Here is a 71784-nt window from a genome sequence, read left to right on the forward strand (position 1 = left end):
TCTACATCAACATGTGTCCCCTCTTCTTCATGTCTCTTCTACATCAACATGTGTCCCCTCTTCTTCATGTCTCTTCTACATCAACATGTGTCCCCTCTTCTTCATGTCTCTTCTACATCAACATGTGTCCCCTCTTCTTCCATGTCTCTTCTACATCAACATGTGTCCCCTCTTCTTCATGTCTCTTCTACATCAACATGTGTCCCCTCTTCTTCATGTCTCTTCTACATCAACATGTGTCCCCTCTTCTTCATGTCTCTTCTACATCAACATGTGTCCCCTCTTCTTCATGTCTCTTCTACATCAACATGTGTCCCCTCTTCTTCATGTCTCTTCTACATCAACATGTGTCCCCTCTTCTTCATGTCTCTTCTACATCAACATGTGTCCCCTCTTCTTCATGTCTCTTCTACATCAACATGTGTCCCCTCTTCTTCATGTCTCTTCTACATCAACATGTGTCCCCTCTTCTTCATGTCTCTTCTACATCAACATGTGTCCCCTCTTCTTCATGTCTCTTCTACATCAACATGTGTCCCCTCTTCTTCATGTCTCTTCTACATCAACATGTGTCCCCTCTTCTTCATGTCTCTTCTACATCAACATGTGTCCCCTCTTCTTCATGTCTCTTCTACATCAACATGTGTCTCCCTCTTCTTCATGTCTCTTCTACATCAACATGTGTCCCCTCTTCTTCATGTCTCTTCTACATCAACATGTGTCCCCTCTTCTTCATGTCTCTTCTACATCAACATGTGTCCCCTCTTCTTCATGTCTCATTCTACATCAACATGTGTCCCCTCTTCTTCATGTCTCTTCTACATCAACATGTGTCCCCTCTTCTCCATGTCTCTTCTACATCAACATGTGTCCCCTCTTCTTCATGTCTCTTCTACATCAACACGTGTCCCCTCTTCTTCATGTCTCTTCTACATCAACATGTGTCCCCTCTTCTTCATGTCTCTTCTACATCAACATGTGTCCCCTCTTCTTCATGTCTCTTCTACATCAACATGTGTCCCCTCTTCTTCATGTCTCTTCTACATCAACATGTGTCCCCTCTTCTTCATGTCTCTTCTACATCAACATGTGTCCCCTCTTCTTCATGTCTCTTCTACATCAACATGTGTCCCCTCTTCTTCATGTCTCTTCTACATCAACATGTGTCCCCTCTTCTTCATGTCTCTTCTACATCAACATGTGTCCCCTCTTCTTCATGTCTCTTCTACATCAACATGTGTCCCCTCTTCTTCATGTCTCTTCTACTCAACATGTGTCCCCTCTTCTTCATGTCTCTTCTACATCAACATGTGTCCCCTCTTCTTCATGTCTCTTCTACATCAACATGTGTCCCCTCTTCTTCATGTCTCTTCTACATCAACATGTGTCCCCTCTTCTTCATGTCTCTTCTACATCAACATGTGTCCCCTCTTCTTCATGTCTCTTCTACATCAACATGTGTCCCCTCTTCTTCATGTCTCTTCTACATCAACATGTGTCCCCTCTTCTCCATGTCTCTTCTACATCAACATGTGTCCCCTCTTCTTCATGTCTCTTCTACATCAACATGTGTCCCCTCTTCTTCATGTCTCTTCTACATCAACATGTGTCCCCTCTTCTCCATTTCTCTTCTACATCAACATGTGTCCCCTCTTCTTCATGTCTCTTCTACATCAACATGTGTCCCCTCTTCTTCATGTCTCTTCTACATCAACATGTGTCCCCTCTTCTTCATGTCTCTTCTACATCAACATGTGTCCCCTCTTCTTCATGTCTCTTCTACATCAACATGTGTCCCCTCTTCTTCATGTCTCTTCTACATCAACACGTGTCCCCTCTTCTTCATGTCTCTTCTACATCAACATGTGTCCCCTCTTCTTCATGTCTCTTCTACATCAACATGTGTCCCCTCTTCTTCATGTCTCTTCTACATCAACATGTGTCCCCTCTTCTTCATGTCTCTTCTACATCAACATGTGTCCCCTCTTCTTCATGTCTCTTCTACATCAACATGTGTCCCCTCTTCTTCATGTCTCTTCTACATCAACATGTGTCCCCTCTTCTTCATGTCTCTTCTACATCAACATGTGTCCCCTCTTCTTCATGTCTCTTCTACATCAACATGTGTCCCCTCTTCTTCATGTCTCTTCTACATCAACATGTGTCCCCTCTTCTTCATGTCTCTTCTACATCAACATGTGTCCCCTCTTCTTCATGTCTCTTCTACATCAACATGTGTCCCCTCTTCTTCATGTCTCTTCTACATCAACATGTGTCCCCTCTTCTTCCATGTCTCTTCTACATCAACATGTGTCCCCTCTTCTTCATGTCTCTTCTACATCAACATGTGTCCCCTCTTCTTCATGTCTCTTCTACTTCAACATGTGTCCCCTCTTCTTCATGTCTCTTCTACATCAACATGTGTCCCCTCTTCTTCATGTCTCTTCTACATCAACATGTGTCTCCTCTTCTCCATGTCTCTTCTACATCAACATGTGTCCCCTCTTCTTCATGTCTCTTCTACATCAACACGTGTCCCCTCTTCTTCATGTCTCTTCTACATCAACATGTGTCCCCTCTTCTTCACGTCTCTTCTCCATCAACATGTGTCCCCTCTTCTTCGTGTCTCTTCTCCATCAACATGTGTCCCCTCTTCTTCGTGTCTCTTCTACATCAACATGTGTCCCCTCTTCTTCATGTCTCTCCTACATCAACATGTGTCCCCTCTTCTTCATGTCTCTTCCACATCAACATGTGTCCCCTCTTCTTCATGTCTCTCCTACATCAACATGTGTCCCCTCTTCTTCATGTCTCTTCCACATCAACATGTGTCCCCTCTTCTTCATGTCTCTTCCACATCAACATGTGTCCCCTCTTCTTCATGTCTCTTCCACATCAACATGTGGTACAATATAATAGTAGTACATTCTAGTAAATTAAATATATGAGCCATGTCTCTGATGAACGATGGGGAGATGACAGCACACAGAACGCTTATAATGACCGGGTGAACGCATGGAAATGAAGGGTCTGAGTGCCTTCATGCGATAGTAGCGTGTCGTTGGAGGACCGCTCGTGTTCGTTTGCATATACAAATTTTGGAGGGAGATCTGATTAAAGGCTTCAAACTCCAGCCCGTCAGGCGAGCGGAGGGTATAAGTCCTTACTCGATCGGGAACCAGTCCCCACAGAGCAGCTTGACATTCTCATCGTGGCAGAGGAAGCGTAGCTGGACTTCACTGAGAGCTGAGGGCGGCACAGCGGCACTCATTCACACCTGCAGGAGCACAGGTGAGGTATGTTTATTTATGGAGCACTTTTCAACACAAGGCAATTCAGAATCAGAATACGTTAATCTTTTTTTTGGATGTGTACTTATTTGTAGTGCTGGGTGGTAAACCGTTTCCTACTGAATAGGGCTGCACGAAAAATCTAATTGCGATTTTTCTGACAGATATTGCGATTCGATTTGCGATATTTGTTTTTAAGCGACCCAACGGAAGTTTATTGTAACATGCGGCCATATCTCCGGCTAGGAAGGTCGCATCAACGTGCTCCCGTCTCTAGCGCCCCCGCAGCCCGAGCTACGAGTGAAAGAACTAAACTTACATGAAACTTCCGTTGGGTTGCTTTAAATTCAGTTTAAGACTCACCCTGTAATAGAAACACGTGATGGAGCATTGCTAACCTGACTCAGATGGTTTCACCAAAGCATCTAAAGCTCCACTGGAAGCCATTTGGAAAGGGCAGGCACTTTCAAGGATACTTGGCAGGTGATTGGATCAATCTGTCTATCACCTTCTATCATGGGCCACTTCTTGTTGGTTAACAATGGCTGGTACATGTTCAGCCCTACTACCGAATACCGTGATCTTTATACCGTATGATATTAACTGTTCATAAACCGGTCAAGTGGTGCGGCAGTGAAATGAGTCCCCAGGCCTTTCTGACCGGATAACCATCCCATATTTATTCTCCGTAAAACAAAGCTGTCTGACGCTCTGTTTGATACTCACATTTCTGGAGGAACTATACTGTTTTTGACGAACAGAAATATTATTTTCTGGAATCACTTTAACATTTTATATTTCATTTCTCCACATTGTGTTCAGGATTTTGACTCTCTCTCTCTTTCTCTTTTTACAAATCCAGACCTTTACGACAACACATTGGAGGATCTGTGGGCTGAGCTGATATCACACACTACACACTTCAACGTGAGTACCTTTTGATTTACAAATATATTCAGAGGTGGGAGAAGTACTCAGATCTTGTACTTAAGTAAAAGTAGAAGTATTCAGATCTTGTACTTGAGTGAAAGTAGAAGTATTCAGATCTTGTACTTGAGTGAAAGTAGAAGTATTCAGATCTTGTACTTGAGTAAAAGTAGAAATACTCAGATCTTGTACTTGAGTAAAAGTATAAGTATTCAGATCTTGTACTTGAGTAAAAGTAGAAGTACTCACTTTAACATTTTAGGGGGAAATCTGCATTTTGGTTTGAGAGAGAGACGATAGAGACAGCTTTGTTTTACAGAGAATAATTATGGGATGATTGTCCGGTCAGCAAGGCCTGGGGACTCATTTCACTGCCGCACCACTCGAGCGGTTTATAAAAAGTTTATATTATACAGTATAAAGATCATGGTATTCGGTAAGAAACGGTTAACCGCCCAGCATTACAAATAAGTACACATCCAAAAAAAGATTAAAGTATTATGATCAGATATAAGTCAGAATTAAAATCTTCTTTTTAACGAGTCATTGATATTGTCCATTTAAAATGAACTCACAAATGTCCGCTTGTATTTATCCGCTGTTTACACCTTTTACTAAATCAACAACACAGTCAGATGTTCTATCAACTATATAAAACAGCTAATTATTAACCAGGCCAACCTTGTATTTGTACTCAGTATCTCACATTATTATATGTTGTGTACATATTGTCATATATATATATATTACATCACATTTAGCTGACGCTTTTATCCAAAGCGACTTACAATAAGTGCATTCGACCAGGAAGACACAACCTTGAGGAAAACAGAATCATAAAGTACATCAGGTTTCATAGAGCCAAACATTTCAAGTGCTACTCAACTGGCTTTAGAGGAGCCAGCCCTTTGTTAGTATATAAGTGCTTTGTTAGTAGTTCTATCCTCGAGGTGGAGTCGAAAGAGATGAGTTTTCAGTCTGGAAGGTGTGTAAGCTTTCTGCCGTCCTGATGTCAATGGGGAGCTCAGTCGACCATTTTGGAGCCAGGATAGCAAACCCACGTGTTTCTGCTGATGGGAACTTGGGTCCCCCTCGCAGCGAGGGTGCAGCGAGTCGTCTGGCAGAGCGTAGAGCACGTGCTGGGGTGTACGGTTTAACCATGTCCTGGATGTAGGAAGGGCCAGATCCATTCGCAGCATGGTACGCAAGTACCAGTGTCTTGAAGTGGATTCTAGCAGTTACCGGAAGCCAGTGGAGGGAGCGGAGTGGGAACATTTAGCTTTTATATTAATCTGAATTCCTTTCTTAGTAATAAACTAACATTATTACAGCAACAGGTGCATAGCAGGTAAAAAAGGCAAGCAATAATGAAAAAGAATATTAACAGGGATCTTTGAGAGATCTAGCTTTACATATCGACCCTAAACTGCTTTTATTTTATATTTCCAATAGTAAAACTCGATGTCATCGAATAACACGTTTTAGTAGTTCGAAAAAAACAATAAAAACTGGATAAAATTGCTTTTATACTAAAGTACTATTGTTTAATGTGTTCTTCTTCCAGCGTCTCAAAGCAAAGGTCTCGTATGAGCAGTGTTGTGCTAGTTACTGAAAACCAGTAACTAGTTACCATTACTAGTTACTTAATTTAAAAAGTAACTCAGTTACTTTACTGATTACTTACACCAAAAAGTAATGCGTTACTGTGAAAAGTAACGTTTTAGTTACTTAAAAAAAGGGCTCCCATTATATTAATGCCCTTATAGCCTTCATTTCAGTACCGTTATTGCATTGGAGAATAATACAATCTGTTGATCAACTTGACATGCATTATATGCAATCTGGATAGCATCGATATTAGCAAGACAATACTGCCCATTTCAGAGCAGAACAGTGCAATTATACACAGAGAATATAGGAGTGGCCTATATTCGCGCTCTTTCCATCATAATCGATATAACACATGTTTAGAGACAAAGAAAGTCTGTTAAAGTCATCTGCGCGCGTGGTCCACACTCCCCCACAGGAAGGCAGGACCTTTGACCTGTGCCCTGCTCTAAGTTGCAGGCAGGACACATAGGAAAACACTAACATTCTCCCCTGCACAGATGTCATTAAAATATTCTCTAACAAGAACCATATTACCCCTCCTGTACCCGGGCCCGGTGACACGATGGAATCAAGAGAGCTCAGTCCCTCACTCATATAGAGGTCGGAACATGCCATAAGTATAAATAGATACAAGCATAAATAAATGTAGGAATAAAAACATGAATAAATAAATAAATAAATACAGGAATAAATATGTTGCAGTGTTTTCAGGGAGACTCAGTGTGTGTGCTGTGGCTCAGCTGGAAAGCAGTTGACTCATGACGCAGGGTTCCTGGTTCAACGACTGAACAATACGTATTTGTTGTTGTTTATAAAAGCTACAGCTAAATGAGATAATGTAGTTAATAAATGTAGTCTTTGATATGGTTTAGCCTTTCTCAGGCTACAACATGGTTAAGTTTATGAATATTATTAAGGAATACAAATCCCTCTTTGCAATGTTTACCAGCCTCCTTAGGCTTTTCAATCACAATCATTCAACTGGAATAAATACAATATTGTTAACATGAAAATATGATTTAATGTTCGTTGTTTAGAGTTATTCTAAGGCTTTACTCATTGGGAACTCGGTATGAGATAAAGCAGTGGTTCTCAAATGGGGGTACGCGAACCCCTAGGGGTACGTTGGAGTACTGCAGGGTACTGAGATTTATTTTTATGTTAGTTTTTTAGGAAATGTAAGGAAGTTTCAGCAGTGTGGGTTTTATATTAACAGAGTTACACATATTTCAAAACACTAAGTGTAATAGCTGCAGTGGCCTTCCTGTCACTGAGAATGACAAAGATCCTCAGTGAAGCTCAATCCCATGTTTCACTACATTAAGTACAACTTATTAAAAAGATCAGTTCAATGCAGCTAATGTCGTCTCTGTGTTATCGCATGATGTTAAAATTGGTTTGCCATGAATTTAGTGATGGATTGTAAACATTTGAAATGTAGCATTTAAGTGTTTCTCAGTTACTGTTGTTGTTTTAATAAATCAGACACCGATGGTGCAGCGCTGTACTGTACCTCTTTATATAGGCATTTATTCCCGAACAAATTGTTTTTGCGCTGATCATGGCTGAATTCTTTTTTCAAAGGGGGTACATTATTGAAAACAGTTTTAGAATCACTGAGATAGAGCACACTGTTGAGATGTCTGCCTGTTTTACACACTTTGACCAGCAGGGGGTTTGTGTTCAAATGAAGCCCATGATGAAGCCGCACGAGATGAACCCTTTTGCGAACCAATTGGCTGGAAAGCTTCACAGCTTCATGAGGCTTCATCTCGCCATCACTGACAACAGCTCGTTAGCCACCGTTAGCTCCTGATGCTAAGCTAACACGTACTTTGAGCTCTCGGACCGGAGGAAAGTGAAGGAGAATGAAATCTCCCGAAGCCTCTGTCGACTCAGTCTCTACTCCGGAACCAGCATGATAAAACACCGCTTTATTCCCCATCTGCCGATGCTACATGTGCTGATAAAAACTAGCTTCAAAATAACAGCTGGGTGTTTACTTCCGGGTTGTGGCTGCTGCGTGATGACGTAGCGCGTAAGGCGTTTTCTTCTGGGGATAAAACGTGCTTTTTGTCGCCACCTACTGGGAAGAATAGAGAACAGGCTAAAACAGAAAATACTCATCTATCATATCAATTATATCTATATCTATATATATATATATATATTAGGGCTGTCAGTCGATTAAAATATTTAATCGCGATTAATCGCATGATTGTCCATAGTTAATCGCGATTAATCGCAAATTAATCGCACATTTTGTATCTGTTCTAAATGTACCTTAGAGGAATATTTTTCAAGTTTTTAATACTCTTATCAACATATGAGTGGACAAATATGCTTTATGCTAATGTTTATTATCATTTGAACAATGACAAATATTCTCATGAATATTAAACACAACAACCTCTGAACATTACAAATATTCGCCTCAATTCAACCTGGAACCTCTCTCATACAATACAAATTGTGTGTGTGTGTGTGTGTGTGTGTGTGTGTGTGTGTGTGTGTGTGTGTGTGTGATCGTTGGAGCTATGTGCAGCATATGCTCGAACGGGAGCTGCCTGGACGCTGCAATCATGTTGCTGCAATCATGAGTGTGCTGACTTCTCGTACAATGTCCCGCTGTCTGCTTCCTGCATAAAGTCAAGTGCTCGGCGCAGTTGTGTGGATAGGGCGCTCCTCTGTTTTCATTTAAACAGCTCCTTATATCCGTTAGCGCAGCTAGCTAGCACCAGATGCTAGCTAGCACCAGATGCTAACAACAACAATAGCCGCGTTCACACTGCGGTACGGTAATGCACGTAAGGTCTCTCTCTCGCTCGCTCGGGCCACACATACACACACCCTCCCGGTCCTCCCGATGGCCAGTCGGTGCCTGCCGGTGAGCGTGGAGGTGTGGTCTGCTACAAGCGGGCGGCAGGAGCGGGGCTGTCAGCAGCATCAGCTTGTAGATGGTATTTTAAACTCGATGCGCTCTGAAACTACGGGGCGGCCGAGGACAAAAAATACACATGCGTTAATCGCGTTCAAATAATTAGTGGCGTTAATTTTTTTTTGCGTTAACGCGTTATTATATATATATATATATTTATATATATATTTCAACATCTTAACCCTTGAGAGTGACTGGACCCTACACTCTTCCATAAGTGGGTCAAAAAGGACCCGTATTAGAATAATGTGTGTTTTTATGCCATTTTGGTTAAGAAAGATCACATAATATTTAGTATCATATTTTGGTTCACACTAGAAATATTTTATATTTAATTTTTCAGTATTTTGAATTTTTGAATTTTCTTTTACATTTTGAAAAAAAAACGAAATTCCATAGACCCACTTATAGAAGCTTGGGGTAGTAATACAAAAACTACAATTTCTTAAAATGTATAACATTTACATTTAAAATGTGAATGGCATGATATCCAAAACAAGTTTTTTGAGGAATAGCTGGAATATGAAATGATAAAAAAAATGTAATTACAAAGATACTTCAAGAAAACCACCTCACCGGGTAAAAAAATACCCACTTATGCATCTAAGGCAAGGCAAGGCAAGGCAAGGCAAGGCAAGGCAAGGCAAGGCAAGTTTATTTATATAGCACTTTTCAACGCAAGGCAATTCAAAGTGCTTTACAAAAAAAAATGAAAGACATTAAGCATTAAAAAAGAAAAGCTAATAAAATAAACATTAAGGAAAAATACATGGATAAAAGTTACAGTGCATTCTAAAATATGAATAGTTCAATTAAACATTACAAGAAAAAGTACATGGATAAAAGTTACAGTGCAGTTTAAGTTCAATTAAAAGCAGCGACAAAAATAAAAGTCTTCTTGCTGGATTTAAAAGTAGTCAGAGCTGCAGCGGACCTGCAGGTTTCTGGGAGTTTGTTCCAGATGTTTGGAGCATAATAACTGAACGCTGCTTCTCCATGTTTAGTTCTGACTCTGGGGACAGAAAGCTGACCAGTCCCTGAAGACCTGAGAGATCTGGATGGTTCATAATGGCTTGGCTCCAAAAACCATTACCTCAGTTTTGTCTTTGTTTAATTGGAGAAAGTTCGGACACATCCAGTCATTGATTTGTTCAATGCACTTACTCAGTGTTTGAATTGGAGCATAGTCTCCTGGTGAAATTGTTACGTACATTTGTGTGTCATCTGCATAGCTATGGTAACTTATTTTGTTGTTCTTCATTATCTGAGCCAGTGGTAGCATGTAGATGTTAAAGAGAAGAGGCCCCAAGATGGAGCCTTGAGGAACCCCACATGTCATATTTGTCAACTCAGATGTGTATTTACCTATAGAAACAAAGCTGTTTATGTCCTTTAAGTAGGATTCAAACCAATTTAGAACTGTTTCCGAAAGTCCCACCCAGTTCTCCAGTCGGTCTAGTAATATGCTGTGGTCAACAGTGTCAAACGCAGCACTGAGATCTAATAATACTAACACTGAAGTTCTGCCACTGTCTGTGTTTAAGTGGATGTCGTTAAAGACCTTTACAAGAGCAGTCTCAGTGCTGTGGTTTGGACGAAAGCCTGACTGGAACACATCCAAACAGTTATTTAAATGCAAGAACTTACTCAACTGTTGAAAAACAACTTTTTCAATGATCTCACCTAGAAATGGCAGGTTTGATATGGGCCTGTAATTGTTCATTACTGAAGCATCTAGATTATTCTTTTTTAAGAGCGGTTTAATGACTGCAGTTTTCAGGACCTGTGGAAAAACACCTGAGTGAAGAGATTTGTTTACTAGATGAAGTAGATCTGAGGCCATGCAACGAAAAACATCTTTGAAAAATCCTGTTGGAATAATATCAAGGCAGCAGGAGGAGGATTTCAGAAGTTGTATAATGTCCTCGAGGTTTTTATCATTAATCTGATGGAATTGTGTCATGATGTCTGAATTGATGTTAAGTGGACACAGAGACAGCACATTTGCTGTTCCTGATGCAGAGGCACTGACTGCTTGTCTGATTTTCTGAATTTTGTCAGTGAAAAAGGCAAAATCATTGCACGCCCTGGTGGATAGAAATCTAAGGGTTAAGTGAATTTGTTTTGCATGAATCATACACTACAGAGAAGAGGTTTCTATTTATTTTATTTATTACAAATGAGTAAATCAGAATAGTACATTTAAAGTCAAATTGGTTGAATGACAGTTGCTCTATTTTGAATACAAAAAATATAAATATTTATATAATGATGGTTAAATCTGTATAGTACCATATATACAGAGGTGTTGAGGTTATTTAGTGGATTTTTACTCTCTCTCTCTCTCTCTCTCTCTCTCTCTCTCTCTCTCTCTCTCTCTCTCTCTCTCTCTCTCTTTCCAAATCCAGACCTTACGACCAGGCATTGGAGGATCTGTGAGCTGAGCTGATATCACACTCAAGACCCTTCAACGTGAGTACCTTTGGTTTACAGATATATTCAGAGGTGGGAGAAGTACTCAGATCTTGTACTTGAGTAAAAGTAGAAGTACAAAGGTCTTGTACTTGAGTAAAAGTAGAAGTACTCAGGTCTTGTACTTGAGTAAAAGTAGAAGTACTCAGAAATTGTACTTGAGTAAAAGTAGAAGTACACAGGTCTTGTACTTGAGTAAAAGTAGAAGTACCAGAGTGTAGGAATACTAGTTACAGTAAAAGTCCTGCATTCAAAATGTTCCTCAAGTGAAAGTAGGAAAGTATTCTCATCAAAATATAGTGAAAGACAGTGAAAGTAGTCGTTGTGCAGATTGGTCCATTTCAGAATAATATATATGACATGTTTTATAATGATTGATCATGAAAGTGTTCTCAAAGCTGGTGAAGGTGCAGCTAGTTTGAATGACTTTGTAGACTGCAGGGTAGCTTCACAGATCTGGATGAATGATGTGAAATCTAATCAAGTGTTAAATCAGACTTTAGTTCCACCTGGAGTAAATCCACAAGCTCACTAAAGGGATTAAATACATGTAGTGGAGTACAAGTACACCATGTACCTCAGAACTGTAGTGGAGTAGAAGTACACAGTAGCAGAACATAAAATACTCAAGTAAAGTACAAGTACCTCAAGATTGTACTTAAGTACAGTCTTTGAGTAAATCTACTTAGTTACTTCACAATGAAATTGCGTAAGTGAAAGTATTTGTTGAACAGTGTTGGACACTCAGTAAGAAGGCTGACACCCCGTCCTCCTAAGACGACTGAAATCTATTACAATATGTTGGAGTTCATTTTTGTTTCGTGACTTTACCAATCAGTTAAAGCAAATATTTAATATTCTTAATATAATAACTGCATTTTGACCCAAAGAGGACATTGTGGGAAAACAAACGAGTCACTTTGAGTTACCTTTGTGTTTGAAAAGTGCAATTTAAACAAAGTTTGATTTGATTACCAAGTATTTTAAACATGTCTCTGTTAGTCCCAGGATGCGTCTGCTCGGTGCTCTGGGTCTCTTCTTGGCCCTGCTGCATGTGACCTCCTGTCTGCTGATTGGAGCCTTCAACATCGAAAACTTTGGAACCAAGAAATCCAAAGATGACTTTGTGATGAACCACATCAAAAAGGTCTGAAACTCAACTTGGTATCCAATACTTATCTGTTCTTCGTTGTTTTGACTGTATCCTGGCAAGTGAAACATAGTAACCCACTTCCTGTTTGAGTTTCCTTTTCTTGGGAATCAATGATTGTTTTGTGAGGTAATGGTCATTGTAAACATAATGCTGAAGTGCAGCACTGAACAGCTACGGTGGCCAGCAGGTGTAAACGTGCCGCTACGGCCCCAAACTCTTCCATCAGGAGAAACTCGCTGCAGCTTCAGAAAGGAAGCAGATATAAAAACTAGAGCCGGGACTCGATTAAAAAAATTAATCTAATTAATTAGAGGCTTTGTAATTAATTAATCGAAATTAATCGCATTTTTAATCAAATATACATATTTGACCTGAGAACAGTGAGAAGCAATTTTCACATGGATTTTACTCCAAGTGGTCTACAGTCGAGTGCATGACATTAAGGATTTTGGCCCTGTGGGCCATCTAAGCTAATTTAATTTACAGATGGCCCTGAGCCCAATAGAGATTGCCCTGAAAAATGCACACGGACAAAATGGCACGAAGGGTTTGGGGGGCCTCCGTCCCCCTAGAACATTTAGATGTGTGCAGGTCTTAGATGCTGTCTGGTGCGTTCTCTAGACTGAATTATAAGATGAACCACCACAATATTATATTGTACAATTTCAATTTTATTCTTCATTTCACTTGTTTGTTTGTTCTTGTTTGTGTTTGCTCGCTTGCATGCCCTGCATAGCTATAAGAAATACTTAAGTTGTTGGTCAAAACACTTTCCATCTGATGAAGGCAAATGCCTTCCCAGATGGAAAAAAGTAGAAAACATTACATTCAGTTATAACTGCCAAAACAAACATTATTTACACTATTATGGCCCCTGTTAAAAATGTGTGTAATGTTAACTACTGTAAGGTGGTCGAACGAATGCCTCCTCATCCGGAAGCTGACCGAGCAGACCCGAGCAGCAGTCGAGAGGAGCCGAGCGCATCCGCGAAGCACACGTCAGAGTTCCCGTTAGCCGGCAAATCTAAATATCTTCGGTCAAAATAATTTCCCTTTAGAGCAATACCGCTTCAGTTGCGCCACTTATGTGACAGACAAGAAGAGTATGTGACAGACAAGAATAGTATGTGACAGACAAGAATAGTCAACTCTAATGTCTAACACTTGATGTGGAGAAAGAGATGTCCTGTATGGGTTGATTGTGCGTTGATCTGTTGGTAATGCCCCGGGGTTCCGGTGGGCATGTAAACACATGCATAATGCTGCGCTATACTTTGTGGCCTCATCCAGTTGCATAGCGACACTTATTGTGTAGTTGTCTTTTAATAAGCAGGTAGTCATATCCAGTGGTGTAGCGCTATTTTAAATGAGGTCATCCCAAACTATTCCAAACAAGTGCGCACGCGCGCAGTGCACTCACAAAACGGGCAGACAGGTCCACAGAAACTACCGGTATGATTAGTCCTACTTTACTTACTGTACTGCAAAAAGCAGACGGCGCTGTGCTCAACAGACACACACAGACTCAAAACCATGGACACACTGGCACATACGTTACATAAACAATGTATAGGCCTAAATTGCATAAACTACAGTATTGCAACTAAGCAGACAGCGCTGCTTTTCTCTCTCTCTATCTCCACTTTCAAAATCTATTTAAAACTCATAACAAACAAACACAATTCCCAAAGTTGTCCTGAAATTAACTTATTAAATAAACAAAACGAAAAATATATATAGCCTACTAATGCAAACATTGAATCTGGACTGGAAATTATTCTGATTAGGCCTAGCCTACATTGCAAATAAGCAGACAGCGCTGCTTTTTTCACACACACACACACACACACACACACACACACACACACACACACACACACACACACACACACACACACACACACACACACACACACACACACACACACACACACACACACACACACACACACACACACACACACACACACACACACACACACACACACACACACACACACACACACACACACACACACACACACACACACCTTGCGTTTTGAAGACTGATGCATCAGATATGGATGAACAAACTTTGCAGCCCAGTTTCCCAGCTTTGCAGTCTATCCACGGGTATGCCTCTTGTTTCCTCCGCCACATCTTCTCCGTCCATACCTCTGGGAAAGGTGAGCTTGAGCTAGCCAGGGGAACGTTGCTAGCGCAGCTAACGTGCACGTTAGCTAGCATTATCCACGTCTTTAGGCGGCTCTTCTGATGATGTACTGTAGTACTAGTAACAGCTTCACTTGTAGCTTCAGTGCTGCTAGACTCTTTCTTCTTGTGAATTATATTCTTTTTAGAAAAGAAGTCAAGTAAAAAATGTTTGCCTGCCATTATAGAGCTTTTTCGTTAGCGTTCTTGAGGGAAAGAGCTGCGGCAAAATTGGCGGGCGGTAAACTGGCCGTGGGTGTGTCACTGACACACCCCCAGCTCGCCGCGGGGTCACGAGCGTGATGACTAATCATAATTCTTTAAGGAAATCGTTTTTATTTTTTATTATAATTACTGTGAAATGTATTATGTTTTTGTCATTATTACAACAAATACACACTTGCAACTGATAAGACTGGCAATGATTTTATATTTATTAGACTATTACAAAAAAGATCATGCTCCAAATAAGTGGGGGTACAGCGTACCCCCGTGTCCAACGCCCACTACATCACTGGTCATATCATTAGCTAGAACTAGCTGGATCTGATCGATATGGACATAAACGCGAGTGAAGTCTAATCTGACGGGAGAGAGAGATCAGCTGCTGCTGACGAGTCGAGACTCGACACGCAGCTCTGCATAACCACATGCAGCGGTGAGCGGAACAAAACACACACTTCAGGTTAGAATATCACACGTAGCTATTTTAATTACCTCTCAAACTACCGTAACTAGTTATAGATATGTTTAGTTTTACTGTCGGGTCACTCATTACTGGATCCGCGAGCTGCATGATACTGGCATAATAGATTGCCCGATCGGGCACCCAGCAGGTGAGGCTTCATTGCCCGAGCTAAATACTAGATGGCCCCGGGCCATCGGGCAGTCCTTAATGTCGAGCCCAGTGACAATCCAGTGAGCCAGGGAGTTGGTTATTCTCTCAGACGTGGACTTACTTATCCTGGCCCTGAAACCAGTCATCTGGTTGAGTGTGGGTTGGGTCAGGGTGTGGTTCCTTGCACTCGGAGTCGGGCTAACGTCCACGCTAGCTGCTACATGCTTTGCATTTAGGTGATACTTTAGGCTTGATGTGCTGCGGTGATATGCAAATTCTTTTTTGCATAATTTGCACACAACCGTGCTCTTATCGACGCTTCCATCCGTCCGTTTTTTAAAACAAAATGTCCCATCCACGGGGCGACCAAAGCGGTCTCATCAGCTTGTTCGTTCATGTTTGACTATTGTTCCCCGTGGTTTGTTGTTGTTTGAAGTCCCATGCTGAAGGCATGAACGTTAGTTGGTGCTCCAGTATAATCGGTACGCCTGAAACTCATGCAGTGAGAAACGTTCCGCTGTGCAAAAATAAGTGCGATTAAAGTGCGATTAAAATGCGTTAATTTTTTTAACGTGTTAATTTTTGTGTAATTAATTAATCTTAATTAACGCGTTAAAGTCCCGGCCCTAATAAAAACACATGAAGAAACATCTCCAGCAACTTGACAACACATGCAGCATTTAGAGGACATCCAGCACCTTGAGGAGACATGCAGCGTTTAGAGAACATCCAGCACCTTGAGGAGACATGCAGCGTTTAGAGAACATTCAGCACCTTGAGGAGACATGTGCAGCGTTTACTAAACTTCTGTCTGTCTTCTTCTGCTGTGACCTTCAGTATTTACTTCCTGTCTGTCTTCTTCTGCTGTTCCCTTTAGTGTTTACTTCCTGTCTGTATTATTCTGCTGTTCCCTTTAGTGTTCACTTCCTGTCTGTCTTCTTCTCTTGTTCCCTTTAGTGTTTACTTCCTGTCTGTCTTCTTCTGCTGTTCCCTTCAGTGTTTACTTCCTGTATGTCTTCTGCTGTGCCCTTTAGTGTTTACTTCCTGTCTGTATTATTCTGCTGTTCCCTTTAGTGTTTACTTCCTGTCTGTCTTCTTCTGCTGTTCCCTTTGGTGTTTTCTTCCTGTCTGTCTTCTTCTGCTGTTCCCTTTATTGTTTACTTCCTGTCTGTCTTCTGCTGTTCCCTTCAGTGTTTACTTCCTGTCTGTCTTCTTCTGCTGTTCCCGTTAGTATTTACTTCCTGTCTGTCTTCTTCTGCTGTTCCCTTTAGTGTTTACTTCCTGTCTGTCTTCTTCTGCTATTCCCTTCAGTGTTTACTTCCTGTCTGTCTTCGTCTGCTGTTCCCTTTAGTGTTTACTTCCTGTCTGTCTTCTTCTGCTGTTCCCTTTAGTGTTTACTTCCTGTCAATCTTCTTCTGCTGTTCCCTTTAGTGTTTACTTCCTGTCTTCTTCTGCTGTTCCCTTTCGTGTTTACTTCCTGTCTGTCTTCTTCTGCTATTCCCTTCAGTGTTTACTTCCTGTCTGTCTTCGTCTGCTGTTCCCTTTAGTGTTTACTTCCTGTCTGTCTTCTTCTGCTGTTCCCTTTAGTGTTTACTTCCTGTCAATCTTCTTCTGCTGTTCCCTTTAGTGTTTACTTCCTGTCTTCTTCTGCTGTTCCCTTTAGTGTTTACTTCCTGTCTGTCTTCTTCTGCTATTCCCTTCAGTGTTTACTTCCTGTCTGTCTTCGTCTGCTGTTCCCTTTAGTGTTTACTTCCTGTCTGTCTTCTTCTGCTGTTCCCTTTAGTGTTTACTTCCTGTCAATCTTCTTCTGCTGTTCCCTTTAGTGTTTACTTCCTGTCTGTCTTCTGCTGTTCCCTTTAGTGTTTACTTCCTGTCTGTCTTCTTCTGCTATTCCCTTCAGTGTTTACTTCCTGTCTGTCTTCTGCTGTTCCCTTTAGTGTTTACTTCCTGTCTGTCTTCTTCTGCTATTCCCTTCAGTGTTTACTTCCTGTCTGTCTTCTGCTGTTCCCTTTCGTGTTTACTTCCTGTCTGTCTTCTTCTGCTATTCCCTTTAGTGTTTACTTCCTGTCTGTCTTCGTCTGCTGTTCCCTTTAGTGTTTACTTCCTGTCTGTCTTCTGCTTTTCCTTTTAGTGTTTACTTTCTGTCTGTCTTCTGCTGTTCCCTTTAGTGTTTACTTCCTGTCTGTCTTCTTCTGCTGTTCTCTTTAGTGTTTACTTCCTGTCTGTCTTCTTCTGCTGTTCCCTTTAGTGTTCACTTCCTGTCTGTCTTCTTCTGCTGTTCCCTTTAGTGTTTACTTCCTGTCTGTCTTCTTCTGCTGTTCCCTTTAGTGTTTACTTCCTGTCTGTCTTCTTCTGCTGTTCCCTTTAGTGTTTACTTCCTGTCTGTCTTCTTCTGCTTTTCCCTTTAGTGTTTACTTCCTGTCTGTCTTCTTCTGCTGTTCCCTTTAGTGTTCACTTCCTGTCTGTCTTCTTCTGCTGTTCCCTTTAGTACCTCTGTCAAAAATGTGCCAACTGCTAGGACTGTCTTAGGGAAGACAGCTTTTAGATGCGCAGCTCCTCTGTCTTGGAATAGTCTGCAAATTAAATGGAAACTGAACAAGCTGGTGCCACTAAATGTTTTTAAAGCTCGGTTGGATGCTAGTCAATCAGAAGCTATTGGTACCTGTTCATGTGGATAATTATGTAAATGATGCTGTATGATGTCCTTTTGTTGTTCTGTTTATGCTTTTATGTTTCATGTGGAACTACTTGAACAAGTCTCCCTTGGAAAAGAGATCAATGATCTCAATGGGATTTTATCTGTATAAATAAAGGTTTGAAATGAAATGAAAAATTGACAAATCAGAATTACATTTTCTTCAGATTGTCCTTCGCTATGACATCATTCTGATCCAGGGGCTCCAAGACGAAGATGGGAAAGTGACCAAAAAACTCAAGGATCTTGTTAACAAGTAAGACTTATGAAGAGCAGACCCAGTATTCTAACACACAGACGTGCAGACTGTGAGGGCTGCTTCCTTCCTCTAAATGTTATCTGCTGCAATATCCAAATATCAGTAATCGCACTATTTGGCAAAACGAGTGAAAATATCTGAATGAAGTATTGTGGAGAAGTCCTGGCCTACAAACAGTATTCTATAGACCTAATACAGACACACTTCATACTATCATACATTCATATATTTCCTTTCATATTGGAATTGGGATATCATCAATATAAAAGCTATGTTTTCCAAATGCAGCAGCACTAAGTGTGTGTGTGCATGTGCGTGTGCGTGTGTGTGTGTGTGTGTGTGTGTGTGTGTGTGTTTCCCCAGAGATTCTCCTCTTCATTTCAGCTACATCGTCAGTGAGCCCCTGCCCCTGGGTTCCAGCTTCTTCCAATTTCTCAGCCATAAGGAGAGATACCTCTTCCTCTACAGGTAAAACACAAAAGGGCAAAAACAAAGCACCAACAGTGAAATGATCGTTTGTATGGATTGCTTTGTTAATACCAGGGAGCAGAAAGAGAAAACATGTGTTTGATAAAGAGTGTAAGCAGCATAGAAAATGCTCCAGGAGTTGTGAATATGTGACCATGAGAAAGAGTCCATGAACTCGATCCACTGTTTGGAGACGTCTTCAACATAAAGAGTTCCATCTTTCCTCTGCAGGAAGGAGACGGTGTCCGTGAAAGGCAGCTTCCAATACACTGTCAAAGGCTTCGACAGACCGCCCTTCGTCGTCAAGTTTTCCTCCACAGAGCCCGGTAATAGAGGAGAGACTGTTCTTTCACTGGAAATGTAGATTATCTCAACTATTCTAGAGAACTGAGCACCAGACTGTGTGAGAGGAGATCCTGAGGTCTGTCCGTCACCAACACCACTTTAAACAACTCTAGCATTTGCTTCAGTGCTACTTTTTCAAGTTTCAAGTCTTTTCCTGCAAAATGTAAAAGTAAATTGTCTCTCTTCATTCACTCCTCTCTCTCTCCTGGTCTCCAGGTAAGGAATTTGTTCTGATCCCCATTCACACCAAACCGAAATCCGCTGTGCAAGAAATTGATGCCCTTGTTGACGTGGTGGCTGCTGCCGAACAAAAATGGAATAACAATGTAATACCCCGTACAAGACATGCAATACAACCGTAGAAACACACACACACTGCTGCGCCCCACCCTTAAAATGACACACACACACACACACACACACACACACACACACACACACACACACACACACACACACACCACACACACACACACACACACACACACACACACACACACACACACACACACACACACACACACACACACACACACACACACACACACACACACACACACACACACACACACACACGCCACCTTAATTCTTTAGCTAAACTGTGTTACAAACATATTACTATGGAGGCCCATATCTGCCGATGTGAACAAAACAAAAGAGATTATTCAAAATAAATTGTCAAGTAAAACGTAATATCTCGAAATATTGACCTCTCCATCATGACTCACATAGAGCAGTTTGTTCTGGTGTAAAATGAGTGGACGACAGAGAGCAACATTTAGATAAGGGGCGTTTACATTTGTGTTTTTCAGATTGTCCATTACCATGACATTATTCTGATCCAGTTCTAAAATAATCAGTTTGAGCCGTTTCCCTCTGCCTGCAGAACATCATGGTGCTCGGAGACTTCAACGCAGACGGCAAGCATGTCAAAGCAGGAGACTGGAAGAAAATCCGCCTCTTCAACACCAACAAGAACTTCCACTGGCTGATCGCCAACGGCGTCGATACTACGCTGGCAGCAAAGTCTTCCAACGCTCACGACAGGTGAACACACACAGATAATCATGAAGACACTTGCATGCACACACACTCTCTTAATCACCTCTCTTCCTGTTTCTGCAGGATTGTCGTCACCACTGAAATGGAGAAGGGAGTGTTGGCAGGCAGCGCTAAGGTCTTTGACTTCAGGCAGGAATATGGTCTGGGCGATCAGGTACGTTCACACTGGACCGCGTCACGATTACATGTAGAGTCAATTCATAAGAAGCGAAAAGACGCACATTTGTGGCGAAGGTTTTTTCATCTCGATCTTCAAATGTGCGTGACGCTGTCTCACGACATCCTCCTCGCCAGCGCATCTTGTTGAGTGACGCATTTCATTGAAACAACACACATGTAAATGGCATGTTCAGAAGTCAGTACATGTGAAGCACTTACTTGACAGGTTATAAATGAAACCACAGACAGTATCTGGCTATGGCAGACTCCTCAAATCCCTCCATGTGAGCCTTAGAGTCTCACTCATGGAACTAAAGTCATTCAGCCCAAGTGTACGGAACTAAAATAAAGCATGACTGCATATTATTTCAGTGAAGATCAGCATTTGATCAATGGAAATATTTGACATTTTGAAATAGCATCAGACCTTAATGATCATTCCATGTGAGCCGTAGATAATGTAACCAACACAAAACAGCAATTCCAAGACGTTTCCTTTGCTCTGACGTCTGATGTCACGGTGGATGAGCGCATTCAATTCAAGTTTATTTATATAGCCCGAAATCACAAATCCTATTTGTCTCAGAGGGCTTCACGAGTCAACAAACACAATTGGCAATGTAAAACAATGTAAAAACAACAAACGTATCTTACAAGATCAATGTGAAAATACCAATTTAAAAAGCAACATAACACAATAACACAAATACAGTGAGAGTACAATAAATACAATTCCATAAAACGAAGGGTCCATGAGGATGCATAAAGGGGGGTTTGAAACCAGTCTTAACTGTACGCTGTACTAAAGAGGAAAGTCTTTAGCCTGCTCTCAAATGTGTGGACACCGTCTGCCTCCCTAATCAGCACTGGAAGTTGATTCCAGAGGAACGGGGCTTGGTAGCCGAAAGCTCTAGCACCTGACCTTTTTTTGTGGACTCTGGGACAACCAACAGACCTGCACTCTGGGACGTTAATGCCCTAGAGGGGCAATAGGAGATTAAAAGATCCTGGAGGTAGGATGGTCCCTGACCATTTAGCGCTTTGTATGTGAGTAAAAGTATTTTAAAATCAATCCTGGACTTAACTGGTAGCCAGTGCAAGGCTGCTCAAACAGGAGTGATGCGGTCCATCTTCTTCGTTCCTGTTAAAACCCGTGCTGCAGCATTTTGTATGAATTGAAGGGTCTTTAATGATGAGTTTGGACAGCCTGATGAAAGGGAATTGCAATAATCCAGCCTGGAGGGGATAAAAGCATGGATTAGTGTTTCTGCATTGTTGTGATTTAGGATGTGCCTGATTTTTTGCAATATTCCGTGGATGGAAGTAGGCAGTCCTTGAAATTTGCTTTATATGGGATTTAAAAGACAAATTCTCGTCAAAGATAACACCAAGACTTGGTAATACAATTCGAAGAAATGTTGTTGTTGGACAGTTTGTTCCGAAGGTGCCAAATATAATGACTTCTGTTTTGTCGGAGTTTAATAATAGAAAGTTGCTGGTCATCCATGTCTTTCAGTCTGTGAGGCATTCTTTCAGTTTAACTAATGCAAATTGTACATCTGGTTTAATTGATAGATACAATTGTGTATAATCTGCATAACAATGACAATTGATGGAGTTATTCCTTATGATATTGCCCAATGGTAGCATATATGATGAGCAGGATGGGTCCAAGTACAGAGCCTTGCGGTACTCCATGACTGACTGTAGTTTGTAATGAGGATTCATCGTTGACAGATACAAACTGAGACCGTTTTGATAGATAAGACCTGAACCAGCTTAGTGCAGTTCCCCTTATACCTATCAAACACTCTTTTCTTTGGAGTAGTATGTTATGGTCAATGTGTCAAAGGCAGCACTCAGATCTAACAGAACCAGGATAGAGGCAAGTCCATTATCAGATGCACAAAGCAGGCCATTTGTGACTTTAACCAGTGCTGTCTCTGTGCGATGATGTTTTCTAAAACCTGACTGGAATTTCTCAAATAAACCATTTGTATTTATAAATGCACACAATTGTGAGGCCACTGCTTTCTCGAGGATTTTTGAGAGGAAGGGAATGTTTGATATTGGCCTGTAGTTGACCATAACCTCAGGATCAAGGTTTGTTGTTTTTATAATAGGTTTAATTACAGCTACTTTAAATGACTGTGGAACATAGCCCGACAGTAAATGTAAATTCAACATATTTAATACAGGTGTATTAATTAGGGGTGCAATTTGGGCGCAAAAAGAGTGCAGTTTTCTGTCTGTAATGCAAATCATTATATTGAGCTGATAACAGATGAACAGATGAAGTTATTAGGCGTGCAGAGATGCGAGAGTTGACAGGAGTAGTCACTACAGCCAGGAACTAGATTACTAGATTACTAGATTAAGTAATGCTTGATACTTTTATTTTTATGAATAGTTTTTTGACGGTCTAAAAAACATCTTGTGCGAAGAAACCACCTGTTAGAAGTTAAACTGAGACTTTGTTCTGTAGGCCAAGTTGGAAGAACAACTAATTGAAATTGAGTTCCGAAAATGTTTTCTCTGTTTCTCTCAGGCAAAGAGGATCAGTGACCATTTCCCTGTGGAGGTGGAGCTGAAGCTGAAGGTGGAGCCGGCGCCGGATCAGCCGGAGGACCCGGAGCAGCCGGAGGACCCGGAGGCATAAAAAACCGGACAAAAACGGATTCAGATGAGCCGCCAGAAACCCCCCCAAAAAAAACAAACCTTGAGTCTGAATCCGAATTAGGATTATTCAGTTGGAGTATTTCTGGAACCATGCAGCATTGAATAAGAATAAAAAAAATAACTGCCAAATGATTTCATTGCAAACTTGTGTTTTTGAAACAGGAGAGTGAAGCGTCTCATTGTAGTGTTTATAAAAGGTGAGGTAAATGAAATATGATGATTGTGAGAATTAACCAAGAGATCTTTTATAGGAAATGGATATCAGTTTCTACTGAAGAGAAAGACAATGTGTATCCAGAGCAGAGGTTGCGCTAGACTTTTTCGCTGCCCGTCATTTTGACGGACAGAATCGCAACTATAGAGTGGCGAAGTCGCTCCCCTTCCGGTGGACCTCCATGGGACCTTATTTAGGAAAAAGTATTTATTGAAGTCAATGGAGAGAGAAAGATTATCTTTTGATCCCGTTTGAATTGTGACACGAATTACACATATGATGTTTGTCAATTTAAAAGATAATTTTGCAAGTCAAAACAAAAGAAATGTGTCGTAAAACTGTGAAGTAACACATTTGTTTGTGTGAAACGCTGAATGAACTCCATCTCTGGTCTCGCAGACTCTCAGAACAACACACGTCACCAAGATGGCCGTCACTACTGTCTTGCCAAAGAAGGGATTAACTCCCCTCACTATCACCCGCTCACCCTCACTATCACCCTCACTATCACCACAATGAAACACGTCCAGAATAATGTCATGCAAAGCTGCCTGCCTACCTTCCTTTGATTCTCTCTGAACTGCCTGATCTTTTTAATGTTTAATGTCAACCATTTGTGCAGATAGCATGAAGTAGAAAAGATCGCCGATGCTAATGTAGCATTAGCGTTAGCATTTCTCCCCCGGGCTTAAATGGTGTATTATAGAATGATCACACCGGTGACAGTACTCTTCAAAGGGTTCACGAAATATGACTACTACTCTTACTGTTTAACATTTTGGGTTACTTAATGTTACTTAATGTTAAGGCTAATAAAAATGACAAGGCTGTAATGCTAACTAACGTGCTAGCTACTAGCTAGGTAGCTAACTTGATCCAGCCACACCTGGTCCTTTCATCAGACGGGAAGCGAAAGAACGAGCAAGACCCATTGCTGGTATGATAACAGCCTGGTACTAAGCACACAGGCATCTTGTTAAACTTATCTTATCTATCTCTTATATTTAGTGGAGGAAAACAATGGTGACATCACTTACGCGACTCTAGGATTTGTAGTCTTTCTAGTGGCGTTTTTTTCATAATCTTATATTTCAACAGTTTTACAACAAACTGTAACTTTTTTTGACATGGAAATACTTTATTAAGATTGACAAACATCATATGTGTAATTCGTGGCACAATTCAAATGGGATCGAAAGATAAGTTTTCTCTCTCCATTGACTTCAATACATAATTTTTAACTCTCCCTTGGTGACTCGGAAAGTGGGGACTCGAGAGTGACTTGGTGACTTGACGACAACACTGGCTCCGCCCACAACTTGGTATTCATTGACCATTTAAATCTCTTCTGGACCTGTAGGAGTTGGAGGGGTCTGAAACCCACCTCGACTCCACGTGTCGTTTGGTGAGCTGGGTCAGAGTTATGAAGGAAGGAATTCAGAGCACCAGAATAAGGGTTAAGACAATAATCTGTTTTAATGATAAACAACAATACAATACACCTTTAAAGGGACGCCCCTGCTCTCTTCCCAGTGCTGGGAGACCTTACTCATCTTGACAGCACCGGACAAAGCACACCACAGGGCTTCATAGTTAGAAAGGGAGGAGCTGTGTTGGATGCTCCTCCCAGAGGGATCATCCATTGGACCAGACAAACACGATGGCCTGTCGCAGCCAATCAGCGCACGCCAGCCGAGATGATCCGGAAACAGTCTCTTACGTGGGGCAAGACAAACACATCTGGTGTCCGTTGTCAGTTCTGGACACACACACATTCTGCAGAGACTTCCCTCCCCCATCAATACACACACAGTTTCACATACTTTTGGTATCTTAAAGATATGTCCAAGATATAGTTGTTTATAATTGACTAAATACAAGTAATACATGTAAATTACCTTAAAGAGCTTACGAAATGAAGGACAATACTGTTCTTATTACGATAATATATATACTATTATTAATGGGAAATCATGTCATTCATGACAATATGCCCGCAGTATTTATAAATCGTGGTTTATTACAACTTTCCATGCTCACTTCCGATGTTACACGACCGCTCCGAACAAAACAGCTTTCGCCGGTTAGTGACGTCACGCACGTCACGAGTAGAACACCTGTTGAATAATACACTACCTCTGTGGCTGATGTCGGACTCTGGAGACAGAATCGAGTGACAGACAAGACTCATTTGGCGGAGATCCGATGCGGCAACAGAACACAGACTGGTATACATTTGACTTTAATTCATAGAGATTCTCAATAAATAGTAAATCAATAATAATACATCGTAATGTAGCAGGCAAACTTGGCTCAGGCAACAGAACAGAGACTGGTATATACATTTGACTAAAATTCAGAGATTCTCAAAAAATAGTAAATAAATAATAATGACTCTGCTGAAATAACCAGTTTAGATACATGTAGCTGGTCAGGCTGTTGTAAATTGACCAGCCAGTAGATATTAGGCTGAAATGGTTGGCTGGAGAGGGGTTTTGGACACTTGGGACAGATGGGGTTTATCCATCTATCACCAGCTTATGTTTAATAATAGTATTAAATATACCCTGCTGGGAGCTTACCAGGATTCCAGGTGACCAGCATTAAATACTGGTATGATTATTTAAACAAGAGAACATAAATATATTACAAAGATTCATTGTGTCATGTATTCTGGTATCTACAAAATAAAGACATTGTAGTGTTCATAATAGTATTTTAATTGAATAAATAGCTAGTTAATATAATAAAATACACAGTAACAATACAATAATTATACAAATAACAACCAACCTGCAAATCAACCTACACATCAAAATAAATATATTATCTAAAACCGGTGCATTTGATTTAAAATAAAAGTAATACATAGAATTCAATATTTAAATGGTAACACAAACCGTAACACTATGTATGATAAGAACAAGGCAACAAAGAAAGTGTTTTTGTTTTTCCTTGTTCATGTCCATAATGTTTCCCGTTGTGTAGCGTCCAGCCTTTCCCAATCTGACCTGCACTTCTGTCTGTTGAAGCCACTTCTTGAAGCAAACTGAAAAGAAATGTACAGATATAAGTACAATGTAAAAAGAAAACTTAATATTTACGTTAACATTTGGGCTGCTGTGGTTGCCAGAACCGTTAAAGTATAATACATTACAAATTACAGTTGGTTGGCATAGAGTCTAGACGTTACAGTCAACAATTGCTTATGGTGAATTACAATGGCAAAAACAAATAGAGCTAGTGTACACGGTGCAGCTGTATTATCTGGGAAATAGAAGAATCGGATCAGGATTCGGTATAGGCAGACAATCAATATCAAATGAATCGGATCATTATTAGCATCTGATCACCTTTGTCGACTTGCAGCCTAAATACAAAGATAACTCCACTCCTCTCCTACCACTCTTACCTCTAATGAGCATTGGTAGAACTAGTGTCCGAGTCATAGGGTCCAGAGGCCTGTACTACGAAGCCGGTTCAACCTAACCTGGATATGTTTGAGTTAGCCGGTTGGCCTAATCCAAAACATACGCGCTCTCCCTAAACGGTCCTACGACGTGGGTTATCAAGTGGATCGCTCAAGCCAGCCGTGTCCTATCTAGTTAGGTGCGCGTTCACATGAAAGGGGTGGTATCTGGAGCATTCGACCAATCACAGACATGGAGAAGCGTACCGACAGCGCAGCGTCATACTTCCTGAATGAAAAGTGAACTTTAATATTAGACATATGAAGAAGTTAAACTTTAAACATCCATGACTTAAACACTTTATCCAGGATCAAAGCCTCAGAGCTGCACCTGCAAGGTGAACACAGCTGGAGCAGAACACGTGTTTGAATGCGTACATTAACAGGTTTATGATATCACTGCCCCGTCTAAGACACGATCTGACTTCAATTACATTTGTCTCGAGTGTTTCGTCAACTTAATGTGTTGCTTAAAATAATACTTCTGCATCCAGTCTGTGACGCTGTGAGTGCTGCACGGCCAGATACGGCTCAGCTGACTCAGATCAGGAGATATATGATACATTATGAAGTGATATGCCGCGGACTGTACTTAATGTTACTCTGATCCGGTTACTGATGTTGTGGCAGATATTTAAGTAAGCTTTCTTAACGCTAATGTTATAATAGTCAGATTGCTCTGAAGATGGAGGTGATATTCTATTAATGTTCACACTGTCGGTGATTTTTGCCGGCCGTCTTTCCTGCAACGACAGCTTTTCTGTGTTTCCTTTCTCCTGTAATATGACTTGATCGCTTTAAACTCCGCACACTGAGCTCTGATTGGTCAGCAGGCGGTGCTTTCACTGAGTTGAGCTCTTAGCCTGCAACCTAACCTGCTCCGGGGCAGTTTAGCCGTTCAGCATAAGTTACCATGGAGATCTAGCCGCTAAAAAGAAAACCAGCTTCGTAGGACCGGAAAGCCGGAGTTTTCCCTGAAGTTAGCCGCAAAGAGAACATCCTGCTTCGTAGTACAGGCCTCAGGACTGACTGAAGACATGTGGAACAGAGGACAGGCATGGTTCCATGTACAGGAAACTGGAACTTTGAACAGGTGTTTTCATCTTTTCTGCCTGAAGATTCACAAGTTCTTGATCAGGTGTTTGATGTGGGCTGGCATGATCCTTTCTGCAGCGATAAATAAAGAAAACAAAGATTTTTTTTTTAATAATGGTAATGATGGTAACAACAATAATATTAGTATAATTATGTATATAGCACTTACACAATTGCAAAGTGATTCTCACAACAAAAATAAAGAACAAAACAATATCAACAATAAAAAAACAAATTATTACAGGAATGTTGAGACAAATAAATGTTTTTTCAGTCTTTACAATGCACTGTCAGCACACGGAGCAGCAACCATCCGGCTCGGCCTCTTGCTGCATATCATCTCCTCCCTCTCTCTCTCTGGTGTTAGGTTCCAGTAGATCTCTACTATCCAATAAAACAGAAATTCCCCAAAAAAATCATATTAAAAAAGTTAAAAACAATGACTGGCTGTTGGCATTGAAATGGATTAGAATCTCACCTTTTTCCTGGATGTCAGGAAGGCCATGGAGTCGTTCCCTTCAAGTCCGCAACCAGTCATAGGAGTTCAAATGCAAAGCCTGAATGATGACAAGAGCGAGAGACATACATTTTACAATTATATTTGTAATTCATACCAGAGCAGTGTGTACAGGCCCTGTACGACATGCAGAGAACAGATCAAATCCCCTGACAGACTCACACACTTTGGTGATGTCCTCATCTGATAATGTTTCATTTTTTAGCAGCAAAGTAACATGTATGTCAGACCCAACTCATTTACAGTATGTTTTGCATCTCCTCAACAATGGTCTGTATAGTTGAGTAGAAAAAAACTGTCCCTACAATTTCAGGTAGATTAACACACATTTGTAAGAAAAGTTTACAATGAAGCACAAAATCCCTCTTTGTGTTAAGCGAGCTGCCACAGAAAGTGCAGCTTAACATGCTAACCTTTGGTGAGCTACAGTAAAGCTAACTTCATGCTCAACACAAAACCTTTAACGTGCATTACATTGACGATTTTAAACACAACTTAACTTTCTCTACTTGTAAGATAACGTTTAGTTAACTTACCCTTAAATAACTACATCACGTTTTTCAGTGGAAACACAAACTGCAGAAAACGTTAGCTGCTAACTGTTGTTAGCTAAGACAGCTAGCTCTTAAGGGAAGTAACATAGCCTCATGGCAAACGTAAGGTTGAGTTAACGTAACGTTGTAAGAAAGCAAAACGAACCTTGGAGAAAGCGTTTACTCTCTCTCCTTAGCGGGCATTGTTGATTGTTCGAAACACGATCTCTTGATGTGCTACCCCACACATCGTCGGTTACATCGACCCCGGGTTACCTGGTCTAGCAAACGTCCGCCTCGTACGACGCACTTGTTTTGTCCATATACGCAACATTTGATCATTTTTTTGGCCACAAAAACATCCCATAACCAGATGTTGAGACGGCCCCACATCCCCATACAACATATCGCTTGCCAATTATTCTTGGCGTCTTATTGCTGTGCATCCTTTGTCGTAATATTTGGCCCTTCAATGCATTCAAACGGGACTGAGCTCAGCTGTGTTCCACTCATGACGTCACCGCCGGACATGGCCGAAGTTGATGTTTCCGGCGCAACGAACGATTGTTACTAACTGACAACTTTTGTATGCTGTTATAATCGTGATTTATTAAAAATAGATCAATAATAAAAAAATCATATGGCACATTCCACAATACAAATGCAACCTCTATCATATACTAAGCCCACTAACAGGTGCTAAAAGCATTTCGTAAGCTCTTTAATATCAATAATAACGAGGAAAACATTACCTCTGCTCTCAAGAAGTGAAATAGTATAACTTTACATAACCATATGTAGAGAACGCACACTCATTCCCCTTAACATGTGTAACGCACACTCATTTCCCTTAGCATGTGTAACGCACACTCATTCCCCTTAGCATGTGTAACACACACTAATTTCCCTTAACATGTGTAACGCACACTCATTTCCCTTAACATGTGTAACGCACACTCATTTCCCTTAACATGTGTAACGCACACTCATTTTATCCTGCAGCATCCCAGAGGTCTGAGCTGTTGTCCAAATGAGGTGATCCCCTCTTTCCCCTCTTCACTTTTCCTAATAGGGACGTTTTCATTTCTTGTTACACAGACTGCCATTATTGATACAAAGTAATTAAACACACACATATATTAGACATGTATTGTTCCAGATAATTGACATGCTGTGTTTAAATAACAATGTCTCCTTCTCCCACATCTCTAGTGAGCCTTGCAGGAAATGAATCATTAACTAACACGACTTTAACTGCATTATATCTGAGGAAGATCTCGCTTGGAGTTCCCCTGTTGATTGCAAAGACCATTGATGATTAACAAAGACACTTATGGGCCTCTCCTGATATCTGGAAACTGCAACAAGACAATATTTTACCTCAGACCGGGATGGAATTCACCCCAGTCCACATGGCACCCGTGCCCTAGCTGCAAATGGTGAATGGACTATTTATACGCCTCAAAGCGCTTTACATACTACATGTCATTCACCCATTCACGCCCATTCATACAGAGCAGTGTACCTTACTCTAGGAACTAACATACCCTAGGGACCAGATGGTACAGTGGTTGGACATTTACTACCGGCCGCGGTCTGCCTAGTGCCAGGGTAGTTGTGTCCATATAACCGACCGCAATGCATAGCGGGAAGTCGGTTATATAGACATCAACAAAATAAGTGTTTAATGGTGATTTAAACTAGTTTATGCGGGGAAAAGAGTGCTCAAAATCGAATTAAACAGGCCATTTCATCCACACCTCACGACTCCCATTAAAAGTGATTGAAATGTACAGGAATCTGTCCATTTCAATCACATTTGACAACGCATGCAGGGTGACTTTCTTACCCACGAATTAGTGTCTTAAAGCCGGGTAAGATTACTTTAAATGCATGGTGCACATGGCTGTATTACCCATGAATTAGTGTGTGAAAGCTGGGTAAGTTTGCTGTGAATTTAAGGGAGATATGGCCCTTTCAAACAGGGAGATGTACAGGCCTTTATTACCCACGAATTAGTGTCTTAAAGCTGGGTAAGATTACTTTAAATACAGTGTGCACATGGCTGTATTACCCAGCAAGTAGTGTGTGAAAGATGGGTAAGTTTGCTGTGAATTTAAGGGAGATATGGCCCTTTCAAACACACCTCACGACTCCCATCAAAAGTGATTGAAATGTACAGGACTCTGTCCATTTCAATCACATTTGACGACCTGTGTAGAGTGGCTTTCTTACCCATTAGGTACACCGACAAAGGCACCTATTCGGGGCCGCTCCAAGACCCCCAAAACACGGACTGAGGAGCTCCAGGATCCCTCCCATGTACCTCCAGAACCTCGAGCACCTTGGGTCCCCGGGCCCCCGAACTTAAGCACTCCCCCACGGACTAAACCAAGATGATCACACCCTCAAGAATCTCGTGCCCCTGGGAATCTTAAAGGGGGGTGTATTTTGCGGTGCTTAATCGTCCGCCCATCGGCACCCATAGTTGGCCTTCTTCACAACAGCAGCACCCAACCTCCATGGAGGATTTTTCTCGTGCCCCTGGCAACACTTAAAGGGGGTCTACTTTGCGGTGCTTTACCGTCCGCCCATCGGCACCCATAGTCGGCCTTATTCACAGCAGCAGCACCCAACCTCCATGGAGGATTTTTCTCGTGCCCCTGGCAACACTTAAAGGGGGTCTACTTTGCGGTGCTCTATCGTCCGCCCATCGGCACCCATAGTCGGCCTTCTTCACAGCAGCAGCACCCAACCTCCATGGAGGATTTTTCTCGTGCCCCTGGCAACACTTAAAGGGGGTCTACTTTGCGGTGCTCTATCGTCCGCCCATCGGCACCCATAGTCGGCCTTATTCACAGCAGCACCACCCAACCTCCAGTGGAGGATTTTTCTCGTGCCCCTGGCAACACTTAAAGGGGGTCTACTTTGCGGTGCTTTACCGTCCGCCCATCGGCACCCATAGTCGGCCTTATTCACAGCACCACCTGCCCTGCTGGAGGTTCACACTTTAACTTTTTTTACCCTCTTCTACCTTACAAATCATCCCACACTTGAGCACTCCTCACTCGGACTAAACACCTCCATGCTACCACCAGAACCAGAATATCGTGCCCCTGGGGATCTTAAAGGAAAAAAAACCCAAAGTGGGCTTTAAAAACAGAACACTTAGTAATTTTAACAAACTTTATTTACAGTAATATTGACAGTAATAAATATATTCAAACAGGATATAACGTATTTACAAGGGGACTGATTACAACAACACACTGCATATTTACAAGTTGATCACTGGCAACAGTGGGTGAAGTTGGGGCAGAGTATGGCACCCTCTCTTCACCCATGTCTGAGGGGCTGTGTTCGGCCAGTGACTGGTCCCTCTTCGGGACATGTCTTGGTAGGGAGTCTTGGTAGGGAGCCGGGCTGTGCTCCTCTCCAGAGCTGTCACTGTCGATGTCAATACCCGCAAAAGTGTCTTCATTTCCCGCTGCTGCTGCTGTCGATGCCGCCGCCGCTGCTTGCAGTGACTCTGTGAAGAGCAACCGAATGTCCGCAGCCTCCTTCAAAGAAGGATTATTCGCGTAAAATTTGTCCGCAGTTGCAGTGTTGTGACACATGAAATCACTCACTCTTTGGCGGTTGCCTTTGTCTTGAAACCTCTTCGCATTATCGGCGTGGACTGTGCGGAGGTCGGTGAAGTTAATGGGACCGTGGAGCCCCACATCAGCCCATGCCAACCTCAGGGAGTAGGCAAGCTTCCTGAACGGGTTCTTCCCCTCTGTGTATAGAAAGTAACGGCTCTGGGTGCAGGTCAGCGTACCCTTAATTTCCAGCCACCTCTTCATCCATCCAAATTCTTCTACGGTGAGGTACAGCTCCGTCTTGTGGTTGCTTACCTGTTATGACAGAGTTAGAGAGTGTCAATACAATGTCAATCATGCATATAACTGCCAGAATAAATGCATTGATTAATAGCACTCACATGAACCAGGTAGCCGAAGGCAGTGCCAGTTGTATCCGCCTTTCGGACCTCGGCGTTGGTCATGTTGGAGTAGACCCCCGGACGGTGGCCGTAAATGCAGCTCCAATGAAGAGTCATATACCCATAGAGCAGGGTCCGGGTTGCGGTAGTCGGATTGCTGGCCATCACATCCAGGAGCTGAGGGATGCGAGTGGTGGTCGAAGTCAAGCATGTCATTAGGTCGTTGTGGCTGGGCAGACCTTCCATCTTGTCACGCTTCACTTGCATCTGGTGGATAAGTACTTTTCTCTTCAGGGACTTCAGGATGGCAACTACTTCCCGTTTGATTAAAATCATGTCGGTTTGGCTGAGCCTGCTCCCCTTGCACGGTGTGTCGGCCATGTACTTGAGAAAGTGTGATATATTCTTGATGTAGAAGTCGGAGGTCGTGACCTGAAGGCTTGACTTCATCAGGCTCCGGGACCACCCGCGTATCCTCTTGAGATCCCTCAAAAAGAGCCAGTCAGACAGGCGATTGAAACCGTGTGCCATGAAACTGAGGAACGACTTCACTCTGCTTAGTTTGGAGACTGTGTTTTCCTGGAGCCTCACTGGTGGGTCGATACCTGCATAATGCTCCCGGTATCCTTGCAGATAATCCTCTGTGAAATATAAACAGTACTTTAATGACAACACAGGGTGTGTTACAGAAACTGCATGTGTCACATAGCCAACACACTTACCCATAATCCGTGGGAATGTGATGTCCCGCATTATATTTCCCCGGCCCCTGCCCCGGAACCAGGGGGAATTTATGGGAGGGGAGGTTGACGAGGCCTCGGTATGCATGGATGCAGGCTCTGAGGAGCTGGATGAATGGGTGTGAGAGCCAGTGGGGGACTTGCTGCAGGCGGGAATGGGAGACGTGCTGCAGGCGGGAATAGGAGACTTGCTGCAGGAGGGACCTTTCGACTTGGACAGCCTCGTTGGTGTCGACTCTGTTCGGGGTCGTTTCTTCAGAATGACCCGCTCTCGTTCCTCCCCATCGAACGCGGGCATGTCCCCGGCCCGCTGATCCATCCTCTGTCGCTTGTGCTTTATCCTCTGCTGCAACTTGCAGCGCAGGGATTTCACCTCAGCAGCATATATGTCCCGCTGAGCCCTCACTGCGTTTGCCTCCAGCCTCCATTCTTTGCAGTCCGGGTTGTCACATTCATTCACCGGGGACAAGGGTGGAGGTTGTGACAGTATATCGTCATCTGCCACCGTGTCAACAGCCCAAGCGGTAATCATTTCTATGGTGGGGTTTGTCATTCGGAGTTCATAAAGCTCCTTCTTGGCCACTGTCATTTTCATTTTATTTTGAACCACATGTAGTTCCTCCCGGGCCAGCTCAACATGGTCTCTGGCGAAGTGGCGATCCAGCCTTGTGCCGCGGTACTCGCATCCCAGAATGGTACAGGGATGGAGCCTAATGTTGGTCCGTCCGTTGGCCAACAACAGCAGAATTTTTCTTTCATCCAAGTTACGCACACCATGGCGCCTCTGCAGGTGCTTGCTCAGGGCACGGTAGGAACTATTACAGATCGGACAACGGACCGCCATCCGACCTGTATTCTAGAGCATTTCGGTACCGGGAAATGTCACCACAATCGTGGGTAAAAAAGAAGGAAGCGTGAAAAGACTCACGAAAGGTGCACTCAGCTTATCTTCAAATCGGTGTTTGTTTTCATTTGCATCATGGTGCGGTGTCCCATTTAGGCACTCGTTAGGCGGGCAGAGATCCCTGTAATCTCCCCTCACGTTCCTCCAGAGTCTGGTTCTCCCAAAGGATACCCGACAGTTTCGGGTACGACAACGTGGGGATAACAGTATCCTCCGGGGAGGCATTGAACCCCTCTCACCTGCCCCCAGAGGAGGCAGGGGAGTCAGGTACCCAGAGGGCGCACGGTGGACGGCCAGGGCGAGGCCGCCACACCGCGCTGGAGTCAGGGTCCCGGTGAGGCGCAGGATGGAGCACCCGGCAGTAGCCTCCAGCAGACCCCCGCGCGGTTCCCTCGTCCCTCGGAAGAGGTGGAGAGGCGGAGGGGTGGGTATTTTCATCTGCTGGCGGGTTGCCGGGGAGAACGCCCTTAACGTTTTGTGAGAACCATGAGTGGGGGTCATACAGGCAACCATGTTAGCCGAAAATAGTGTCTCGTTATTCCGTGAAAACTGCCCTTGAATTCCTCCAGAGACCAGTTTCACAACTTAAAGTTGTGTGAGAACCATGATTGGGGGTCCTCCAGACAACCATTTTAGCCGAAAATAGTGTCTCGTTATTCCGTGACAACTCCCATTGCATTTCTCCAGAGTCGGAAAAAGTACAACTCAACTTTTGGAAGAACCAGAGAAAAGGGTGAAAATGGATATATTGTATCTGAAAATAGTGTTCCAAAAGGCGGGTAGAGTCCCCTGACAACTCCCCATACCTTTCTCCAGGGTGGGAAAAAGTTTAAGTCAACTTTTGGAAGAACCAGAGAAAAGGGTGAAAATGGATAAATTGTATCCGAAAATAGTGTTCCAAAAGGCGGGTAGAGTCCCCTGACAACTCCCCATACCTTTCTCCAGAGTCGGAAAAAGTATAAGTTAACTTTTTGGAAGAACCAGAAAAAGGGGTGAAAATGGATAAAATGTATCCCAAAATAGTGCCTCTTGAGGCGGATAGAGTCCCCTGACAACTCCCCTTGCATTCCTCCAGAGACCAGTTCAAAAACTTTAACTTTTGTGAGAACCATGATTTGGGGTCCTCCAGGCAACAATTTGATCCGATCCAAAGTGCTTATGAGGCGGATACATTCCTCCATGATTTCCCCATCATGTGAAAATAGCTCGTTTTTTTCTAAGTGCTCTCAAAAACCGGGTTTCCGATTTCGTGCAGATGGTAGCTTGGAAAAGATGAATGAATTTTTTGGACGGAGGAGGGGAGGTCTCATTTCCCCTCTCCGTTGTAAATTGCAACGGGGGAGTGCAAAAGTCTCCGGGGCTTCGTCCCGAAGCGCCGAAGACTTGACCCCCTCCCCCGTTGGCACTTCATTTTTGATTATTTTAACATATAATTGACCGTTTTCTTTACTTTTTTTTGCTTTCCACGGGTGGAGGCGCATGGCAGGCCGCATATGAGCTTCCAAATTCGGCCTGGAACGTCCGGGAATTATGGGTTAAGCTCCATATACTGACGACTCCCATTAAAAGTGATTGAAATGTACAGGAATCTGTCCATTTCAATCACATTCGACGACCCCATTAAAAATGCATGAAATGTACAGGAATCTGTCCATTTCAATCACATTTGACGACCCCATTAAAAGTGATTGAAATGTACAGGAATCTGTCCATTTCAATCACATTTGACGACGCATGCAGGGTGACTTTCTTACCCAGGAATTAGTGTCTGAAAGCTGGCTAAGATTACTTTAAATACAGTGTGCACATGGCTTTATTACCCATGAAATAGTGTGTGAAAGCTGGGTAAGTTTGATGTGAATTTAAGGAAGATATGGCCCTTTCAAACACACCTCACGACTCCCATCAAAAGTGATTGAAATGTACAGGAATCTGTCCATTTCATTCACATTTGACGACCCGAGCAGGGTGACTTTGTTACCCAGGAATAAGTGTCTGAAAGCCGGGTAAGATTACTCAGGGTATACAGGACTTTCACCCTCCCCCGTTGGCACTTAGCCGTTTTTCGAGAATCATCCATACTTCCATAACATGAGACCCCCGAACCCCGGAATTAAGCACTCCCCAACGGACTAAACCCAGATGTTCACACCCTCCAGAACTTAATGCCCCTGGTGAGTCAGAAAAGAGGTGTATTTTGTGGTTCTTTATCGTCCGCTCATCGGCACCCATAGTCGGCCTTCTTCACAGCAGCAGCACCCAACCTCCATGGAGGATTTTATCGTGCCCCTGGCAACACTTAAAGGAGGTCTACTTTGCGGTGCTTTACCGTCCGCCCATCGGCACCCATAGTCGAACTTATTCACAGCAGCAGCACCCAACCTCCAGTGGAGGATGTTATCGTGCCCCTGGCAACACTGGTAAACACTGGTAACATCTGTCTAGCCGCTGGCAGGAACTTGACATCGGAAGTTGACATCGCATTTCCATTGAGCGGACACGCGTACATGTGAAGGGCAAGTCCCACGATACCTCCGTCCATAAGGCTGACATTTGCCTTACATTCATACACACACACACGCACGCACGCACGCACGCACGCACGCACGCAAGTATCTTGCCCAAGGTTACATCGACATGTAGACTGCACGGGCTGGGATCTAACCCACAACCTCCTGGTTGAAAGACGAGAGCACTCCCTCGCAGCCACAGTCACCCCCTTGCAAATATTCTTCACGCTGTCTCCACCGCCAATTGCACATGACAAACTGCTGCTGCAGCGCACCTGAACACAACACAGGTAACTGATGGACACTCTTCTTCACCTCAACTGACACTACCCATTTTGCTCTCTTGCGCCACCCAGCGGCCAACAAATACATTTGTTCAGAGCGCTGCTTCACACAGACATCTTCCTCTATCTCCTCTTCATCTGGTTCAAAAATGTGTCCAGAGCCTCTCGTACAGAAAATCGCCTAATCGGTCGCCTGCTCATTGTGTCAATGAGTCAAATGTGAGCAAGGCACAAATATAACTGCTTGAGAGCCAGTAAGGGAGGCGCATTTAGCGCGAGAAAGTGAGGGGTTTGTGTTTCTCGAGGGACACAGAGCTCGCACCTGTGAGAAGGTATGTATGATACAATGTATCATCCAGCACGAGAAAGGGAGAGGTTCCCGTAACGTGTGTGTGTGTGTGTGTGTGTGTGTGTGTGTGTGTGTGTGTGTGTGTGTGTGTGTGTGTGTGTGTGCGTGTGTGTGTGTGTGTGTGTGTGTGTGTGTGTGTGTGTGTGTGTGTGTGTGTGTGTGTGTGTGTGTGTGTGTGTGTGTATATAGATGTTTTCCATCTGCAGGATGAACATAATACACTCATACCCATTCATTTTCTATGGCGGTCAAATCTGACCGAAAACATCAAGGGTGTTTCACTGTTGAATAAATCACTCAAAATGCAATGCAAGTGGTGGTCATCACGTGTATCTGTTCAGAGGCCTAGTGTGGAGGATCACGTCAGGTATTGAGGCAATTGGATGAAAAACACAATATTTATGATTAAAATAAAAGTCATTCGGTCACTTTTGACCCGAAAACGCAAGAGAAGGGTTAACTGATTACTCATTATTCTGATGGTCATAAAGGGGAGCCAGCTCACATAAAGCCACCTCCCTGTCCCTGTTCTCAACAACAAAAGGACACCAGCTTGCCCTCCCCTAAAAGAAATGGTGCAAACCTCATACCTGTTTCCATAAGTCCAGACTCATCTCAAGTAAGCTCATTGAGCCTGGCTGTTCTTAACACCTGGCAGGCAAGTCTCTTATAATGAATGATTGTATTATCAACCACAGCCTTAACTTTATGTTTTTAACTGAAACCTGGCTAGACGACAAACACCGTGCAGCTGTTCTCATCGAAACAGCCCCGGGTGAGAACAGAGCACACAGGAAAGGAGGTGGAGTTGTCACTTTGTTTATTAATAGTTTTCTTTGGAAGAACATTTCAATGCAATCATTTCCCTCTTTTGAATATCTGGCTGTTCAGTTCAATTTCTCTTGTTGAGCACTGGTCCTACTGTTCTACAGACCACCAAAATATTCAGCAACATTTCATGATGATTTATCAGAATTATTGTCACTCATCTGCATTGATGTTGACTCCATACTCGTAGTCGGTAAGCATTCATACTGACCACCCCATGGACAGTAGTGCTATTGAATTAGCAAATAACCTGGGAAGCTATGGACTCATCCAGCATGTGAAAGGGCCCCCTAATACATTAGCCGCGTTCACACCGGAGTACTTTTACCCGTACTTTTCCCGTTTATTTCCGTTGGTGCCTGGAATTGTGCGTTCACACAGTCTATGGTTCACACCAAAAAGAGAACTTAGTTCAGAGAACTTTTACCCCAATTTTTAGTACCAATTTCGATTGAGTGGGCGAATTGCAAACCACGCCCCGTAAAACTCAGAAAAGTTTTGTGAAGCCGCCATTGTATTTGCTGGCATTAGCATTAGCATTAGCCCCACGCACCAACGGAGAGAGACTAACTTATGGCAACACAAAATAAAACATGGGAGCGGTGGAGATGAGGAGGTGTCGGCGTTCTGGCGATTTACTCGGAAGGCTTCAGTAGAAGCTGCTGGGAGTCCCAGCCCTTCTACCGAAGCCTTCCCCAACTCCGGGGACTTCCGGCCGGGGACTCCGGGTGGCAGTATACGCCGTGAAGTGGTTTGCGGCCTGCCAGTAAACCCAAAGCAGAAGAAGAAGAAGTGACGTCAGCGGCTTCATTTGCCTAATCCTCCCTTCCTTCTTTCAGATCGATATCAGTGTTTCCCTTAAGAGGCAACCACACATAATCACAAAACGACACGTCACCAGAACACAAGCAAGTTGTTCATTCAGGCCTTCTCTTCCTCTCAAACTCTGTTGATGAACTGGTTGACATCTCTTTGATGCTCTCGCCCTTGCTACAGCGGTCTCTGGTGATGAACGCCACAGTGGTGAAGCTTCAAAAGAGGGAATGCAAATCAATCAAATCTCCATGTTTTTTGAGATTTGTAACGACTGTCTCCACACTTATGACTTCATACTACGAAAGGCTAGACGCTCCTATTTCTCAGAATGAATTACCAAAAACAGCAACAACGCTCGTGCCTTGTTTTCAACTGTTAGAGCCAGAGGTCTCTTATCTTCAGGAGGTTTACTCCTCGTCCCGAGTCAGAACTACATTCACGAGGCAGCTTTTAGTTTTTATTTAATCACAAGCTTGGAACAAACCGACTGAAACTCTGAGGTCCGCCCAACACTGGGTTCTTTTAAATCAACGTTAAAAACTTTCTTTTTAATGCAGCCTATTCCGAGATCCTTTGACCTGAACATTGCACTTTTAGTTGCAGCCAGTATTTTATCGCTTTTGTGAATTGTCTATTTTTTTTCATTGTTTGTTTTGTTTTTAATTATTATGTGTTGAATGTGAAGCACTTTGAATTGCCTCTGTGTCTTAAAATGTGCTGTACAAATAAGCTAACCTTGAACCTTATGCACAGCCAATCATATTAAGTCTGTTTAGAAGTTGTTGACCTCCTGATTGGCTGTTGCAGAGGACCATCATGGCTCTGGGTCACCTGGTGAGGTCCTGTGGGAACCTGGTGTTCATCGACCTGATCGAGCACCTTCTGAACAGAACATTAGATGTAGTTCTGAAAGCTGTTTCAGATTAAATGCATTATTGATTCAGACTCAAACACTAAGTTAAAGTCACACAGTAGGTATTGTTAACGAGCTGAGAGTCTACAACAAGCTTCATTTTGTTATTGCTAACCATGTTTACCATTTACACACAAAGATCACGAGTCATTGCTTATCAAGAAACAGGAACTCAAGCTTGAACATGAGGAACTTTCTTATCCGGTCTCACAGTTCCCACTCAGTAAATACAGAACACACATCTTCATGGTCATTTTAAAGAGGAAGCAAGAGACCCATTTCTGGTTTTGAAGAGGATTCTTCTGAGTACTTATAGTTTGTTTTTTATTGAAAAATATTGAGTGTTACCACAATGACAACTCCCTTCCAAGTAAAGACAACTAAAGGGACATTGTGGGTTACTTAGAAAGAGAGGTGGGGAGGGTATACATGTTCTGTTTTAAGGCAGCTGGCTGATTTGGGTTCTTTTGAACTTCGGTCTCTCTGAGAAACCTAACCTTTATTTTGTGAACTCTGGTCATCTCCTGGGATAAGGTAAGAATACCCTTAACTCAGAAAAGCCTTGCAGTAGTTGTTCATTTGGTTTAAAGTGAAAACACCTTAAGGTTAAAGCTGTACTTTCATTAGGACATATCTTAGTTTTTGATATTGGCTTGGTTTTCTCTGATGTTCTGTTATATGCAGGGTGTAGTGATACTTTTAGAAGTACCGGAAAGCACCTATGATTTTGAAGCTTATGTAACTACTGTCCAGAGGTGGGAGAAGTACTCAGATCTTGTACTTAAGTAAAAGTAAAAGTACCAGAGTGTATGCATACTCTGTTACAGTAAAAGTCCTGCATTAAAGGTGGGGTAGGTAAGTTTCAGAAACCGGCTCGAGATACACTTTTTGTTATATTCCATGGAATGCTCTTAACATCCCGATAGCAATGAATATCTGAAGTGCTTGACAATAAATCCATAAAACATGTCATCAGTGGAAGCCGTAGTACTGTAAAAAGCACGACCAATCATCTGAGCCGGCCCGGCTAAAGTAACTGGATGGCCTACCTGCCTGTCAGCCTTCCATCGGGGCACAAACTGATCTCGTGCCCTCATTGGTCATGTCAATGGTGTTTTGGTAGTCATGTTTTGTGGCAATTATTGTACATTTGGTTTTGCGTACAATGAGCGGGACAAATACAAATTAAATTAAATGTGTGCGTTCGTGTGTGTTGGGGGAGGGGCTCTGTAAGGAAGTGGCAGATTTCTTCCGATTGTGTATTTTCAAATTCTAGCGCACTCGAGCTGGTTCCTCCAAAATTACCCACCCCACCTTTAATGTTACTCAAGTTAATAGAAAAGTATTAGCATCAAAATATAATAAATATAAACCGTCCAGACAGAATGGGCAAAGCGTGGTCAGTCAATAAGATAAACTAATGAGTACATGTGTGTATTCTTGCAGTACCTGCTGTCCACAGCTAACAGTATGAGAACGCTCCGTCACTGAATGAACTCACTACAGCTGACCCAATTCATTATCTTTTATAGAAATTAAAGTTTCTTGCTGATGTTAAATCTGTCTGTCTTTGCGTAGAAGGTCATTGTGTCTAAATGCAACAGGTGAAATCATCAATGAAGGCACACGTTAAGAACACATGTAATCATGCAGGTACTGAAGATCAGCTGTAAATAAGACAGACTGTTGTAAGTGCTGCAGAGACATTAGAAAGACAGTAATGTTGCATCGCTTTAGAGTTCATGGGGAACTCGCCTGGAGGGAAGCGTGAATGCTGTGGTGGCGTTTTAATCCGTGTCTACATGTAACAGCCCTCTCTGTCGGGCTGTGGGTTTTGACGCATCTCTCTTTGTTTCCAAAGAAATGTAGCGGAGGTCGTTGTTGAATCAGATGAGCTCTATTCATTGGTCCAGACGGCATAGAAACAGGAAGTCACATTTCCTCGCTTCAGAGTAACACTTTACCGCCTTAAATTAATATATTTTAAACCATAGTATGACTCACAAAAATAAAGGATTAAGAGTTTAATCTTTATATTATTGTTAAGCCTAACATTCAGACCATAGTAAAGAAATGAAAATGGCTCTAACAAATACTTTCAGATGTAAAAAGCAGGTGGATAAATGTCGTGGAGGAAATGGAACAATACTAGCTTTTGAATGTAGTGGAGTAGAAATGTAAAAAGGTAAATTGTAATTCAGGACATTGCCTGAGTAAATGCTGCAACAGCGGGAAAAGACTGCGTTCAGGATCAGGCGGATCTTAGTATAACTATTGCATGATAACTGTCCATCTGTCCTACAGTCAAGATTTAGATTTATAACTCTTCAACATCGATTATAAGCATTTCTAACTATATATGCCTCTGACCTGTTAGTCCCAGGATGCGTCTGCTCTGTGCTCTGGGTCTCTTCTCGGCCCTGCTGCATGTGACCTCCTGTCTGCTGATTGGAGCCTTCAACATCCAATGTTTTGGAACCAGGAAATCCCAGAACAAAGAAGTCATGGATATCATCACACAGGTCTGAAACTGTATTGGAATTTAATATTAGTTTTTTCTTGCTGTCTTGGCAAGTAATAACTGAAAATACTGACCTAATATCTCAACATACTAATTTAGTATCATGAAAAACTAATTCAATGTTTAAAAAGTGATTTGTTTTGCCCATGTTTCTAACACTAATGACTTAAAAGTCATATTTTTTGACATATTTTGTACAGCTGTTTACCAGGAAGTAGAACTGCCTATGCATCTTAATGGGTGGAATTGTCTGCCTCTACCCAGAACAACAATTAACACCAATTGATTAATTCAACTGACCACTTTGTTTTAATAATATTATAAAGTTGACCATTAATTAAATATGACGTCACTGCTTCAATAACTTGTATCTGATTTCTTTTTTTTCAGATTGTCCTTCGCTATGACATCATTCTGATCCAGGAAGTCCGCGACAAAGATGGGACAGTGACACAAAGACTCATGGATCTTGTTAACCAGTAAGACTTATAAAGAGCAAACACAGTATTCCTACACGCAGACACGCAGACTGTGAGGGCTGCTTCCTTCATCACAATGTTATTTAATTGGAATATGGACTAATGCAATATCCAAATCTCAATAATCGCTGTATTTGGCAAGGGCAGAACAAGTGAAAATATCTGAATGAAGTATTGTGGAGCTGCAGAGAAGTCCCGGTGTCACGATTCTTATGTCATGTCACGGTTTTAGTTTTGTGTGTCTGGTAATGGGTTTCGTTTTGCTGTTCTTTTCTCCCTGTGTTTTCCTCCCTGTCGTTAGTTGCCCTGGATTGTCTGATTGTGTTCACCTGTTGCCCTTGTGTTTCTCCTCCCCTGCCCGGCTGTTTCTCGTCTCGTGATTACGCCTCCCTGTATTTAGTCTCTTCCTGTGTTCGGTGTCGGTTCATTATTTGTCATTCCTGTCTCCCTCCATGTCAGTCACCGTAAGCTTTTTGGTATTGTATCTTCCTTGTGTTTCCTTTGTGTTTTTTGCCATGTTCTTGCCATCAGCTTTTAAAATAAAGCTTGTTTTCTAGACCAACTTACCTTTTTTTGTAGTCTGCTTTTGGGTCCTACCTTTCCCAAATCGTAACAGAATGAACCGACCAGAAATGGACCCAGCAGATGATCCATTTGAGGTGGAATTAATTAATTTTACTTTTTTATTGGCTTGCTGCTATGATTGGCTTAAGGGAGCGTCCAGTGTTCTACAGAAGGAGGCCGCTCTGGCAGAGGCGCACCGGTTGGCAACAGAGAAACCATGTTTACTTTTACCTGACTGGATTATGGACTTCCTCCAGACATGTGATTCCTGGCCAGCTAGCTCCAGGCATGCTAGCCCCCTGCCTCCCAATTCCCAACCTGACACCATACGTCTCGGTGTGTTCCGTCTGGAGTCAACCCCTGCTTCTTCCCCATTTCCTGCTCCTGTCCAGGAGCCGTTCTCGGGTACTCGTCAGGCTATGTCAGCCCAAGCCCCAGAAGCCATGCTTTGGGCTCCAGTACAGGCCCCAGCAGCCATGGTTCCAGCCCCAGCTCTGGCCCCAGCAGCCATGGTTCCAGACCCACTTCTGGCCCCAGCAGCCATGGTTCCAGCCCCAGTTCTGTCCCCAGCAGCCATGGTTCAGCCTCCAGAACCGCCCCACAAAGCCATGGATTCGTGCACCAGTACCGGCCCACAAAGCCATGCTTACCTGGCTCACACAGCCATGGTTCCGGCTCCAGAACCGGCCCCAACAGCTCTGGTTCCGGCTTCAGTACCGGCCCCAGTAGCCATGGTCCTGACTCCAGTTTCGGCTCCAGTACTGGCTCTCCGGCCGACGCCAGTTCCCCGTGTCTTGTCGGCGTACCGGCCGACTCCAGCACCTCGTCTCCTGTTGGCTCTCCGGCCGACGCCAGCTCCCCGTGTCCTGTCGACGTACCGGCCAACTCCAGCACCTCGTCTCCGGACGGCGTTCCGGCCGACTCCAGCCCCCCCTTGTTCTGTCAGCGAACCGACCATCTCAAGTCTCCTCTCAAGTTCCTTCTCAAGTCCCCTGTTGTATCTCTTCTCGAGTCCCCTCTCGAGTCTCCTCTCAAGTTCCTTCTCAGGTCCCCTCTCTAGTCCCCTCTCAAGTCCCCTCTCAAGTTCCTTCTCAGGTCCCCTCTCGAGTCTCTTCTCGAGTTCCCTCTTGAGTCTCCTCTCGAGTTCCCTCTCAAGTCTCCTCTCGAGTCTCCTCTCGAGTCCCCTCTCAAGTTCCTTCTCAGGTCCCCTCTCGAGTCTCCTCTCAAGTTCCCTCTCGAGTCCCCTCTCAAGTTCCTTCTCAGATCCCCTCTCGAGTCTCCTCTCAAGTTCCCTCTCAAGTTCCCTCTGGAGTCCTCTTTCAAGTTATGTCTCGAGTTCCCTCTCAAGTCTCCTCTCGAGTTCCCTCTCGAGTCTCCTCTCGAGTTCCCTCTCGAGTCACCTCTCGAGTCCCCTCTCAAGTCCCTACCCAATGTCCTGGTCAATTAGAGGTTCCGCTGGGGGTCCTGCCAACTTCATGTCCTGTCCCGTTGGGGGTCCCACCGACTTCTCTTCTGCCGGGGGTCCTGCCAACCCTATGTCCTGTGCCGTTGGAGGTCCTGCCGACTACTCTTTTTGCTGGGGGTCCTGCCAACTCCATGTCCTGTGCTGTTGGGGGTTCCGCCAACTACTCTTCTGCCGGGGGTCCTGCCAACCCTATGTCCTGTGCCGTTGTAGATCCAGCCGACACCTGTTGCGTCGGGGGTCCTGCCAACTCCATGTCCTGTGTCGTTGGGGGTTCCGCTGAGAGTCCTGCCAACTCTGTGCCCTGACCTGTTGGGGGTCCCGCCGACACCTGTCCTGCCGGGGGTCTCGCCAACACCTGTTTCGTTGGGGGTCCAGCCGACACCAGCTCCTGCCCGTCCTTGTGCCCGGCCCCCTGAGTTCCCCAGCTGCGGTCTTCGCTCTCGAGCCCAGCCCCCAGAGTGCCGCGTTCTTCGCCCTCGAGCCCGGCCCCCTGACTTTCCCGGCCGCGGCCCTCGGGCCCGGCCCCCTGAGTCTTCCAGCCGCTGCCTTCGCCCTCATGCCCAGCCCCCTGAGTTCGCCCGCTGTGACCTTCGCCCCTATATGAACTCTGCATTGCCCCCGGGTCGTCCGCCTGAGACCCCTTATGTCATGTCACGATTTTAGTTTTGTGTGTCTGGTAATGGGTTTCGTTTTGCTGTTCTTTTCTCCCTGTCGTTAGTTTCCCTGGATTGTCTGATTGTGTTCACCTGTTGCCCTTGTGTTTCTCCTCCCCTGCCCGGCTGTTTCTCGTCTCGTGATTATGCCTCCCTGTATTTAGTCTTGTCTCTTCCTGTGTTCAGTGTTGGTTCATTGTTTGTCTCCCTCCATGTCAGTCACCGTAAGCTTTTTGGTATTGTATCTTCCTTGTGTTTCCTTTGTGTTTTATGCCATGTTTTTGCCATCACCAAATGCTGCAGCACTAATAGTGACCTTTTGTAGAAGTTTGTCAAAAGGTTCGACAGATAATGAACTCCTATTATGATTTAAGATAAACAAAAGTTATATCTGTGTGTGTGTGTGTTTCCCCAGAGTTTCTCATCAGTTCACAAACATCTCCAGTGAGCCCCTGCCCTTGGGTCCCGGCAGCCATAAGGAGAGATACCTCTTCCTCTACAAGTAAAACACAAAAGGGCAAAAACAAAACAACAGTTAAATGATCGTTTGTATGGATTGCTTTGTTAATACCTCAGATCAGTGAACAGAAAGAGATACTATGTGTTTGATAAAGAGTTTAAAAAGCATAGAAAATGCTCCAGGAGTTGTGAATATCTGACCATGAGAAAGAGTCGATGAACTCGATCCACTGTTTGGAGACGTCTTCAACATAAAGAGTTCCATCTTTCCTCTGCAGGCATAACAAGGTGACCGTGACAGACAGCTTCCAATACGATGAGGGCAAGGCAGGCGACTTCAACAGACCGCCCTTCGTCGTCCAGTTTTCCTCCACACAGACCGGTATTAGAGGAGAGACTGTTCTTTCACTGGAAATGTAGATTATCTCAACTATTCTAGAGAACTGAGCACCAGACTGTGTGAGAGGAGATCCTGAGGTCTGTCCGTCACCAACACCACTTTAAACAACTCTAGCATTCAGTCGGTTTAATATCTTCTGCCACACACTCAGTCCTCTTTTTCAAGTTTCAAGTCCTTCCTGCCAAATTTAAAGGACTTAGTTTTGTATTAGTGGGTGAATGTGATGAAGTTCATTTACTTACTTTAGTGGTATTTCTCCTGTTTTCATTGTCTCTCTTCATTCACTCCTCTCTCTCTCTCCTGGTCTCCAGCTGTGACGGACTTTGTTCTGATCCCCATTCACACCTCTCCAAGTACTGCTGTAGAAGAACTCAAGGCCCTTGTTGACGTGGTGAAGGAGGCCAAAAGAAAATGGCAAAACAATGTAAAACTCTACAACCGTAGAAACACCAAACTATTCTTTAGCCGAACTGTTAGTAAAAGTAGTAGAAAACACTATTACTATGGAAGCCCATATTTCCCCGACAGAGAGCAACGTTTAGATAGGGGGCGATTACATTTGTTGCTTTGTTTTTAGATTGCCCATTACCATGATTAACATTATTCTGATCTAGTTTTAAAATAATGAATTTGAGCTTTTCCCCTCTGCCTGCAGAACATCATGGCGCTCGGAGACTTCAACGCAGGCAGCAATTATGTCCCAATGAGCAAGCGGCCGACTATCCCCCTCTTCGACACCAATGTCTTCCACTGGCTGATCGGCGACTATGTTGATACCACAGTGTCGGGGTCGAAACAGGCTTACGACAGGTGAACACACACAGATAATCATATACAGCCGTACATGTTCACTCCCAACTCGTCCTACATTATACAATCAAACAAATAAATAAAAACAAGGATAATTGTGTTTTATTGTTGAGTAAATAAGTCAGGTTTAGAACAGAATACAACATTTGAAAGACAAAGCTATGAAACAATACAGATTTCAGTTTTCTGAGCCCCTACTCTCCCCCTAACTCACGGCAACAAAGTCCGACATTATACAATTAGAATAAAGAAGTAAAAACAAAGTGTGGCTTGATATTGAGTTAGAAAAAGGTTGATAAACGCTGTGAGAATGGGTCTGCGGAGAGCAATTCGCTGTGATCTCAACTCGTCTATCACGGACGCTCAGGGAGCTCTGTTCAAGTCTATGGGACTCCCTGATAGTTGAGTTTCGACGCTAAAGGTCCTCCCACTGCGTTTGAAAGTGACGCCAAAGGATCCTGACATAACGTCACTATAGGACGAGTTGGGAGTGAGAACGTGTTGGATAATCATATACACCCTTCACACACACCCGTAATCACGCCTCTCTTCCTCTGTCTGCAGGATTGTCGTCACCGATGACATGTACAAGGGAGTGAGCCCCTGCAGCGCTGGCATCTTTGACTTCAAGAATCAATATGCTCTTACCCTGGATGAGGTAATAACAACTTTCTAGTACCCCACTAGGTTCATTGCAGTGTCATCGTACTTACATGTCTGAAGGTCTATAAAGATCGTTTTAAGGGCCTTTGTGCACAAAGGGTCTTTTTCTGAGCACTAGCACCTTTTCTCAATTGTGTCCATTGAGGAGAGAGCCGAAACGTTGACTTTGATTAAATGTAATATTTCCCATATCTGTATTAGTTTAGCTGAAAGCTATAACATTAAGTTGAACCTACCCTTTTTTTTGTACTTAATATTATTCTTTCAACTAACCTAAAAATCTGTTCACATAACACATTTCATTAAAGTCAACGCTTCAGTTTTTCAGAGCAGACTCTGAACAAGCACGTGTTGAATGTTTTCTTTGATCTCTTTAAAGGAATATTTTGAAAGCAGCTTTCTGAAAACCCCAAGCACAAAACCCTAATAAGGGTATTTATTAGCTGTTAGCTTCCTTTAAGGCCATCTTGTGCAAAGAAACCACCTGGTTAACTGAGACATGTATGCTCAGTCGAACTATTAACAAATTGATCCACAAGGGGAAACTTTCTAAAGTGTCTCTTTGTCTGTTCTCTCAGGCGAAGGCCGTCAGTGACCATTTCCCTGTGGAGGTGGAGTTATCATGAGCACAGGAACCACTTCACAGACCTCCAGACTGAATCTGAGCTGCCATTATTCAGTTGGAGTATTTCTGCAACCCATGCAGCATTGAAAAAGAATAAAACAAATACAAAATGCCGAATTATTTCATGAAACAGGAGAGTGAAGCGTCTCATTGTAGTGTTTACAAAAGGTGATTAAATGAAATGTGATGATTGTGAGCATTCACCAAGAGATCTTTTATAGGAAATGGATATCAGTTTCTACTGAAGAGAAAGACAATGTGTATCCAGAGTAACTCGGACAAGGACTCTCAAGTTTAGTTTAATATGTAGTGGTTTACTTGAGTCAATGAACAGCATTCTCACAGAAGGGCAAGCGGCAGAGTGATAAGCATTCATGTGTATAGCAATCACCCATTCGTGTAAAAAATAACAAAAGAATGGTATTTTCTTATAAGTTCGGTAACTCCTAGAGAGTGAAGGTCACTGCACTTACGCTAAATCTGTGCAGTCAGTTTCTATTTAGTATTTTTAAATATTTTACAGTAGTTCTAAACTGGCAATGATTCTACAACTTAATTCCTCTTACTGTGTTTATTTTTCCACCTGTAACAGGACTGGGCTGACAAAAGAGAAAAGCGGTCGTGCAGCAATCAAGACGGAGCCAGTGGTTAAATCCAAAAAGGGCTTTATTGTTACCCAACTAAAAAAACACCTTCAAAACCGATTGACCAGCTTACAAAAACTTGTTCTCAGACTGGGCGCCTCCTGCTCCCTCCATGTGCCACACCAAACTGAATCTCTCTGTGGGTTTCCAAACCTGCTCCGAATACTGCCGATTGGGAGAGGGTGGAGCCACCTGTTGGGAATGGAGGTGCCTCCAACTACCCTGCCTTTCAGCCCCTTACACCCCCCCCCCCCCCTTTACTTCTGGCCTAGGACAGGCGACCATGGTCCAAAGGGCGTCTTTCCGGGACAGGGCATCTGCATTCCCATGTTTGACTCCAGCTCTGTGGACGATAGAAAAGTTAAACTCTTGTAGTGAGACAAACCACCTTCCTTTTTGCCATCCAGATCAGTGGGCCATGATCGGTGACCAGAGTGAATAATAATAACTTTAATTTATATAGCGCCTTTCATCAACCCAAGTCGCTTAACAATGACCATATAACAAGACATATACAATACATAAAACAGGGGGCAGAAATGGAAGTGTTACATTGCAGGGGGGGGGGGGGGGGGGTGAGTTCATGTTGGAAGGCTTTGTTGAACAGATGAATTTTCAGGGTTGAAGTGAAGATGTTCAGTGAAGGGGCGTTATGGATTTCAGCAGGGAGGGAGTTCCAGAGGGTGGGAGGGGCAGTGACACGGAAGGCACGGTCCCCGAAGGTGCGGAGGCGTGAATGGGGAATGGAGAGAAGGCCGGAGACTGAGGATCGAAGGGCGTGGGACAATGTCTGACAACGTGATTCGTTCAGATGCGTCACATGGTGTGCTAGAACACTTCCTGGTTTAGCTTTCGTAAAGGTAAGTCAGAGGAACTTGGTTTGGCTGAACGTTTTTAAGTTGGAAGAACTAAACAAAATTAAGTTAATGGAACCAAACTAAAAGTTAACTTAAAGGTGGGGTAGGTAAGTTGGAGAAACCGGCTCGAGATCGCTAGAATTTGAAAATACACAACCGGAGAAAATCTGCCACTTCCTCACAGAGCCCCTCCCCCAACACACACGAACGCGCACATGACCAATGAGGGCACGAGATAAGTTTGTGCCCCGATGGAAGGCTGACAGGCAGGTAGGCCGTCCAATTGGTTGTACTTTTTACAGTATTACGGCTTCTACAGATGAATTTTTTTTATGGATTTTTTGTCAAAGCACTTCAGATATTCCTTGCTATCGGGATGTTAAGAGCATTCCATGGAATATAACAACAAGTGTATCTCGAACCGGTTTCTGAAACTTACCTACCCCACCTTTAACAAGAATATATTAAGTTAAGTACACTTAATACTAATAGTTCCATTGACTTCACTTTTTAAGTGCAACCGGTTTCCTAGATATTTTTCAGTAAAGTCAACTTATCATTTATTACAGTGCAGTAGCATACCCTTGTTCCCTTGTGTTCAGCTTCTGGCTGATGTACATGATGCTCCTCGCCGTGAACCTCCTGGGATAGTATGTCCAACATTTTAGAAAAAGTGGTACTGAAGCAGTTGCAGTCTTTCTTAAATGTGCATGGCATTCTTGAGGTATTCCAGTCTGGGTTTAAACCCCTCCACAGCACTGAATCTGCTCTTTTAAAAGTTTTAATGACCTGTGTTTAGCTACTGACTCTGGGCACAGTGCTGTTCTAGTTTAAGTCGAAAGAAGCTTTAATGTAAATCTTATTGAATTGACTTCCTCCGCTGCTCCTCTCGCGTACAGGATACCCCAAGGCTCCATTCTTGGGCCGATTTTATTTTCCCTGTACCTGCTCCCCCTGCGTGCTATCATTAAAAAAGATGGCGTCTCATTTCATTTTTATTCTGATGACTCGCAAATCTACATGCCCCTGAAAATAAATGACCCAAACCCTCAGTAACGCCTGTCTGACTGTCTGCAGGACATCAGAGCCTAGATGGCCTTGACCCTTTTAAAATTCAATGAAAAAAAGACAGAGGTGATAATATTTGGACCCAGTGGTGGCCCCAATGCCCCGCCTGTGCTGGGTTCTCTTGTCCCATGTATGAAACCCATTGTCACAAACCTGGCTGTACGGATTGATCGTGATTTTAAACTAGACAAACAGATTAATTCTGTGGTAAAATCCAGCTTCTTTCAGCTAAGACTTGTAGCAAAGGTCAAGCCTTTCCTTTCTTTTAATGACTTTGAGAAAGTAATACAATGTTTTATATCCACTAAACTGGATTACGGTATCGTTAACATGGCCCAACCAGTGGAGAAATACCCGGAAATGCCAAGCAAATGCTCTACCAAGACGGTCGGTTGTTATTGTCAATATTAATATAATAATGATTTATTTTGTAATAGTCACACTCGATTTCGCCGATTTTCTTTTTGCCCCAGCTGGTCGACACCTCTTTTAGCAGAAACAAAGACTACATTCATGTATTAAATCGATGTTAATATAACAAAATACATCCGTCAAAAACAATACCGGAAACAGACGTAGGCAAGATCCTCAGCTCGGTGATTGGATGGTTTAGCCGCAATGCCCATATGGTGTTTATGTGATATGAAATCGTAAAACATTTTTTTCAAATGAAATAATACTTTATTCCGAGTGTGCTTGCTTTTCTCTTTGCAAGTCATCACATAACGGCATTGTAATACACGGTTCGGCTGCATTAACTATTACATATCTGCCGTAGTTCTCTATTTATAGAGCCCTGATGAGAAGACTTCTAGACAAACAGGAGATCTGCCGCCTAAACTGAAAACGTGACGTGGATCATAAATATATCAGCAATTAAACAACATCTTACATTTATTTTCACACAATACGTCTCCTTGCAGTATCAACACTAATTAAGGGTTGTTTATATTTCACATCATTAATCAGAATCTGCAAAGTAACTAAAATAAATGTAGTGGAGTAAAAATACAAAGTATCAATGAGCTGTCATGTGGGTATATATTAATGCTGCCCATTATGGACACAAGTGATTTTCACCCATTTATTAATTACATGTTTTACATGTGTACACACCAATGTGTTTCCCATCGCCTAAACCTCCAGGGCTGTACACAATATAATACTGTCAACTTCCAATTTTGGGGAAAACGAAAACGTCTTTTAAAACTACAATTCCCAGTACAGACGTGCCATAGAGCAGTGCTTCTCAAAGTGTGGTCCGTGAGCGCCCCCTAGTGGTCCGTGAGTATATTGGTAACATTTCACATTTGAAATAAAAAAATGAATACATTTAAGTTTGTCGCACTCTCGCGGGAATATCTCCGCAATGGAGCGAGCTTAAGTTTCACTTTCGATTGCATGATGTAGCCCAGATAAACACCTTCATCACACATGTGGCCACTTGTTTGTACCATTTTCAGGCGATTTGTAAAAAACGATGTGTTTTTGGATATTTGTGGGGTTAGGTGGTCCGCGAGTGTTTTTTTATTGGTTAAGTGGTCCTTGGTATGAAAAAGTTTGAGAAACACTGCCATAGAGAACATGTTGCGAAACACAATTGCCAGCATGTGTAGTTCTGGGGGGGCGTTCGAGTCCAGTTTTGAATAGTCTGCCGTGGTTTCGTTTCCAAGAGCTTGACGCTCGACGTAACCTTGTCGCACTGCCACTCCAACATCCAATCTCAGAGCTTGAAGATTAATCGCGGGGTTTGTCAACGGGACTGTCCCAAACGATAGCAGGGGATTATGGGTAGTGTAGTGTCTTCGGCCATCCTAAACTCTGATTTTTTTTTTGGGATATCCCTACGTGCATTGCGGCTAAAACATCCCCGATCTTCAAGCTGAGGATCTTGGGTAATCAGTTCAGTGGGTTTGTGGTGTCGGTTTCCGGTGACTTTATTCATGGCTAAAAAGCATGCTAAAAAGCCCAAGATTATAGAATCAAACGAATAAATAAAAACAAGGATAATTGTGTGTTATTGGTGAGTAAATAACAGTGTGTTATTTAGAGAAAAATAACAAATTGGAGGGAAAAAAAGATTAAAAGAAATACAGACTTCATTATTCTGTGGCTCTGAGCCTCATTTATATTCCTCACAGACGGCAAAAAAAGTCTGACATTATACGATTTAAAATAAAAAGAATAATCGTGGCTTGGTATTGAGTAAGAACATGTTTTTATGAACCACACAGCTTCCGGTCTACCAAGAACCGACCGGACAAAAATAAGTGGTGCATGCACGAAATGTGGCGTATCATATGCACGCAAAACTCGGCCTCAGATCTCAATGGGAATGGTTGGCGTATCATATGCACGCAAAATCGGACTTCTGCGTATCTATTGCACGCATTTCCAATGTGTAAAGTTGTGTCATTTGTCCGCAGACTGAAGAGAGTGGGTTGGGGAGATTCTTCAATCACTCCCATAGCCAGCATTTTCTGCAATTCTTGCTCAATGGATTGTCTTGCCTCCGGCACCCGGTAGGGCCGCACCTTTACCTTTTGGCCCGGCTCTGTGTAGATTTGATGTTCCACCATCGATGTGCGTCCAGGTCGTACTGAGAAGACATCCAAACTCTGCTGAACCAGCTCCTTGCTTTGCTGTAATTGAGCTTTGGATAGCCCTGGACTGTATTCAACTTCGGCCACCTCATTGTCTGGAGAAGAGGGAAACACAACCGGGGAAGAACAACACAGCAGTGCCTCTCGGGCGTAACAGGTTAACATGGTAGATTTGGAATGTTTTGCGACGGCCAGGTTGGCGTACCTTGTAATTGACTGGTCCTACCTTCTCTACCCCTTCATAGGGTCCTTGCCATGATGCCAGGAATGTCTGTTCTGTGGTCGGGACCAGGACAAGCACTTTATCCCCTGGCAGGAACTCCCACGGTTGAGCACCTCTGTTATACACTTTCCTCTGGGCTTCTTGGGCTTGAGCAATGTGCTCACCATGGGCCAGACATCTTTCATATGCACCTGCATCATCTCTATATGCTCAATCAGGCTCCAATGGGGGATTGGTTGCTCCTCCCAGGCTTCCTTTGCGATGTCGAGAAGTCCTCTGGGCTGTCGGCCGTACAGCAGCTCGAAGGGGGAGAAACCGGTTGAAGCCTGCGGAACTTCCCTGATTGAAAACAGGACATAGGGTATAGGCATAAGCTGTTCCCAGTTACGACCATCCTTGTCAACAACCTTCTTTAACATGGATTTCAATGTCTTGTTAAAGCGTTCTACCAACCCGTCTGTCTGAGGATGGTAGACAGATGTACGAAGCTGCTTTACCTTGAAGAGCCAGCAGAGATCCTTCATTACCTTGGACATGAAGGGAGTGCCTTCGTCTGCTAGCATCTCTTTAGGAATCCCAACTCGGCTGAACAGGTGAAGCAGCTCCCGTGCAATCACTCTTGTAGTAATGTTCCTCAAGGGAATGGCCTCTGGGTACCTGGTTGCATAGTCAAGGATCACAAGAATATACTGATGTCCCCTGGCAGACTTCTCCAGCGGTCCCACTAAGTCCATGGCAATGCGAGAAAACGGTACATTGATTATCGGTAGAGGTATTAGGGGATTTTTAAAGTGTGGCTTGGGACTCATCTTTTGACATTCAACGCGTTTGCAACATGACTCCTCAATAGCTCTTACCACCCCTGGCCTGTGGAACCGGCTCACAATCCGCTGCCTGTCTTCTCAACACCTAGGTGGGCCCCTAGGATATGGCTGTGAGCCAGATGCAACACTGTGGACACATATTGTTTTGGGACAACCAACAAATCTCTCCGCTGACCTTCAGCCTCTTTGGTATAGTATAATAGATTATTTTATACGAGGACATGTAAACTCACCTACTCCGGGAACTGGTTTTCCCTTTATTTCCGTAACATTGCTCCGTGCATGCAACAGTTTTGGGTCTTCCATCTGGGCGGTCCCGAACTGGCCCTTCAAACATGGAAGCAAGGACGCTTCACCCTCCTCATCACCTGTGCTTGGGTCTCCAGGGAAAGCAACAAAAGGGGTATCATTTGCCTCATCTGCACTGGAAGATGGGTTGCCTCTCCGCTGCTCTGGCGCAGCTCACAACACTTTGGGGGACTGCTGAGGAGAAGTACCCTGGGTGGCAATTTGTCCATTCTCTCAATTTCCTTTTTGGGACTTTTATTTTGAAGTCAGTACTTGGTCGCTTTTATTTTGAAGTCAGTTCATCGATGCTTTTATTTGAAGTCAGTTCATCAATGCTTTTATTAATAAGTCAGTAAAGGGTTGAAGTCAGTTTTTGGACGCTTTTATTTTGAAGTCAGTACTTGGATGCTTTTGTTTTGAAGTCAGTACTTGGACGCTTTTATTTTGAAGTCAGTTCATCTATGCTTTTATTTGAAGTCAGTTCATCAATGCTTTTATTTTGAAGTCAGCTCTTGGTCAGTTTTATTTTGAAGTTAGGTCATCTTGGGCTGCAGTCGAATAGTCCAAAAACCAGCTCCTAAATTATAATATCATCTATTCCTTGACCTCTGAGTGAAAGGTCACGGGGTTAAGGGATAGTGGATAGGAGAATTGAAAAGGACTTAGGAGAAGAGACTGCTTTAGAGAATCCGACTGCACTTTCACTATCCGACGTGTTTATGATGCGCCAGCGGACGTCATGAATGTGCGTCTGCTGCTGTGGGGGAACTATGGAAACTACAGTTTTCTATACAGCGGACTACAACATGGATGTTCAATAAGAACGAGGGACTACTGTGAACTCATCTAGAGACTCTGCTCCGTGCTCTGGTGCTGCTGCTTTGCTTTATGAACGTGGACAACAGAGAAACATATTCTTCAGGACCAAAGTTGGAATTGAAATAAAAAAGGAAAGTGAAACGTATGCTCGTCACCCTCTCCCTCCGGTCCACATTAATACCAATGATCCCAATACGTATGATTGTATGAACTAAAGATCTTTAAATCAATACAGATGTATTTATTATAAACGTTAGTCCTTAATCAATCAATCAATCAATGTTTATTTATATAGCCCAATATCACAAATGTTACATTTGTCTCAGTGGTCTTCACAGTGTGTACAGAATATCAGTATGACAATACGACACCCTCTGTCCTTAGACCCTCACATCGTACAAGGAAAAACTTCCAAAGAAAACCCAGATTAAAGGGAAAAATGGGAGAAACCTCAGGGAGAGCAACAGAGGAGGGATCCCTCTCCCAGGACGGACAGACGTGCAATAGATGCCGTGTGTAAATTGAAAAGATAATACATTTGCAACATAGGTAGTCCAAATGTTTGGAAATGCATGTGTGTATAATAGGAAGATGAATCCACGAGGATATCCATCGAGGACCTATGATCCAGGACCACAGCCACGACTCAAGATCCAGCGCTCGCGATCCAGGACACAGGACCGCAGGATCATCCATGACTCCGGATCCCAGCGTATATAGACACCAAAAAGAAAGACATTTGGGGAAGCTGGGTTAATCGGAACATGAGTGTACACGGGTATAGACAGAGAGAAGGAAGAAGTAAGATGTCCCCCGACAAACTAAGCCTATATCAGCAAAACTAGGGGCTGAATCTAATCAGCCCTAACTATAAGCTTTATCAAAAAGGAAGGTCTTAAGCGCACTCTTAAAAACGGATAGGGTGTCTGCCGCCCGAACACAAACTGGAAGCTGATTCCACAAATGTGGAGCTTGATAAGAAAAGGCTCTGGCTCCCATTGTACTTTCAGAGACTCTAGGAACAACCAACAACCCTGCATTCTTGGAACGCAATGCCCTAGTAGGACAGTAGGGTATAATGAGTTCTTTAAGGTAAAATGGCGCCTGCCCATTAAGGGCTTTGTAGGCGAGAAGAAGAATTTTAAATTCTATCCTGTGTTCTATAGGGAGCCAGTGTAAGGCAGCCAGAACAGGAGTAATGTGGTCCCTTTTCCTAACTCTGGTTAGTACACGAGCCGCAGCATTTTGAATCAGCTGAAGCGACTTGATTGACTTCTTAGTACTCCCTGATAATAAAGAGTTACAATAATCCAGCCTAGAAGTAACAAATGCATGGACTAGTTTCTCTGCATCGTTTTGAGGCAAGATATGCCTGATTTTTGCAATGTTACGTAGATGGAAGTAGGCGGTCCTTGAAATTGATTTTATGTGGGCGTTAAAGGATAAATCCTGATCAAATATAACACCAAGATTCCTTACAGTCTCACTGGAGGCCAAATTAATGCCATCCATAGTTAGTATGTCTTTAGATAATTTGTTTCGTAGATTCTTCGGGCCAAGTACAATAACTTCAGTTTTGGTCGTGTTTAACATCAAAAAGTTTAAGGTCATCCACGTTTTTAAGTCCTTAAGGCAGTCTTGAATTTTATTTAGATGATTAATTTCATCAGGCTTGATTGATAAATATAGTTGAGTATCATCTGCATAACAATGAAAGTTTACAGAATGATTCCTTATAATATTGCCTAACGGAAGCATATATAATGTGAACAAAATAGGTCCGAGCACTGAGCCCTGTGGCACTCCATGGCTAACTTTGGTTTGCGTGGAAGATTCATCGTTAACACGTACAAACTGAGAGCGTTCAGATAGATAGGACCTAAACCAGCCTAAAGCAGTTCCCTGTATGCCAACTAAGTGCTCTAGTCTTTGCAATAGGATATCATGGTCGATAGTATCAAATGCAGCACTAAGATCGAGCAAAACAAGAATAGAGACAAGTCCCTTGTCTGAGGCTATTAGAATATCATTTGTGACTTTAACCAGAGCTGTCTCTGTGCTATGATGTGTTCTAAAGCCAGACTGAAAATCTTCAAATAAATCATTGTTTTTTAAGTAATCACACAACTGTTTTGCGACCGCTTTCTCAAGAATCTTTGAGAGGAACGGAAGATTAGAAATAGGTCTATAGTTGGCTAAAACCTCTGGATCGAGGTTGTGCTTTTTAAGAAGCGGTTTTATCACTGCTACTTTGAATGATTGTGGAACATAGCCTGATAATAAAGACATATTCATAATATTTAATAAAGAAGTGCTAATTAATGGAAAAACGTCCTTCAACAGCTTAGTTGGAATTGGGTCTAACATGCACGTTGATGGTTTAGAAGAGAGAATCATTGAATGTAATTGTTCAAGGTTAATGGCTGAAAAGCATTCTAGTTTACTATCTAGTGTAATATTAGAACTTACGATTCCGGGAGCTGTTGATAACACTATACTGGTCGAAGGCAAGAGGTCATTAATTTTGTTTCTAAGAGTAACAATTTTATCGTTAAAAAAGCACATAAAATCATTACTACTGAGTGCTAAGGGAATAGAAGGCTCAAGTCCTTAACATCTATCACTGTGTATATCACCATTCAAACATCTTTTAAAAGTTGAACAAACCCCACACAGCTCAGTAAAGACTGTGAGATGTTGACTTTATTTGATCATTTCAGTAAAAACTAACGTTCATATTTCTCTTTTTGATTATAATACTGATGAATGTTCAAAACAAAGCACTTTGGCAACTTACCACATACGTTTTAAAATGCTTAATAAGCACCGTAACTTTCATGATATAATTTCTCCGTCATAATCGGTTGTTTCTGTGAACGGCCGACTGTTGTGTGACAGCAAATGCTGCGGCTGCAATGCATTGTGGGACAGCATTTTCTCCTCTCCTTTCGGTGAGGGAGGTCCAGTGGTTCCTATGCTAAAGGAGGTTATAAAGGAAGTTTGAAACATCCTTTCCTATCATCTAGAGAATTCGAACGGCACTTATCATGGCTGCCACTGAGGGACTTCCGGGTAATTTCACTCCGTTAGGAAGGTTCCTAAGCCAAACGGACTATTCGACTTCAGCCCAGCTCTTATGTTGAAGTTAGGTCATCTATGCTCTTATTGTGAAGTCAGGTCATCTATGCTCTTATTGTGAAGTCAGGTCATCGTGCTGTTATTGTGAAGTCAGGTCATCGTGCTCTTATTGTGAAGTCAGGTCAGAATGCTCTTATTGTGAAGTCGGGTCATCGTGCTCTTATTGTGAAGTCAGGTCATTGTGCTCTTATTGTGAAGTCAGGTCATCGTGCTCTTATTGTGAAGTCAGGTCATCGTGCTCTTATTGTGAAGTCAGGTCATCGTGCTCTTATTGTGAAGTCAGGTCATTTATGCTTTATTTTGGAGTCAGATCATCGTGCTCTTATTGTGAAGTCAGGTCATCGTGCTCTTACTGTGAAGTCAGGTGATCGTGCTCTTATTGTGAAGTCAGGTAATCTGTGCTCTTATTGTGAAGTCAGGTCATCGTGCTCTTATTGTGAAGATAGGACATCGTGCTCTTATTGTGAAGTCAGGTCATCTGTGCTCTTATTGTGAAGTCAGGTCATCGTGCTCTTATTGTGAAGTCAGGTCATCGTGCTCTTATTGTGAAGTCAAGTCATCGTGCTCTTATTGTGAAGTCAGGTCATCGTGCTCTTATTGTGAAGTCAAGTCATCGTGCTCTTATTGTGAAGTCAGGTCATCGTGCTCTTATTGTGAAGTCAGGTCATCGTGCTCTTATTGTGGAGTCAGGTCATCGTGCTCTTATTGTGAAGTCAGGTCATTGTGCTCTTATTGTGAAGTCAGGTCATCGTGCTCTTATTGTGAAGTCAAGTCATCGTGCTCTTATTGTGAAGTCAGGTCATCGTGCTCTTATTGTGAAGTCAGGTCATTGTGCTCTTATTGTGAAGTCAGGTCATCGTGCTCTTATTGTGAAGTCAGGTCATCGTGCTCTTATTGTGAAGTCAGGTCATTTATGCTTTATTTTGGAGTCAGATCATCGTGCTCTTATTGTGAAGTCAGGTCATCGTGCTCTTACTGTGAAGTCAGGTGATCGTGCTCTTATTGTGAAGTCAGGTCATCGTGCTCTTATTGTGAAGTCAGGTCATCGTGCTCTTATTGTGAAGTCAGGTAATCTGTGCTCTTATTGTGAAGTCAGGTCATTGTGCTATTATTGTGAAGTCAGGTCATTGTGCTCTTATTGTGAAGTCAGGACATCGTGCTCTTATTGTGAAGTCAGGTCATCGTGCTCTTATTGTGAAGTCAGGACATCGTGCTCTTATTGTGAAGTCAGGTCATCGTGCTCTTATTGTGAAGTCAGATCAACGTGCTCTTATTGTGAAGTCAGGTCATCGTGCTCTTATTGTGAAGTCAGGTCATCTTGCTCTTATTATGAAGTCAGGTCATCGTGCTCTTATTGTGAAGTCAGGTCATCGTGCTCTTATTGTGAAGTCAAGTCATCGTGCTCTTATTGTGAAGTCAGGTCATCTGTGCTCTTATTGTGAAGTCAGGTCATCTGTGCTCTTATTGTGAAGTCAGGTTATCGTGCTCTTATTGTGAAGTCAGGTCATCGTGCTCTTATTGTGAAGTCAGGTAATCTGTGCTCTTATTGTGAAGTCAGGTCATCGTGCTCTTATTGTGAAGTCAGGTCATCATGCTCTTATTGTGAAGTCAGGTCATCGTGCTCTTATTGTGAAGTCATGTCATCGTGCTCTTATTGTGAAGTCAAGTCATCGTGCTCTTATTGTGAAGTCAGGTCATCGTGCTCTTATTGTGAAGTCAGGTCATTGTGCTCTTATTGTGAAGTCAGGTCATTTATGCTTTATTTTGGAGTCAGATCATCGTGCTCTTATTGTGAAGTCAGGTCATCGTGCTCTTACTGTGAAGTCAGGTGATCGTGCTCTTATTGTGAAGTCAGGTCATCGTGCTCTTATTGTGAAGTCAGGTCATCGTGCTCTTATTGTGAAGTCAGGTCATCGTGCTCTTATTGTGAAGTCAGGTAATCTGTGCTCTTATTGTGAAGTCAGGTCATTGTGCTATTATTGTGAAGTCAGGTCATTGTGCTCTTATTGTGAAGTCAGGACATCGTGCTCTTATTGTGAAGTCAGGTCATCGTGCTCTTATTGTGAAGTCAGGACATCGTGCTCTTATTGTGAAGTCAGGTCATCGTGCTCTTATTGTGAAGTCAGATCAACGTGCTCTTATTGTGAAGTCAGGTCATCGTGCTCTTATTGTGAAGTCAGGTCATCTTGCTCTTATTATGAAGTCAGGTCATCGTGCTCTTATTGTGAAGTCAGGTCATCGTGCTCTTATTGTGAAGTCAGGTCATCGTGCTCCTATTGTGAAGTCAGGTCATCGTGCTCTTATTGTGAAGTCAGGTCATCGTGCTCTTATTGTGAAGTCAAGTCATCGTGCTCTTATTGTGAAGTCAGGTCATCTGTGCTCTTATTGTGAAGTCAGGTCATCTGTGCTCTTATTGTGAAGTCAGGTCATCGTGCTCTTATTGTGAAGTCAGGTCATCGTGCTCTTATTGTGAAGTCAGGTCATCGTGCTCTTATTGTGAAGTCAGGTCATCGTGCTCTTATTGTGAAGTCAGGTCATCGTGCTCTTATTGTGAAGTCAGGTCATCGTGCTCTTATTTTGATATTGATCCCGTTTGAATTGTGCCATGAATTACACATATGATGTTTGTCAATTTAAAAGAATATTTTCCATGTCAAGAAAGTCACAGTTTGTCCTAAAATTGTTGAAATATAAGTCTATGAAAATACACAAAGAAAGACCACAAATCCGAGTCGTAACTGATGTCATAACGCGTTTAACACTCGCCTCCTACGGAACCAACCGACTCCCCTGCTGTGTGTTAGCAGCTCTGAACACGCCCCGACGTTTAATGATTTCCACCTCGTTCTCCGTGTCACACTTTCTCTCAGTCTGAATGTTAGCTTTAGTGCTAACGGCTAACAGCGGCGGACAATCAATGCTAATTATTTATAAAGCACTTTGCATACAGCACGTGCAGCTCAAAGTGCTTTACTAAATGGCGATAACAAGTGAATCGATGCAACAATATGACACACTATAAAATAAACAACAACATAACAAGATAATAGTAATAAAAACGAATGATTCTAATAAAGTTTAAATGATTATAATATTAAAAAAACAGCAATCAAACATAAATAAAACTTTTAAATAATATAAGATAAAACCCTTTTAAGGTCTATAAAATAAATAAAACAATATAAAAGTGGGTTAATAGAAAGACTAAAATATAATTTAAAGTGAGGGGTCGCTAATAAAACGCTAATCTAAGCTGTCGTTTAAAAATGCCCATTGACAGATAAAGTGTGATATATAAAAACATTACATCAGATGTTGTTTGAGTATATTTCAAGTGACATGACTTCAGCTGTTGGACTAAAATTAACCCTTCACACACACACACACACACACACACACACACACACACACACACACACACACACACACACACACACACACACACACACACACACACACACACACACACACACACACACACACACAGCCTTCTAGGGTATCATGTGTGTGTGTGTGTGTGTGTGTGTGTGTGTCTGCTCATTCAGAGCAGGAATCAAAGGAAGAAACAACCACAACTAAAGTGAAGCGACTGACACAGCAGCAGGTAACACACTCACACGCTCACACTCAGACAAACACACACAGAGAAACACGCACACATGCACTCACACACACACACACACACACACACACACACACACACACACACGCACACACACACACGCACACATGTTCACACACACATGCACACACACACACACACACGCTCAAACACACACTCACTCTCTCATTCACTCACTCACACACACACACACACTCACTCACTCACTCACTCACTCACTCACTCACTCACTCACTCACTCACTCACTCACACACTCACACACACCCTCAAACCCTCCCCCCTGTGTTTCAGATGGCGGTGTCTCAGATCACGCCCTCTCTCTTCCTGGGGGGGGCGGAGGCGGCCCTGAACGCACCGCTGCTCTCTCTGAAAGGCGTCACGCTGGTGGTGAACGCCACGCTGAGCCACGCAGGCCCCGCCCTCCAGGGGGTGGAGTTTGTTCGCGTCCCCGTGCCCGACCTGCCCTGCGCGCGCCTCGGCGATCACTTCGACCGCGTGGCCGACCGTATCCACAGCAACCGCGCGGGCAGCACGCTCGTGCACTGTGTTGCGGGGAAGAGCCGCTCGCCCGCGCTGGTGATGGCGTACCTGATGCGTTACCGCGCGGTGACGCTGCGGCAGGCGCACCGCTGGGTAATATCAAGATAAAACAGAAGTGACAAGTGAAATATATAGATCTGATAGACAATACTATCGGCTACTATGAGGGTCAGATCACAGCTAACGCCATTTAAAGCTGGGTATTACAATAGCCACGTTCACACAGCCTACTTTGCTGTACTTTGCTGTACTTAGTGCCGGCAACTTATTACCCCAGGGCACTAAGTACCAATCGCGTTCACACCGGAGTACTTTTCCCTGAGGGAGGATTACGCAAATGAGCCGCTGACGTCACTTCGTCTTCTTCTGCTTTGGGTTTACTGGCAGGCTGCAAGCAACTTCACGGCATATACTGCCACCCGGAGTCCCCGGCCGGAAGTCCCCGGAGTTGGGGAAGGCTTCCGAGTAAATCGCCAGAACGCCGACACCTCCTCATCTCCACCGCTCCCATGTTTTCTTTTGTGTTGCCATAAGTTATTTTCTCTCCGTTGATGCGCGGGGCTAATGCTAATGCTAATAATGCTAATGCCACAAATACAATGGCGGCTTCACAAAACTTTTTCAGAGTTTTACGGGGCGGGGTTTGCAATTCGCCCAGCCAATCAGAACTGGGGCACTTTTTCCCCCCAGGAAAGTACCACCTCTCTAGCAGGCACTAAAAATGGGGGTGAAAGTTCCCGGCACTAAGTACTCCTTTTGGTGTGAACGCAACATAAGGGGTACTAACGGAATAAAGGGGAAAAGTACGGGGAAAAGTACTCCGGTGTGAACGTGGCTATTAGAGGTCTCCTAAGGCTACTACATTATTTTTAGGGATATATTATAGGTCTCAGATATATACAAATATATAAAAAAGAAAATAATGGAAGTAGTCATCACATGCAGAGCATCAGCTAGTTCCTGAGCAGTGTCCTTCACATGCTGATATCCAAGAGAGGGAGTCACACAGTCACAAGATGGAGGAACAGAAAGCAGTATTCAATGTTTACTTCAGATTAGCTCCACGTCAGAAATGAGCATGCTTGATGTCTCTCTCCATAGAGGCTGAGTCATCATGTTACTCACATAGCTATCATCTGCCTCAAGCAGTCCTGATGCTCTTCTGGGTCATCACACATCCTGTCATGTTCACAGCTACAGTTGATACCTTTGTTAGCACGCTACTCTCATGTTGGAAGAGGACATTCAGTATTTTCCCAACACCTAGCAACCTTTTTGTTTTGGTGATAGAACTGGTTATTAGCTCATCAGTAGTTTGTTAATTCTCCCCAGGTTCAGGATCAGCGGCCGTGCATTCGGCTCAACGCCGGCTTCTGGGAGCAGCTGCTGCAGTACGAGCGCCGGCTGTACGGGAAAAACAGCGTCAGGGTGGCGCCAGAATCCCCTCCGCTCACCCCGAGGCCGCAGACGAACCGCCTGACGTCTCCGGTAACACCGAGTAACAGGAGGGGAAGAGGAGCCAAACCCAGAGTCTGAGAATCTAAACTAACAGGAGGAGGAGAGGAACCTAACAGTCTGATAATTTAAAGCGTTATTTTTCCAAAGTCCAGGAGTAAGTTCAAAAGGAGACAAGATGGCGCCTCAGGAAGATTTAAGAATATTTAATAAAGTAGCGTTGTACTATAAAGAGTTCCACAGCTGTAGTCTTGAATTCTACTCAGTCCACAGGCCCCAAAGAGAAAATACCCAGAGGAGTTAGCTGTGATGGGAAGAATGAAAGACTACAGCTGTGAAACTCTTTTTATTACATGGTTTAGTTGAATACTCGATTCTGATTGGTCAATTCAGAACACGTGACACGTTGTTAATCCAGAACAGACAGACCGCTGTCAAGGATTCATTGACCGTTGTTAAGGACGCTCACATCTGCACAAAGAAGTCCGGTCGATTTAACTGTATACAGTTTCGAACTGACAAGACAAGAGCGACAAGAAAACAGCGGAGAAGTAACGTCAGAAACCCTCCTTCTTACGCAGCGGTCCAGACATAGACATCAGACGGCGACACATATTCAGTGTGCAGTTACTTTGGCATCAGGGCAGGATATCTAGATACTTTCCAATGTTTTCAAATCTGTAATCAAAAAGCTCCGCCTTCCTGCCGTTGCAACGTTTTTCAAATGGCAACAACGGATTATTTTTCTCAGCGGGTGCATGTCAATTTAAATCAATGCATACAACTATGTTTTAAATCAATAAAATCATTTTCTAAATCCATAAAAGCATTTCAATTAATATTGGGAGTCATGTCGTTACTTTGTTGAGAATGTGGCCGTGTGATAAGCGGGATAATGTGCAGCGACTTGGTCATTATGGGGAAAAGAACACCGCGTAGCTGCACATTATCCCTTACATTCTCCCAGAGCGCCAAAACTGAAGAAAAAAGAAAATAAATAGATCCGGGCCAAAAGGGTGACACATATATTCTTCCAACTTTTGTGAGAACCAGGCTGGGGGGGTCTTGAGGCATCAAATCTGTCCGACCCAGTGTGCACTGTGAGCAGATACATCACCTCCATGATTTCAGACGGCCGTTTTTTTTTCTGTGCACCCAAAAACCGGGTTTCCGATTTCGTGCGGACAGTAGTCCAAAATGTATGGAGGAACAATTTTGATGGAGAAGGGGAAATGAATCCCCGGACACTTCCCCTTCTCCGTTGCAACTTACAACGGAGAAGGGGAAAAAAGGGCCCGAAGCCCCAAAGGGTTGAGCTTTTTCGGGCCCCTTCTCCGTTGGCACTTAGTCATTTTTTCGAGAATCTTTTTAAACTTCATTTTTGATTATTTTAACATATAATTAACCGACCAGGGCGCATCACAGCAATTTACAAGCCAGGAAAGGTGTTTGAATCCTGGGTAAACATTGTTTAAATAGTGTGACACTTCCAGGGCCCATCACAGCACTTTACAAGGCAGAAATAATTTTTAAAATGTCGGGAAAAGTGTTTTTAAACGTCAGGACGAGTGTTTTAGTATGTCCAATTAGAGGAGTTTTTTTAACATTTAAACTGTCCCTGAAATGTACAATGTAGTACATTTCCAGGCTCATATTTCCACAATGCATTGACAGAGGTAGCTGATATTTGAACGGTGATATATAGGCCACCATATGATGTATTAGTGTGAGACATTTGGACAATTTAAAATATTTATAAACGTCGCAAGGATTACAATCTTGGTATAGTGGTGATATCCGCTGTAGCACACCCACAACGTTTGGGAGCAACCAGCCCGAACCCCGGCAGCCATGGTTTTGGCTCCAGTTCCGGCTCCCCGGCCCACTCAAGCCCTGCGTATCCTGTCCCTGTCCCGCCAAATCAAGTCCCTTCACCGTCGGGGGTCCCTCCGACTCAAGTCTTGACTCAAGTCCCTTCTCCGTCGGGGGTCCAGCCGACTCAAGTCCTGACTCAAGTCCCTTCTCCGTCGGGGGTCCCAGCGACTCAAGTCTTGACTCAAGTCCCTTCTCCGTCGGGGGTCCAGCCGACTCAAGTCCTGACTCAAGTCCCTTCTCCGTCGGGGGTCCCTCCGACTCAAGTCCTAAGTCAAGTCCCTTCTCCGTCGGGGGTCCCGCTGACTCAAGTCCTGACTCAAGTCCTGACTCAAGTCCTGACTCAAGTCCCTTCACCGTCGGGGGTCCCGCCGACTCAAGTCCCTTCTCCGTCGGGGGTCCCGCTGACTCAAGTCCTGAATCAAGTCCTGACTCAAGTCCCTTCTCCGTCGGGGGTCCCGCCGACTCAAGTCCCTTCTCCGTCGGGAGTCCCACCAACTCAAGTCCTGACTCTGAGTTGCTGGACAGGGCCTGTGATGTCCAGTGAGGATGTCTCCTCCATCCTCTCCTCATTCAATGAGTAGGATTCTGTCCCCGGGCAACGCGCGTCCTCTCTAGCCGGTCATCTTACCTCATTGGAGCCTCCTGGCCAGGATGTCTTGCCATCTTTGTCTTTTGCTGACCTCCGGTCTCATCAACAACAGGACCCATTCATCTCACAGGTTGCTCTCTGTGTTGACAGGAAACGCAGGCCCTCTAGACGTGAAAGCTGCAATGAGAGCCTGGAAATTCGGAGAATTCTTAAGTGGGAAAGACTGACACTCACAAACGGCATCCTTTATAGGGTCACAAAGGACCATCCATCCATCTTCTCCCGCTTATCCGTGGTCGGGTCGCGGGGGGACCCTCTGACAAAACACAACAAGTTCCAGTTTGTTGTGCCTGAGACTCTGAAAGTAGATGCATTGGCTGGTGTTCATGACCATGCTGGTCATCAAGGTCAGCCCTGCACACTCTCTCTGGCCCGCCAGCGTTTCTTCTGGTTTGATATGGAAAAGGATCTTCGCAATCATGTAAGGAGCTGTCACATATGCATACTCAGCAAGGCCCCTGAGCCCTCCGCAAGAGCCCCATTGGAGAGTATTAAGACCTCTGCCCCCCGGTAGTGGCTCAGTTGGTAGGGGCTTGGAATGTGAGCCGTAGGGTCACCGGTTCAAGTCCCCGACCAGACCTAAAATATGGAGTGTGGACTTCTACTTGGAGAGGTCCCAGTTCACCTCCTGCCCTGACGTGGTGCCCTTGAGCAAGGCATCGGACACCCCCCTTCCCCCCTCGTTCCCATTGCTCCCCGGGCGCTGTACAATAGTTGCCCACTGCTCCTAGTACTAGACTCCAGGTACTATGGGTTAAAAGCAGAGAACAAATGTCACTGTGTGCTGTGTGCTCTGCGTGTGTGACCATTAAAGAGGGGTTTCATCCCTCCCAATTCTATTCTCTGGAACTTGTGTGTATTGACTTTTGGTCGGCTGAGGATAATAACAACAAGTCTGTGGATGTTCTTGTGATTACCGATCACTTCACCAAGTTGGCTCATGCCTTTCCCTGTCAGGATCAGACCGCTAAAAGGGTGGCTTGTTTTTAGCAGACTTGATTACTGTAACAGTGTTTTCACAGGTCTCTGTACACAATCAATAAAACAACTCCAACTCATCCAGAACGTTGCTGCCAGAGTCCTGACCAGAACAAGGAGGATTGACCACATCACCTCAGTTCTCAAAAACCTTCCCTGGCTTCCTGTCACTCAAAGGATACACTTCAAAGTCGTACTTTCATCATACGAAGCACTGAATGGATTGGGACCAAGGGCCTCATTTATAAAGCCTTGCGTAGGATTCACGTGGGAAGATTGCTCACGTAGGACAAGCAAATAAATACGCACAGACATTTTCCAATTCATAAAACCCTGCATACCGGCGTAGGACTTGCGTACGGCACGTCCTACGCCGGTTTCCTTTTATAAATCACAATCAACTCGAAATGTCACGCAGCTTTTGCGGACTTCCCGTCACGCCCATATCTGCCTATAACTAGTCAACGAAACGCCCCGTATTAATATTCATTCTGACTGACTGCATGAAGGAGATCGCAGGAAATGAGGACAGAACAGCTAAAAAAGACGTCTCACACCGTGTCAGATTTTGGTTCTTTTGGGGAGGTGGAGATAAATCATATTGTTTGGTGGATGCAGTTTGAACCAGAGTAGCAGCATGGAGGTCGGCTCGTCACCAACATAAATAAATAAGTGGTCCGAAAAAGGTTCATGACAAAATAAATACACATAGCCTTCCTCAGGCAGTGTGTTTGTGCCGGGGACAGTTTTTATTTAATCACAAGCTTGGAACAAACCGACTGAAACTCTGAGGTCCGCCCAACACTGGGTTCTTTTAAATCAAGGGTAAAACCTTTCTTTTTAATGCAGCCTATCCTGAGATCCTTTGACCTGATCATTGCACTTTTAGTTGCAGCCAGTATTTTATCGCTTTTATGAACTGTATTTTTTGTATTGTGTGTGTGTTTTGTTTTTAATTATTATGTGTTGAATGTGGAGCACTTTGAATTGCCTCTGCCACAAATAAACTAACCATTGAACCTTTAACAGAAAATGAGATGCTGTTCTGAAAGCTGTTCCAAATCAAATGTATTATTGATTCAGACTCAAACACTAAGTTAAAGTCACACAGTAGGTCTTGTTACAACACGCTTCATTTTGTTATTGCAGACAATGTACCATGTTCACATGAAGATCATGACTCTTGCTTATCAAGAAACGGGAACTCAAGCTTGAACATGTGCAACAACTCAGACAGGTCCATGCAATGATTTTAAAACAAGTAAATACTTGATCCTGTAACTGACAGGAAGCCAGTGAAGATCTGCCAGAACAGGTGTGATCTCTCGCTTGGGGCAGTGGGGGGGGTATCTATTTGCTCCCTCTTGGTTCCATACTTAGAAAGCACGGCATCGCATTCCACTGTTATGCTGATGATAGCCAGATTTATGTCCCACTAAAAAAGAAGGAGGGTTACTCAATTAGCCCACTGCTAAAGTGTCGAGAGCAGTGGTTCTCAAACGTTTTTCAATCATGTACCCCCTTTGAAAAAAAGTTCAACCAAGCCCCCCTGATCAGCGCAGCAACCATCTGTTAGGGACAACATGCCTATAAAGAGGTACAGCACAGCGCTGCATCATCAGTGTCTGATTTATTAAAACAACAACAGTAACTGAGAAACACTTAAATGCTACATTTCAAATGTTTACAATCCGCCACTAAATTCATGGCAAACCAATTTTAACATCATGCAATAACACAGAGACGACATTAGCTGCATTGAACTGATCTTTTTAATAAGTTGTACGATGTAGTGAAACATGGGCTCGTGCTTCACTGAGGACCTTCCTCATTCTGACAGGGAGGCGCCTGCAGCTATTACACTTAGCGTTTTAAAATATGTGAAACTCTGTTAATATAAAACCCACACTGCTCAAACTTCCTTACTTTTCCTAAAATGGGTATATCTATTTATTTATTTATTTTGGGGGGTGGGGAACGAAGAGAAACAAATATATGAGCATTTTATGAGCATGGGATTTTGACCCCTCATATAAACATATGCATAATGCTGCGCTATACTTTGCGGCCACACGCCGTTGCCAAGCAACGCTTATTGTTTAGGTCCTTTGATAAGCAGGCAGTCATATAATTAACTAGAAATAGCTAGATCTGATAGATTTGGACATACACGCGAGTGAAGTCTAACCGGACGAGAGAGAGAGAGTAACTAACAGGAAGCCAGTGAAGATCTGCCAGGGCAGGTGTGATGTCGTCATATCGTCTCTTCCCGGTAAGAAGGCATGTAGCCGCACTTTCGACCAGCTGCAGGCGACGGATCAAACACTTATCAACACCAATATACAGGGAGCTACAATAGTCTGAACGAGACGTTATAAATAGGTGGATTAGCTGTTCAAATCCCTAACTAGGAACATAGGCCTTTACCTTCCCCAGAAGCTTGTCAACTGAGCTTATCTGGTTGTCAAATTTAAAACAGTTGTCAAAGATGACTCCACGATTTCTGACAGAGGGACGGCTGTAGGAGGCTAGGGGGCCGAGTACACTATGAAAGCCATGCAGGAGATACTCAGATATATAATATGTCAGAAACCTTGGAGTAGTTATGGACTTGGGTTTACATTTCAAAAACACATCAAAGGAATCACGAACTCAGCTTTTTGTCACCTGAAAAACAGACTGAAAACACTTCTGACCAAACACGACCTCAAAGAACTCGTGCCTTTGTTTTTAGCAGACTACTGTAACAGTGTTTTCAGGTCTCTGTACACAATCAATAAAACAACTCATCCAGAACGCTGCTGCCAGAGTCCTGACCAGAACTATGAGAGTCGACCACATCACCCCAGTTCTCAAAAACCTGCCCTGGCTTCCTGTCACTCAAAGGATAAGCTTCAAACCCCTACTTTCATCAAACAAAGCACTGAATGGATTGGGACCACATGTCGGAGATGCTTCACTGTTAGAGTCAGAGCTCCATTCACGAGGCAGCTTTTAGTTTGTATTCAACCACAAGCTTGGAACAAACTGTGGTCCGCCCAACCCTTGGTTCTTTTAAAACAACTTTAAAAACCTTTCTTTTTAATGCAGCCTGTCCTGAGATCCTTTGACCTGATCATTGCACTTTTAGTTGCAGCCAGTATTTTATCGCATTTATGAATTGTCTTTATTTTTTGTGTGCTTATTTTGTTTTTAATTCATATGTGTTGAATGCCTATGTGAAGCATTTTGAATTGCCTCTGTGTGTTACAATCATAGACTGTATATATAAATGGACGTAGGGTCCGTGACGTCACCCATAGGATTCTGCAGAGTTGCCGT

General features: G+C 43.3%; 3 protein-coding genes across 5 annotated transcripts; all 3 read left to right on the forward strand.

Annotated features, from left to right (window-relative positions):
• Positions 1-3199: 3199 nt before the first annotated feature.
• On the forward strand, positions 3200-23218 carry LOC117442356 (deoxyribonuclease-1-like). Of its 2 annotated transcripts, none has more exons than XM_071202402.1 (11): positions 3200-3291; positions 4153-4217; positions 11175-11238; positions 12241-12385; positions 18282-18370; positions 18737-18841; positions 19073-19167; positions 19403-19512; positions 20073-20233; positions 20312-20402; positions 22956-23218. In XM_071202402.1, exons 4-11 carry the CDS (start codon positions 12248-12250, stop codon positions 23064-23066), a joined length of 900 nt encoding a protein of 299 aa, XP_071058503.1. In that variant the 5' UTR covers positions 3200-3291; positions 4153-4217; positions 11175-11238; positions 12241-12247; the 3' UTR covers positions 23067-23218. The 2 variants fall into 2 exon arrangements, with proteins under 2 accessions (XP_071058503.1, XP_071058502.1); XM_071202401.1 differs by having other exon boundaries at positions 3213-3296.
• Positions 23219-40464: 17246 nt separating this feature from the next.
• Positions 40465-49009, forward strand: LOC117442354 (deoxyribonuclease-1-like). Its single transcript, XM_034078351.2, has 9 exons — positions 40465-40774; positions 42618-42762; positions 43152-43240; positions 46338-46424; positions 46660-46763; positions 47093-47205; positions 47437-47591; positions 48156-48249; positions 48833-49009. The coding sequence occupies exons 2-9, from the start codon at positions 42625-42627 to the stop codon at positions 48878-48880; spliced, it is 828 nt and encodes a 275-aa protein (XP_033934242.1). The 5' UTR covers positions 40465-40774; positions 42618-42624; the 3' UTR covers positions 48881-49009.
• Positions 49010-62885: 13876 nt separating this feature from the next.
• Positions 62886-65863, forward strand: LOC117442355 (dual specificity protein phosphatase 18). 2 transcript variants are annotated; one of them, XM_034078353.2, is made up of 3 exons: positions 62886-62947; positions 63258-63599; positions 64821-65863. In XM_034078353.2, exons 2-3 carry the CDS (start codon positions 63258-63260, stop codon positions 65040-65042), a joined length of 564 nt encoding a protein of 187 aa, XP_033934244.1. In that variant the 5' UTR covers positions 62886-62947; the 3' UTR covers positions 65043-65863. The 2 variants fall into 2 exon arrangements, with proteins under 2 accessions (XP_033934244.1, XP_033934245.1); XM_034078354.2 differs by having other exon boundaries at positions 64839-65863.
• The last annotated feature ends 5921 nt before the right edge of the window (positions 65864-71784 follow it).

Source organism: Pseudochaenichthys georgianus, unplaced genomic scaffold (assembly GCF_902827115.2).
Source record: "Pseudochaenichthys georgianus unplaced genomic scaffold, fPseGeo1.2 scaffold_417_arrow_ctg1, whole genome shotgun sequence".
NCBI lineage: Eukaryota > Metazoa > Chordata > Actinopteri > Perciformes > Channichthyidae > Pseudochaenichthys > Pseudochaenichthys georgianus.

Excerpts from the sequence above, each read along its gene's own strand:
- LOC117442356 (XM_071202402.1), top strand. The coding sequence starts at position 12,248 with ATGCGTCTGCTCGGTGCTCTGGGTCTCTTCTTGGCCCTGCTGCATGTG. Across the intron at positions 12,386-18,281 it reads TGATGAACCACATCAAAAAG|ATTGTCCTTCGCTATGACAT; the intron begins GTCTGAAACTCA and ends CATTTTCTTCAG. Across the intron at positions 19,168-19,402 it reads GTTTTCCTCCACAGAGCCCG|GTAAGGAATTTGTTCTGATC; the intron begins GTAATAGAGGAG and ends CCTGGTCTCCAG.
- LOC117442355 (XM_034078353.2), top strand. The coding sequence starts at position 63,258 with ATGGCGGTGTCTCAGATCACGCCCTCTCTCTTCCTGGGGGGGGCGGAG. Across the intron at positions 63,600-64,820 it reads TGCGGCAGGCGCACCGCTGG|TTTGTTAATTCTCCCCAGGT; the intron begins GTAATATCAAGA and ends GCTCATCAGTAG.
- LOC117442354 (XM_034078351.2), top strand. The coding sequence starts at position 42,625 with ATGCGTCTGCTCTGTGCTCTGGGTCTCTTCTCGGCCCTGCTGCATGTG. Across the intron at positions 42,763-43,151 it reads TCATGGATATCATCACACAG|ATTGTCCTTCGCTATGACAT; the intron begins GTCTGAAACTGT and ends CTTTTTTTTCAG. Across the intron at positions 46,764-47,092 it reads GTTTTCCTCCACACAGACCG|CTGTGACGGACTTTGTTCTG; the intron begins GTATTAGAGGAG and ends CCTGGTCTCCAG.